Source organism: Phragmites australis, chromosome 8 (assembly GCF_958298935.1).
Source record: "Phragmites australis chromosome 8, lpPhrAust1.1, whole genome shotgun sequence".
In the NCBI taxonomy this organism is placed as follows: Eukaryota; Viridiplantae; Streptophyta; class Magnoliopsida; order Poales; family Poaceae; genus Phragmites; species Phragmites australis.
The window spans coordinates 4,420,338-4,492,426 of NC_084928.1; the positions used below are offsets into that span (position 1 = coordinate 4,420,338).

Genomic DNA, 72,089 nt, shown 5'->3' on the forward strand with positions numbered 1-72,089 from the left:
TACATATAAGTCCTTAAAAGTTTACAAATAAGTCCCTAGAACTTTTCTATTTTTACTAAATAGCCTTGACCTTTTTAAAAAAGACCTTTGCAACTTCAAACCTTTATAACTTTTTCATACGAGCTCTGTTTTATACGATTCTTGCGCTCATGTGATCGTAGTAACGAGTACTTTTTGTAGTAGGGTTTTTATAGTGCTTTGCTACTGTTTGGTATACTATTCTTAGTTATTTATAATTTCTCTTTTGTCGGTTGGTCCTACGAATAGACGATTACGTTCAGAAGAAGTTCAAAAATCTCTAGGAGTAGGATTTCGAGATAACTGAGCAGCATCCAGGCAAGTATCCCTGATCACATTGACCCCATTGTAGGAAAGTGTGTCTTTTATTTATATTGCATGCTTATCAATATGAATCCTATGTTTAGGGTTATAGTTACAACTTCACCAATTAATTAGGTGTCTTCGTTACACTGTATGCAACAATTGACTATTGAGTAGAACGAGAGAAGGCCTCGTAGGACCAAATAATAAAAAAGAAAACACAAATAACTAAGAACAGTATACCAAACAATATCAAAGCGTAAAAAGCTTACTAATAGAAAGTATTTGTTGCTATGGTCGTGTGTGCATAAGAATCCCTAAAACGGAGCTCATATGAAAAATTATAAAGGTTCAAAGTTACATGGTTTTTCTATAAAAAGGCAGGAGCTATTTAGTAAAAATAGAAAAAGTCAAGCAGCTTATTTGTAAAATTTTAGAAACTTAAATGTAAATAATTAAAACTTTAAGGGGTAAATGTAAAAAACAAGAGTTTTTTTGTGAAAATAGAAAAGTCTAGGGACCTAATGCAAAATTATCTAATTAAAAAATCAGAAAACCACTGTTGAAATTAGCTGAGGGGGTAAAATGATCCAGTATTGAAACTTCAAGGAAGTAAACTGAACGGTTTTATATTTTATGGGTTATCCGGACTATACCAATTTTTTGGGAGAGTAAAATGAACTTCTTCCTATTATAAAACAGGAAATCTGATAATCACAGGATCTCTATTAGAAAATAAAAAACACTCATTCTAAAACCAAAAATCTGACAACCAAAAATCTCTATTTAACATGCTGACTATTAAATAGGAGTTATATATACCCACCGATATGTACCATATTAATGTCCTAGATCGGACGCAACAACCATGCAAAATTCAATTTATGGCCCTACACTTGTACTCCCGATCTCCCAGCCCGTTGGAGCGTTCATCGTGCGCGCGCGTATCGTTGATCGTTCTCATTAACTCCGGTAATGTCCCACTCCCATGGGATCCCTTTCATAAATGATTATGGGGACCGGGCTGGCAGAAATCGTATCTGCTGTGCGGCCATGGTTGCACCTTCGATCCGACATCAATCCCATCGCCCAGCGTCGTCGTTCAAAGGACAAACTGAATTGCTGTCCTCTCCTAGCGTAAACCCTCCATGACAGCGGCCGAGACGACGACGACGACGACGACGACGCCGCCGCCGCATATGGATCCGAGCAGCAGAACGATGGATCGAGGCGTCAAGCTCGCTGTCAAGAGTCCAGTTGATCCGATCCCCGCAATAAACTCTCCCCGGCCCATTGATGTCGTCGTAGAATATTTAGACCGGCAGGGCCATCGCAGCTGTGAAAAATTTATCGAAAAAAATAAAATAAATCCGATAATCTTGTTTATAGGTGGGATCAGGTAAATTTATTTATCGATTAAAAATTTAGATAATTTTTAAATTTGATATTTTTTGATTTTCGAATCTAACATATGAGCAACAAAACATAAGTTGGTATAGCCACAGCCCATAAGACCACCCCTCTAATAATAATTTATTTATGTGTTATTTTTTATATTAAATGATTTGAATACAATTTATGTGATTTTCTCAAGAAATTCTAATAAATCCAATAATATTATTTATTGAATTTTTGTTACCCATAAATTTTTTCCTTGCATCGCAGCGCTAGCTTGCTGCCGCCATGGGCGACACGCCGACACGATGGCCTCGTTGATCCTTGGGCATACGGGTATATTAAGGCGATTGACTTGGCTGACAAATTTATGGGCATTAGTAGTTAACTAGTCTGATTTGCATGTCTATATCGCGTCTATTTTTATATTGTTGAGTAGATCATGATAAAAAAAATTAAAAAAAATTAGATTCACAAATTACATTTCAATATTTATCTATGAATTTATCAAAGTTTAACACATTTAATTAATTATAGAGAAAACAGTAGTACGTTTATATATACATGTAGTTTTAACATGTAGATGAAAGTAATACTAACCTAAAAAATTTTGTTTCTTATTTTTTTGTTTTAGATATTTTCGTTACATTTTAGATTTTTTAGTCGATTTATCAATATAACTAATATTAGTTTTGATTTTTTTCTAGAATTTCCTCAAAAATAAAAACTACATATGTATGTGTATGTATATATATATACATATGTACCCGTATACATATGCATATACATATATTTATACATATACATATACGTATATATAACTACTATCATCGGACCACTGCTACAGTATGGGAATATAGTATATCTACTTGATTACAGAGTGTAGGACAACACTACTGTACGGATGGAGGAACAACATTAATAATTAAGGTGGTGCTATTAACTTCGAAGGAGAAAACATCGATCTAAGCCAGCGAGATGCATGGTTTGAATTAATCATGAGTTTTGGCGAAATTAATTTTGTTTGATCAAACTTAATTGATCAAGAGCGTGGCCCTGTAAAACCTTGTTTGGTTGCGGAAAAAAAAATTGCAAAACTAGGATAGTATGCATAACCCAATTGTGCCTTAGCTCCAACGAAATTACAACTTCACGAGTTCTATGATCTTCCATTGTTCTCGTAAACTCAAAATGGAAATAGAAAATCAAATGAATTGGTGCCCTGTTTATTTTTAATTTGATTATGGATTCTAGCCCCAAAAGCCACTATGTAAAAAACAAACAAAACAGACACGATTTGGTGATGGGTAATTATACGACCATTTACTTATATAGTCTCATATCGGGACTTGACATTGACTTGTCACTGATAACATATCATCAGTGACGGGTCGTAACTAGGTCATAAATGACGGGTGTCCCTGCACTAGTTATAAGTGACGGGCCATAATTATATATGTCACTTATTACCTGACTATAGGTGACGGGCCTCGCTACACCAGTAATAAGTGATATATCATATTACGACCTGTCACTTATAAGAAGTCATAAGTGATAGGTAATCTTATCACCCGTTACTTATGACTTAGATCTGTTATAAGATCTGGCCAGCTTATGTACACGCCTAGCAGTTAAAGACTGGCCAACTACTATACGTGCACAGTAGATTTGATGATTTTTTTCAGTTCTGCTAGAGACTCTTTAATATTTTATTGATTTAAAGTTTGAATTGGTGCTAGGTCTTTCAAGATTTGCATCTCCCCTTTTCCTCCACATCTATCCTCTATTTGGTAGATTTGTTGTGCTTTGAGTTATAATAGGTTATTTTGCATATTTATCCAAAATCTTAGTACAAGTGATTATATTTATATTAGATTTGATACTTGGTTTGTACGATCTACTGCGAGATGCCACAAATCTAGTGTAATTGTATAAAATTTTTAATCACATGCTTAATCATGCAATTAAGGTAATTGCTAATGAAGAATGAATGTTTTTACATTGTAGATGGCGGACAAAAGTTAGATGTACCTTGAGACCCGGATTTGTCCAGAGTACCTGAGCGGGGTGAAGTATTTCATAAGTGCTGCTTTTGTGGATATGAAAGATCATGGTAAAACGCTTATATATTGTCAATGTCGTGATTGCATGAATGATAAGGTCCTGAAAATAGACAATATCCATACACACTTAATCATACGTGAATTTAAAGAGAATTATACATGTTAGAAAAAAATATGGAGAGCAAGGTTTTAACGAGAGAGATGGATTGAGGCCTCCGTACCAACAGTGTGGATGGACTTACACCTGGTGATATGTATTATGATATTAGGGATGAGGCATATTAGGTTTCAATGATAATGATTTCGAGAATTTTGTGGAGAATGTGGACCAGATGATGCGGGATGTCGAGTGGCACGACGAGTATAGTAATTGTGAGTTTGATAAATTCCAGGAATTTGTACAGGATTCCAAGACACCCCTTTATCCCAACTGTAAGGAGAAGGACAAGCTGATATTTAGGAACTAAAACTTCTACAGCTAAAAGCAACCAATGGTTAGACTGATAAGAGTTTTGAAGTATTGTTGGATCTGCTAAGGGATATGCTACTGGAGGGGAACTTGGTGTCCGTGGACGTCTACGTCGTGAAGAAGATAATTTATCCTTTAGGACTAAAAATAGAAAAAAAAAACATGCATGTTAACAGGATTGTATCTTGTTTCATAGAAAGTATGTAGAGCTGGATCAATACCTCATTATTGGAATCCATCGATATAAGTGTAGAAATAACGATGGTGATAGGGATGGAGGCAAGAAAAGTAAAGGGCTTCCTAGGAAAGTGGTGTGGTATTTTCCTATAATTTCCTGTCTAAAGCGATTGTTTGCTAACAGAAAGGAGGTCTAATTGGTGTATTGGCATAAGGAGGGCCGTAAGAACGACGGTACGATACGACACCATGCGGATTTTTCTCAGTGGTGAATCATTAATTCCATATTTGGTTAGTTCACTAAAGAATTGAGAAATATTAAGTTTGCTATGAACACAGATGGCATAACTTCATTCGATAACATGAGTACTTGACATAGCACCTGGCCTGTTATATTATCAATCTACAATCTTCCACCCTAGCTTTGTAATAAGCGGAAATACATTATATAGTGGATCTTGATATAAGGAGCGAAATAACCTGGCAACGACATCGATGTGTACCTCAGGCCTTTAGTCGATGATCTTAAGAAACTATGGTCGAAAGACGTCGAAGTTTACGATCAGTACAAGCAAGAATACTTTACCTTGCACGCTATGTTGTTCGTCACTATTAATGATCTGCTAGTACTTCATAACTTGTCAAGTCAAAGTAAAAGAAAAGATGCAGCTTGCCCCTACTACTTAGATGACACATTCAGTTTGAGGTTGAACAACTCAATAAAAATAGTGTACATTCACCATTGACGTTTCCTTCCCAAGAAGCACCTGTACCGAAACATGGACAACCAGTTTGGTAGCACGAGGGAGAAAGCGTTACCTCTAAGGCATTTCAATGGGAAAGATATCCACAATTAGGTTAAGAATATCAATGTTGTACTGGGCAAGCAGAAACGGTCCTCTAAGGATGACGAACAAAAAGGAATATGGAATAAAAAATCAATACTATTCAAGCTAGAGTATTGAGAAAAATTAGATGTTCACCACTCTATCGACAACATGTGTGTAAAGAAGAATATATGTGAGAGTCTGATCATACATTGCTCCAAATGAAGAGAAAATGAAATGATCATGAGAACACGCGGGCTGACCTTTAAGAAATGGGCTTAATGTCGTAGCTCCATGCACACAATACGGACAAAGGAAAACACCTATATCTAGCAACTATCACTCTCTCCAAGAAGAAGAAAGAAGAAAGAAGAATTCTGCGAGTTCTTGCATAGTGTAAAAGTTCCATTTGGTTACTCGTCTAATATAGCAAGACTTGTTTCGATGAAAGAGCTGAAAATGAATTTTGCCATGATGAAGTCCCATGATTGCCATGTGATGATGACGTCATTACTTGCGGTAGCTATTAAGAACATCCTCCAAATTAAGGTTCAAGAGGCTATCCTGAGCCTGTGCTTTTTCGTTAATGCTATTGAACAAAAGGTGCTCGATCCAGACTCGCTGGAGGAGCTAGAAAGAAAACACTTTGAGACTCTATGTATTCTTAGGTTGTATTCTTAGGTGTATTTTCCACCATACTTTTTCAATATCATGGTACATCTCACTGCTCACCTTGTGAAGGAGATACACTACCTTAACCCCGTGTTTCTGCATCACATGTTTCCATATGCGAGATATATGGACATTCTCAAGTCGTACGTAAGAAATCGAGCCTTTCCTGAGAGATGCATCGTGCAGGGTTACGCAACGGAGGAGACATTGAGGTCGTTTGTTAATTATATTGACCCAAATAACCCAATTGATGTGTCTAAGTCTCTTCATGAGGGGAGGCTCATAGGTGTAGGGGTCTGGGGAAGATAGCAATAACTACTGATTCGAAGGTATACGACCAAGCTCATTTCCTTGTGCTGCAACAAATGAACGAAGTGTGCTCATATGTCGATGAGCACAAGCAGATGCTAATTGAAGAGAATCCAGGACATACCAAAGCTTGGGTTATGAGACAACATATACAAAGGTTCCCAACTTGGTTCTGAGATCGAATCAGACAATCGAGTATTCCTACAAGTGCTCTGATTAAAAACTAGCATCGAACCCTATACACAATTATGACATATCAAGGGTACGATATAAACGGATACATATTTTACATGGTTGCCTAAGATGAGAATAGCATATACCAGAACAATGGTTTCAGTATAAATACTTATGATAATGACATGCAGAGGGGCACATACTACGGTCAAATAAAGGAGATCTGGGAGCTGAACTACTTGGGATTCAAGGTAGCCCTGTTTCGGTGCTGTTGGGTACATAGGGCAAAGGATGTCACTAATGACAAGTATGAATTCACTAACATTGATCTCAAACATGTCGGATACAAGTCTAAACCCTTCCTACTCACTAAAAATGTTCATCAAATCTTTTATGTGAATGACACAATAAACAAGAAACGCCATGTGGTTCTCACCGGGAAAAGACGCGTTGTCGAAGTTGCAAATGTTGTTTATGAGGAGGAGTTCAATCAATTCGATGAAATCCCCCGTTTTCTACTGCAATCATGCCAAGCCTTTCACCGACTGAGAAAACTTCATACCTACGCTCTGACCATAACAAAGGGTACCATGTCAAGAAAGCATGAAAACGGTGAATTTAAATTTGAGTGCCAAATTTGTAATATTAATATCAAATTTGAATATATATATATATATATGTTTGTGTGTGTGTGTGTGTGTGTGTGTGTGTGTGTGTGTGTGGGTGGGTGTGTGTGTGTGTGTAAGATTAATGTCAATTTGAATTTTAGGTTTCAAGTTATGTGACAGGTGATATTGTTAACTTGTCACTTATTATAATTAATCGGTGATGGGTTAAAAATATAACTCATCACCTTTTACTATATTCACCCGTCACCTATTATTAGTCATAAGTGACGGTTGGTTATCTTCACCTGTCACCTATGATCTTATTGTATATATAGTATGAGTCCTTGTGTGCTCTCTTTCGTGTCATTTTATCTAAGTCATTCCCACTCGCCTGAGCTAGGGTTTGTCGCCGCATTGCAACCTCGCCGCCCTCTGCCCCCCCCCCACTCTCAAAGCCCTGCCACCCTTTCCCCTTCACCTCGCGCATCCTCCATTGACCTCGAGCACTTAGCCACCATCGATGCCCTCTCCTCCACACGTCACCGCACTTGGATCACCACATCCCCGTGATTCCTCCTCCACACTCCTCCTCGGTGACTCCTCCTCGATTTGGTAGCTTTCATTGACCCTACCCTCCCCGACGACCCCTCCTTCCTTCCCCTCTCCACCTGGGACCATAGCTCCTTCCTCTCCTTCTCTGCTCTCAAGGTTAGTGACGCCCTTTCCTTTGTCAGCAATTTAGAATTCAATCAATGTTGCTGTCTATTTTGAGTTCATATGTGTGTTGAGATTGGGTATGTTTCCCTCTTCTATTCTGGACATCACAAGTTCATATACGGTTGATTGCTTGATGATGATGAATATGTGTGTTGAGATTGGGCATGTTTCTAAGTACATCAGTATAGGCTTGTGGATTCTCTAGTTCTGTGATAGAAATTGCTAGCATCTGGAGATTACTTGGTGTGTTTTCGTTTTGTTCCTATTCATTGAGACACCCATGTTGTTTGGCTATCCTATGATTTCTCTAGTTATGTGATTGATACTGTGAGTCTAGAGTTTTATTGGGGTGTATTCAGTTCTGTACACCGAGCTATCCAAAGCCTGCTTAACATATTGAATACTTGGTAAAATGGTGTGTTAACTTCTCTGTACTGCCATTTTGCATATTGATATTCTGTTTTATCTCAGTCTCAGCTGTATCTCATATCTTCTGTTTAGAGCTTGTGTACTTTGTTGTGGCATAGCAGCATTGTACATGATGATGGTTTAAATCTTGAGAACTCTGTCAGGTTCTATTCACTAGTTGAGGCTTAGAATATTGAACAGTCTATGATGTATTCACTAGAACAATTACAGAGCATGACTTCAATAGTCCTAGGGACAATTGTTATACAATATTTGAGAGCACGTTTACACAATATATATTCCTACTGTCTATTACTTACTATACACATGATGATGATTACCGCTCATCTTCGCTTAATGTTTTTTTTATCCCAAGTTAGCATATGTCAAATCTATGATTTTTCTTGTTGTGTTTCTAGCTAGTTTCTTGTGTTTTCATGAGCTTACGCTTAAAAGCTGATGGGTCTATCATAATAATCATTGTTATCTGTTAGAAACACTCCTTTTGGAGTAACTTTAAGCACAGTGAGCTTGTCCCATCTGCAATCAAACTACCATGATTATCCTATCATGTATAGACGAATTTTGTGTATTGATGTGTAGTAGTGTAAGGGAGGTGAAGAATTATTTTGGTTCTAACCAACCACCTTCTTGATTTTTGATTAGTTGAGCTCAATCTAAGGAAGCTTTGTTTCACACAATAACTAATACAAACTTGCAATAGAATATAATTATAGGAATCCTTTGTCTTGGATATAACATATCTTTGATATACCACTGTCTGTCTTTGATATACCACGATTATATTACACTTGATCAAAAGAAACTCCTTTGAATCAACCATGTTCTTAACCTTGATTCCTTTTCTTTCCTCTAACAAACCATGGGGCAGAAGCAAACTATCACTCCTCAGAATCCAAAAGCACATAGGATGCTAGCATTAGAGGCCACCCCGGCATAAGATGAGGCATAAAGACTATATCTTGTTTTCTCTCTAGATGGGGGAAGCACACATTTCAAGCCAGATAGCTGGTAGTGGTGCACGAGTTTGAAAGCCAAGGTCACAAACACAGTGACCGACAGACAAGGTTACCGTCATGGAAAATTGATGCTGATGGGCTTCCTATGGATGAAAAGGCTTTGAATGGATTCCGAAGGGTCGCGGAGCTCATTGCTTGGGAGAGGGTGCCAATAACGACTAAGTTTGATGACCTCGGTGATGAAGCGATATGGGACTTGTTCAATAATGTCGTCAAGTAGTATTTAGAGTACCCTGGAAACATGAGTAAGAATCAAACGATCGCCGCAGTCAATACAACAATGGAAGTGATCGCAAAACTTCACAAGAGTTTTAAGAGCAAGCTTGTAAATCGATTCTTGGCTAAAGGGGTGGCACCCTTCAAGAGCTACATGCACTTGAAAGAGAAAGATTGAGATGCTTTTGTGCAGATGAAGAGCTCAGAGCAGTTCGTAAAGGAGAATGGAGAGAATAAACAGTTTCGGACTATGAACAAGGACAACTACAAGACCGGGGAAAAGTGCGTTTATTGGAAAAAGCAACACCAAAGATTTGCCAAATGGCAGGCAGAGGATGAAAAGTTAGTCAGAGAAGGCTGCAAGAATCCTTGGTTTCAGTTCTTGAGACGATCACGATCATATTTGCGTGCAAGAGGTGAGCTGTCCAAAAGCGGGGAAATCACATTCAGCAACAGCGAAACCCAGTCAGTTACAGAAAAAGTAAAAGAAAAGGCAGCCGAAACTAGCCAAGGTTCTTTTACCGGGGTCAGGGAACATGATGTTCTCTCAGCGGTGCTAGGAAACCCAGAGCACCTAGGTAGAGTGTGAGGTGTATCCAATTCCCAAGGCTAGAAATACAACTTTCCCAAAGACCTTGGAATGTGCAAGAAGATGAAGAGGTCGGGTGCAGTGGATATGGATGCATTGACACATGACATCACCCGAAAAATTTATGCAAACATCATGGGTAACTAGCAACACAGGGAATAGAGATTTCTATCCCAGAGGAAGCAAGCGCCAGAATTGCACGGAAGAGCAGCTATATCTCCAAGGAGGTTGATCAACTAACAGCCCCTGTGACTAAGCCGCATACGACTGACCTATAGAAGGCCCACACCCTGTAGTTTTGTAATCAGGTCTGGCAGGTATTACATCGAGGTTACAAGGTGCCAGGTGTAACTAGATGTCAGTATCTTACATACGGTCCCAATACATGCTGGCTATACTGTGGTCACGGTGGACATGGTACAACGCAATACCACTGATCATGTGTTGGAGCTCCCCACCCCCAATGATGAAGTCATAACTCTGGGTGAAGCGCTTCATCAAAGGATCTAGTGGAAGATGGGTGACATCATGGTTTTTAGTACATCCCAATCTGGACGAGCTTCAAATGCACTGCCATCACGCCCCTCACTTCCGGAGAAGGCAGCTGCCTTCTCCTCTGCATCTAGCAGCCTCGCTTTCTGCTCCAATTCCATCTCCCCCAAAGAGCCTAAAGAAGTAGGAAAAGGAAGCCGGGAAGAAAGGCTCTAAGAAGAACCTGCCAAAGAGGTCAAAGACCATTGTACCGATGAAGAAGTCTACGGACATTGGAGTAGCACAGACTAGTGCCAACATGAAATTCCAATATGGGAAGCCCTTGATGATGGTATATGACCTAATAAGGGTGGGACAAGCATGTGTTGACCTGCATAATTATTATATACAGACTTCTAGAGACATCAATGCTCAATCTATAGTCGTACAATACAAACGACAACACTTCTTAACTGAAGATAGCTACTTTCTTGTGAATTTCAATGACTTCTATGACCTCTTCAACCTTGATTTCATTGATGTATCGTTATTACAGATCTTCACATTGTAAGTCTCTTAAAACTGGACATTCATTAATTAATGTCACTAAGTCTTGAATATAACTATATCCTAATATTTAGATACTTGGTGAAAGAAACAAAGAAGAGCAAGGAGCCCATAGGATTTCTTAACCCTGAGGCCATTACAATCTCGGCCATCCAATTTCACCCTGACTACGCGTTGGAATATATGGTCAAGGCAATCCAACAATATTCCAAAATAGACTACCTATTAGACGCCCACAACACCGGTGTCTATTGCATCTTACTGGTCATTTACCTCAAGTGGAACTTGATTTGGTACCTCGACTCATCAAGACTAGTAGGACGAAAAGATAAACCTAGAGAGCATGATTACACCGCTATTAAAGGACTCATCGATGCGTAAGTTCTTTCTGGCTTAGTTTATATATTTAACTTTTCTAACATTCAAATATTCCGTAATTTATTCTTCTTTATGCGGGGCTTTTGACAAATATCTTTGAGTTAATCCTAACTACAACGTGAAAGACAGCCGCAGACTAACACACAAGACCGGGTTCACGGTAAATGATACCAAATGCTCTCTGTTTTTGCTTTCTTTCCTTTTGATCTAACAATAAATTGTCTTTTCCTCAATATCACCAACAACCACCCGACAACGTCTACAGATTCTATGTTGCATGGAACACGCTCCTCACGATCCGAGCAAATGATATAAAATCCCCCGATATAAGTTTAATACAAGATTATTCGTAACTAATTTTAGTAACTAGTTTAATTCTATGACAACATGACATGGGTTACGTGTCAAATTATGCAGGATTTTTTAGCTTGTTTTTTCGACGACGGCACACTCTTGGAGATTTGACAATAGATTGCCGAGTTCATGGTATCTGAAGTCATCAGCCCACATGATGAGTTGCACTATAGAAATAATAGGTTGTGAGGTCTTATGTAATATAAATTGATTGGAATTTGTAACATTTGCGACTCTGTGATGAATTGATCAGAACTTTGTAAAATTTATGATTTTATGATGAAGTGAGTTCTTATATAAGTGTTTTTGTCGATATGGATTTGGATCCATTGCTATTGCTTGGAGGGAGAAGACGGTTGCCAAATCCTAGCTATGCTCCAGGTTGCAGCCAAAAAACAGGACAATCCTGCAGGATAACATACATATAAATGACGGGTGAAGAAGTTAAATGTGACTTATGTGTTCAGATAAGTGACAGGTGAAGAAGTTACCCGTCACTTTTGCCTTCCTCCCCAACGCATAGGAGACACTCATAGGTGACGGGTTACGATTACGACCCGTCATCTACGATATCATTAGTGATGGATTCTTACCCGTTACTTATTACTAGTCATCAGTGACACGTTCGGAGTGACGGATGCATTACCTGTCACCCATGACCATTTTTTCACATAGTGAGCAAAAGCAAAAACAAATAGTCACAATATAAAAGTTTATTCTCACAATCCACACGCCAAATTATACTACAAAATTTTATAGTGGTAAGTAGCTAGCTTACACAGATTCTACGTACTGACTAGATTCTTACGGTCTAAAACTAAAACAAGCAAACCTTATATTGTATGTTGCAATAGCAGAATAATTATTTAAGATCCCGGGTTAGAAGTACACAATAAAATTATATTCTTACAAAAAGCTACGGTTAACAAAACTTTAGTCCAAAAGAACACTAAACAGTGGAGCCTTGCCCTCCCCCAGCAACCCATGCAATCAAAGTTCAGTAACCCATTATTGTCAACCTGCGACCTCCATTGACTCAGGATCAGTTGTTGGTTACTACGCATCGATGACCATATACAACTACATGATAACTAGGGCTAGAAACGAGCCGAGCCAAGTCCAGCTCAACTCGGCTCGTGAAAGCTCGATATACTGCTGGCTCAGTTTAGCTCGGCTTAGTTTGCAAACCGAGTTAAAATGCTAGCTTGGCTCGGCTCGAACCCTGGCTTGAGCCAGCTTGCAAGGGCTCGTGAGCTTGCCTACGGCAAGGGCGCGTGGGCGACGACAACGAGGGTGCGTGGGCGACAAAGGCCTGCAAGGTGCTGGCGGCGATGACGACAGCCTCCACAGCGCGAGTGACAGCGGCGACGGCCTCCACGATGCGGCACTGAACCCTGGTGACTCCGAGATCTACACAACCTTCCCGACAGCCACAACGATGAGCGCGTTGTCGGGGCTGAACCGAACGGCGAAGGGCGCACCCTTAAAGGAGACACGATGGAGGACCACGAGGTGACGAAGGTTTGTGTATAGCGCCCAGCCATGGTCGTCCGTGGTGAGGAGGAAGTCGTCTGAGGGGGAGGCGGCGAGGTGGGTGATGTTGGAGGAGGACTCGAAGGGGAGGGTGAAGGAGGAGGAGGCGGTCGAGGAAGTTCTGGAAGTGATAGTTCATGGAAGGAGAGGTGGGGTAGCATGGTGGGAGGCTAGGGTTTGCAGGGAGGAGGGTGGTCTTGTCAATGACAAAAGGATTTTAGTGGATTTTGACTTGGGCTTGTGACTTCTGATGGGCCTAATGGCTTTGTTGGGTCGTGGATCAGAGTGGGCCGGTTCAGTATACCACTCGATGGTAGCCCGTCTGGTGAGCTAGAGGCGGCACTGAAGGAGATTCGTTTGGGCTCGCGAGCTAGCTCGGCTAGGCTCGATTTGGACAATGAGCGAGTAAGGTGGCTTGAGCTTGGCTCGTTTGGACAACGAGCCGAGCTGAGCTGAGTCAAGTCTCCATAAACCCGAGTTAGCTTGTGAGTCTCGAGCTTTTTTCCATCCCTAGTGATAACGACACTTTTGAGCATCAGTTTTAGAGAATTGCACATTAATTTGCATTATGTTTGCGGACCCACTTGCCAACCTCACATAGTGAAATAGTAGCGTCGATAAAAATTATGGTTTTGCAAAATATTACGCGAGTGGAAGTGTGGTCTTGTGTGGAGCATTTTGCAAGTATAGGTGTGGTTTTGAAGGGGATTCTTAAAGGTGCAGTTTTACGGTTTATTTGAAACGATTGCTTAATGTGCAATGCTGTGATAGTTTTGACGAAGTTAGTGTAGTGTTGTGTATTTTTTTTCTAGACTTAATAGCATAATACATTTACAAAGTAATGTGAAATTCTCATGTTCCAAACAGGCACCACTACCGGAGACGGCTTCTTTGCCGAGTGTCCCAGACTTTGCCGCGTGCTTTCTATCGGGCACTGGGCAAAGAGGCTATTTGCCGAGTGCCAGAGACAAAGAACTCGGCAAACATCTGGCACTCGGCAAAGAGGCTATTTGCCGAGTGCCAGAGAGAAAGAACTCGGCAAAGAGGCTATTTGCCGAGTGCCAGAGAGGAAGAACTCGGCAAACATCTGGCACTCGGCAAAGAGGCTCCTTTCCCGAGTGTCATTTTTTGACACTCGGCAAACCCTATTTTTTTTCACTTTTGCCCAAGTTCGTGGAGGCTATTTGCCGAGTGCCAGAGAGAAAGAACTCGGCAAATATGTGGCACTCGGCAAAGAGGCTCCTTTCCCGAGTGTCATTTTTTGTCACTCGGCAAACCCTAATTTTTTTTTCACTTTTGACCTCCAAACTTTTTCTGCAGTCCTCATACAATACCTGGTACTCCATGTTCCAATGTGGCACATTTCTCGGACTTTTTCTATATTTCTTTAATTTATTTCAATTAATTGAATTTTCTTGGATAATTCAAATTATAACTGCTAGTCATTCGAATAATGAAAAAATGAATGGAAAAATGATATTCATGTTATTTAGTATAATGTGAGGCCGTATCCAGGAACAAACCACCAATTTCGAACATCTTGTTCACGAAACATGACCAGCCGCCCCCGCGCCAGCGCTGCCCGCTCCCGCGCCGCCCCCAGCGCCGCGCCGCCGGAGGAGGAGGAGAAAGAGAGGAGGAGGAGGAGAGGAGGAAGAAGGAGGAAGAGAAGGAGGAGGAGGAAGAAGGAGGAAGGAGGAAGAAGGAGGAAGAGAAGGAGGAGGAGGAAGAAGGAGGAAGGAGGAAGGAGGAAGAAGAAGGAGGAGGAGGAGGAGGCGCCCCGGCCGCCGTTGCCACGTCCCCGACGCTTCCCGAGCCGTCGTCTTGTCCACCGGCGCCCTGGCCTCTTCACCACCGCCGCCCTACGACGCCCACTAGGTATGCCATACCGTCGTCGTCGTCATAGTATTACTAGTAGTTGCGGTAGTAGTAGTGGTAGAGTAGCAGTGGTGGTAGTCTAAGTAGTCGTAGGAGTGGTTGTGACATTGTTATATATATGTGGTTGGATATAATCTTGTGCATGTCGGCCATCGTGCCGTTCATATATATGTGCATGTCGGCCATCGTGCCGTTGGTTTTCTTGCAGGTTTTGGAAACCTCACCGTGCAGGGGAGGTGCTGCCGAAATTTTGTATTAACAGTTTTATGTTTCTTTTTTTGCAGAGAAGAGCCAGTCGGATAGTGTTGATTATTTCGACATGATTGATAGTGATGATGAGACTTATGATCCAGCTAATCCCGATCATGAAGATTATTTCTAATACATGTAATACTATGTTATTTTGTAATTACGTTTTGTTTATTTTGCATCTCTTTCTAAGTACTTCTTGTTTATCTGTGCTTATTGGTTTACTCTTTTTAATTGCAGGTGATTGAACAAAGATGGTGGGCGGTGGGATGAGGAAGCTAACGTCCTTGTACCGAAGGACAATGACCGCTGCACCGGGGCAGAGTAGGAGGAGGAGCAGCCGCAGGAGGGAGTCGTCGCTTGCCGCCCCGTCGCGTGAGGAGGAGGAGGAGGAGGAGCAGGTGCCCCAGGAGGACGCCGAGGAGGCGCAGGAGGACGCGCAGGAGGACGACGAGGACGCGCAGGAGGACGCGCAGGAGGACGAGGAGGAGGCGATAGCAGGGGGTTCCGCTTCCTCTAGTTCGTCGAGCGTCTACTTGCGAGGTCCCGCGAGCCTCCCTCAGCGACCGATACCTCGTGAGAGACGCCCGCTGATTCGACCCGAGGGGGAAAAGTAAGTAACTTTAGATGTTATCACTACTTTATATGATATGTTGAAAATCAAAATAGAAATTAATAATTTTTCTTAATCACTTGGGCAGGAACTGGACGATTGTGGCGAGTGGAGGTGCTCACACACGCCAAGTCAATGGCATCCTCGGTCTTCTGTGCAAGGAGCATTTCCCTGGCCTGGTTGAGTACGCCGGAGTGACGGGGCCGGCCTACTCGTTTGACCACTACGCCGCCGCCCCCGATGCTGCAGATCGGGCCCGCAGGGTATTCAACAACAAGGCGGAGCGGGTGAAGCAAGAGCTGTGGGTAAGTCTTCCTCGCACTACATTGCTCAATACATCGTATTTATTGGACATTCTTGAAATAATGAATGGATACATCGTGTTTGTATGCAGGATTTCTTTAGATGCCAGGACGGACATGAGGCCAGGGCGGATGCGGTGGCTACCAAATGTTGCAAAAAACTCGTCGTGGACATGCATTACGAGGCGCGCATCCAGGCCGTCGTAACTTACCACGGGACCGTCGTTGGAACGAAGGTCACCAAAAGGGACGCAAGAACCATGACGCTAACCCGGGACCAGTACCTGCAGGTAAATACAGAACATTAATACTGATTCCTTTTGAGATTAAGTAGGCTTAATTTCATCTTCTGATATGTCATGTACTGGATGGCCTGTAGATGATTCCTTATTGGTGCGCCGCGCATCCCCAGTGCTGGGAACAGATGGTGGACAAGTGGTGCTCACGCGAGTGGGAGGAGACGCACAACTTGTGCCGGGAGCGGCGTTTGATGATGCCAGGTGTAGCACACCATCAAGGCAGCCGCAACCTCAGCGGATACGCACAAACATGGGTACGCGAATTCATTTATTTATTCTAACGCTCAATTCTGCATGATTTCTAATCATCTTGCTGTTTTTCTCGCAGTCGGCGTCACATGGTGGCCAGCCTTGCTCCATCTTCAAGGCATTTGCTATGGCCCACAAGGGCAAGGCGACGTCCGACGTCGACTACAACCCGGAGGACGGGCCCGAGGCGTACAGCAATGCGACCGTCCACAACCGCCTTAGTGAGTACACATCGATGGCAAGGGAGGTCCATGGGCCAGAGTACGATCCGAGCACCGAGGACCTTGATGGAGAAGTCGTCATGAGGGTGGGAGGAGGCAAGAAGCATGGGCGATACTGGATTGGCGACGGCGCAATCGACTCGGCCGCTACTCCCAGTCTCTCCCAGATTCGAGCAAGCAGCACGAGCACAAGCCCGGCCATACGACCTCGGAAGGACACTTCACACCACCGGGTGGAGGCACTCGAGGTTATTCCTGGTTTATTCGTCGTTCATTGGTTTTTTCATACCTTTCCTTTGCATTATTGTAACATTAGGGTGAATATATTGTAGGCCCAGCTGGAACAAGAGAGGAGGATACGGGAGCAAATGCAGGCGACGATGGAGAGGGTGGAGGCCGAGCGGGAGGCCGAGCAGCGGAGGATGGTGGAGATTCTTCAGTACATGCAAAGTATTGGCGCCGCTACGGGTGTAGCTCCGCCACCTTCGCTATTCGCTCCACCTCTACCTCCTCACTATTCTACTCCTGTGAGTATAAATGTTTTAGTTTGTATGTTCATGCTTACGGTCAAACCTAGTGGAGTATGAAAGTTTTATTCATGTATGGTATATATTTATCTTGTCTCACACATGCAATCTCTTCTCCTTTGTGCAGAATCAATCGGCGGCATCGAACGATCCTCATGCTTCAGCGAATCCTTCACAAAATCAGTTTCATTGACCATCTTGGTGATGATACTTGTGGTTGTTAATGGTACTTCTATTTGCAATTATGGTTGTGGATGATGGAGCACTTGGATTACTTGTGAACTTATTTGTGATATATTGTGAGACATGTGACGTTTGTGATATATATGTGGTGTTGGTGATATATATGTGCTGTTGATGATATATATGTGATGTTGGTGATGTTTGTTATATATATATATCTTCTGTTTGTTTGGATGGGATGTAAAAAACAAATAAAAAAGGCTGTTTTCAGTCACTTTGCCGAGTGCAAATGCCATTGCAGTCGGCAAACATCACAGATTTGCCGAGAGCCACGGTCCAGGCACTCGGCAAAGATGGCCTGTTTGCCGAGTGTCCTCCCGGTGGCACTCGGCACAGATGCCACCTTTGCCGAGTGTTTGATTCACTAGCGCTCGGCAAAGCGGAGACCTTTGCCGAGTGTCAGATTAGCACTCGGCAAAGTCTTTACCGAGTGCCCGATAAAGTGCACTCGGCAAAGAGATCTTTACCGACAAACTGTTTACCGAGCGCCCTTTGCCGAATGTAGCACTCGACAAAGTCTTTACCAAGTGTATATCGTCCTTTGCCGAGTGCAAGAAGCTGTCTCCGGTAGTGCACGATACGTGCATGCTTACCTACGAAGCTGCAACACTTCGATGTATACTCAACCATCTTTCTTTCACGCGTTTTGGGTACAAGGACATATATATTCAGCATATATACCGATTGAAATCCCGGCTGAAGTCCTAGCCATCGCCTCTTTGGAGCTAGCCGTGCCACATCTAGACTTTTGATCCACGTGGTACGAGCCCTGGAGTTACATCGTTGATCGATCCGCGCGCTAGCTGCAAGGAGCGATATGATTCCAGTTGTAACTCGACGGATATTGCCGCCGACATCGGTACGTGATCGGTGTAACGTGTAAGGCTGCGTGCAGATCCTGCCGAGCGGTGTACATGCAATCGCGCGTCCGTCCGGAACAGTCATCTCTCGCCCGCACTAGGAGTAATGATTTCATCGGCCAAACAAGCAATAAAATCATCTCTAAGGATTTCTGTTAAGGATTAAAATCTCTTCAAGAAAGGATTTTTTTTTCTTTAGCGTTTTAATGATTTTTTTTCACGAAAGGATTTTCGTTCCCTCAGCGTTTTAACAATTTCCCTTCAAATTATGAAAAGATTCCTAAGATCATTCCCTTCAGGACAGGATTATCTCTCCTTTCTCTTCACAAATTCCTTCAAAGAGTAGCTGTTGGAGATAAGAGAAAATAAATAGAATGAAAACAGAAGTAAAATCGAGAAGGGAATGAAATGAAGGAAATATAGTTAGAGATGGTCTAACAAACGCGCGGTGACTTCATTTGATCGGCGATCAGGGTTTTGATGGCCGGGTCGCCAATGTTTGCTTTCCTTCGAGATTTCAATCTCGCTCTCGGTGATGGAAGCCTGTTTTGCGTCCACGTAACAAACGGCTTATATATTATTTTTTTACTTTTTTAAAGATGTTTGAGAATATAGCGTGTCCATGTGTCAGTGAGATAATGAGTGGTAGCTACGGCATATATGCGACTAAAGCAAGCAATCAGAATACTCTTCACCAGACGTGAGTGGGATTCTAGGCTTCGAATCATGAGTCCATGATAATAATATTGCCAGCTTCGAGTTCCCCTATCAAATGAGATTTTGATTTTATTTGTGTTTTTTTACTTGTCTTTCTTGCTGTATGTATTTTGGTGATGCAGATATCATAAGTAAACTCTCGTACAATTATATTTTATTATTATAACGATAAGAGATATTAGAACTTCATTTACCGAGAACAATAGACTTTACTATAGTACTAGACACGCCCTTGATTTTTCATGGTACAAACATATTTGAGTTTTTCCCTTGATGACAGCTTTTTTCTTTTTTCTTTTTTGCACAACATTTTCTCTTCGTTGCCCCCGCGATAAAGCAGAACAGCCAAAGCCCCCAACTGCCATTGGAAGTTTGTGGAGCGAGGGCCCCACGCTCCCCCTCTCCTCCTTCCTTTGTATTGTTGCATCCTGTCACCACCAGTCATCGCCACTCCATTCTGACCCTCTATAAATGAGCCGTCCAGACACTCCTCTTCACTCTCCATCACCATCTCGCTCTCTGCATCCTCCGGTCCATTTCACCCTCGAAGCAAACCATCTCAAGAAGCTCTCACCATCTTGCGATGTTGGTTGATGCTGTGGTTGTGTGTGCTTGTTCTTGTGCGGTGAGCTGAGAGGAGCGGAGCACAGCGCGGTTTGCAGCTTGCGTGCGTTCTTGGCCACCTGGACGGTCGCTGTCTCTGCTCTGCTTTTGTTGCCTTTTGGGCTTCTCCCTCTGCTTTCCCACCTCCTGCACTCAGCCATGATGGAGGCGCTGTGGGTTCGTTCTTGAGGTTTCCTTTCTCCCGTCGACAAATCAACTTGCTACTTTCTTTAGTTTCAGGTGTAGTTTTGTCAGTAGGAGTTGCTACCTTTTGTTTGTGCTTTCGCTTGTCTTTTGTTTCGCATCCAATCCTCTCGTTTCGGCTTATTTGGGGCGCTTCCTGGGGACGCCTCAGAAAGTCAGAATCGGGTGGTGTTGATGTGTAGGGTTTGAGGCGAGTTCCCTCCCTGTTCTTGGCCGCCATTAGCTGCCGAGGATTGGTTCAATTTTGCTAACTGGGTGTCAGGTTTCTTGCTTGGGACTGCGCCAATTGGACCTGAAATTTTTGTTGCTAGTGCATAAAAATTTGTTCTTGGGCTCGGTTCTTGGTTTCCTGCTTTGAGTTGGCGCAAACTGGGATGCTTTTGGGCGCTGTGAGGATGGAGGAGAAGAAGGGGGATGTGATGGGGAGGGAGAGGGGTCAGTTCCCGGTCGGCATGCGTGTCCTCGCTGTCGACGATGACCCGGTGTGCCTCAAGGTTCTCGAGACCCTCCTGCGGCGCTGTCAATACCATGGTCAGTAGTTGCTTGACTTTCGTTGTGTTACTGTTATGGTATCTGCAGCTAATTGCACTTTCACTTACCAGCTGTCGATTTCTAGATATCAAAATCGCTGAATTTTGTACAATCCTGCATGCTCAGGACACTCCTTTTATGATGCTGCTTGCAATTTATTAGTATGTAGTAATTATCACTTAAATGTTTCTCTAGCTGCAATAGTTACAACATGAAGAGTAAATTTCTTTCTTCCATGATCTGACATTTTGTCATGGTCATTTCGAGAGTCCTTGCTGTTATCTCTGAATTTTATAGCACATTTTAGAACTTATGCATGTGTTAATTGTCTTATGATGCAATCCAATATTATACTGATTAGAACATTGTAAACTGATAAGAGTGCCTTATGCTTCGTTTACAGTAACAACAACCAACCAGGCCATTACTGCACTGAAGCTGTTACGGGAGAACAGGGACATGTTTGATCTGGTTATCAGTGACGTACATATGCCCGACATGGATGGCTTTAAGCTCCTTGAGCTTGTAGGGCTTGAAATGGACCTCCCTGTTATCAGTAAGTTCGAAATCTTCCTATTCTAGCGAAGCGTTCTTGATAGTAAGAGATGCTTGTTGAGCAACACTGTTTCCACATGTAAATCAAGTACATTTCTGTGCAGTGTTATCGGTGAATGGAGAGACAAAATCCGTGATGAAGGGGATAACTCATGGCGCCTGTGACTATCTCCTGAAACCAGTTCGTATCGAAGAGCTTAGGAATATATGGCAGCATGTTGTTAGGAGGAAGTTCAGTAAGCGCGAACGCAGTAATCTTGATATCTACAAAGAATTCAATAAGCCACCAAGCGCAGATTCATGCCATGGGCACATTCAGATCATTGGTGGGGCTTCTGACCCAAGTGGGAGGATCATCAAGAAGAGGAAGGAACTGCATAGTGACGATGAAGATGACGGCGAGGAGAATGATTTTCAAGAAGGTGATGAACCCTCAGCAGCTAAGAAGCCAAGAGTTGTTTGGTCAGTTGAACTGCATCGGAAATTTGTTGCGGCTGTCAACCAGCTTGGAATTGATAGTAATAACTCCCAACCTCCCTTTTGCTTTATGTTAGTTGTCCTTACATGTTACAGCAACTCATTTATTTTTTGTCCTTTATTTTGCTATTGATGCAGAAGCTGTACCGAAAAGAATTCTTGAGCTTATGAATGTGGAGAAACTCACCAGGGAAAATGTTGCGAGTCATCTACAGGTATGGCATTTACTTATATCATTATTTATTTATGAGCCTGAGATGCATAAGAACCAAAACTTTTATTGAGCCGTTTTTAAAAAAAATAAAACTTGTATGGTGTAATTACTGACATTGGCTGACAGGTGGGCCTAGGGTACTAGGTCGAATTTGAGAGGGCCATGTGTTGCTATTTTTGTTAAAAATGATTATACACGGCTTGTTTTGCCTTCTTTTGTTTAGTATTGATAAAACAAAGAGTTGCTGATCATTTTTTATACAATAGAAGTACAACTTCCGGTCTCTGCACCAACAAGACGTCAAGACATCCAGGATACACAACCATTTTTTTGAAAATAGGCACTCAAATTCACGTCCAAGATGACTCGAAGTTGGGTGGTCTAGGCCTACAACCACACCCTCAATCAACCAACAAAGAGTTGCTGATCATACCTTAGTTTTGTATTATGGCTAGTGCTGAAATGTTAAGATATTGTTCCAATTTCCTGGCATGATTTGCATCATTCACCTCAACATTTCTGTGTTAATGCATTTGTTCAGTTGGTTTGGAACAATCTATACTTAAGAGAATTGCAAATCAATGTTATTCTATCCTTCTGTAAACGCTGAATATGGAGATATTCCATGCATAGTAGACTGCTCACTCTGCTTTGGAGAAGTTGGCTGTTAGATTAAAAGCTATATCTATACTATACTAGAAATCTGAGAGAAGAGCTCTGATTGTTCTCCCCCGTAGTGCTTCAGTCCACCATTTTAGTGATGATTTCTATGCTAAACCTGAAAGCAGTTCACTTATGATTGTATATCTCATGCATGGATTATATATAGATTGTGGTTCACTGATTACATACCAGCATTCATGTCTAATCAGTTAGCTTTATGTGATGTGCAGAAATACAGGCTCTACCTCAAACGTTTAAGTGTCGTGGCGTCACAACAAGCTAGCATTGTTGCTGCTCTTGGAGGTAGAGACCCCTCCTTTCTTCACATGGGAGCATTTGAAGGACTTCAGAGTTACCAACTTTTCCCCCCTTCTGCTGCTCTATCATCTTTCAACCCACATGGCTTACTGGGTAGAACAAGTGCAACAACATTTGGGCTTCAGGAGCTTGTTCCTACCAAGCCAATTCAAACTGCTACTAACAACTGCACAACAAGTCACAGTGCTGGTGATACAAACAAATTTCAGTTTGTCGGTTTACAAGAAAACCAACAGGCAAATCTAACACAATGCTCAACCTTGCCTCTTGGGCAGTCCCAACTCCAGCAGAAGTGGATCCATCAAGAAACTAATGATTTGTCTACCGTCTTTTCTGGGAGTGCACTGGCTAACACTATGTCCAGCACATTCCAAGGAGTTACAAGCAGTCCATTGCCACCGCAAGAACTTTTGGAATGCACGCAAGTTAGTGTCCAACCATCAGTAAGAATGCCGTCGGTGAGTTCCGAACTGCTTGAAGGGACTGTTGGAGTTTCCACTAGTTTACGGGATTCAAGTATATCCCAACAGGGTGCCCTTTCAATAAATGATGGATTTTCCGCCGACAAGTTACCACCGAACAATCCATTTGAGAGCACCAGTGCAGCAAAATTGGGTACTACCTTTGTGGCTTCACAAAGAGAGATAGACCAAAACGGGAAATTTTCAGTAAGCAGTGCCAGTGGTGGAGCTAGTTCTTCCAGCAGTACATTGCTGCTCCCTCCTTATACTGAAAGACATCTAAACTACATGCAGTTTGGTGTTTCAAGCAATGGAAGTTTCAACCATAATGTTGGTGCCTGTATGACTGAACAGAGAAATGCAAGTGTGCCATCTCTTATGCCACAAATGAAGATTCACACGTTAACATCAGAAGATAAACTGAAGCAGAAGAATATTTGTGATTTGGGTATTTCAAAGCTGAATGGTGGTTTTAACTCTAGTAGCTGCAATTTTGATGGCCTTCTCAATTCCATGATCAAAATGGTAAGGACCTTAACCATGCTATTTTTGCTTCCTGCTTTTTGAAAATTTCCATAGCTTCTCGACATGAATATATTTTCCCCTTTTATCATGTTTCTGTATGAATATTAGGATCAGTAGGTTTAACGCTTTTTTGTAGTTTTTACCACTTAATTTTGCAAGTTACAAATTCTTCCCTAACTTCAGGTATTTGTAGCATATCGATCTGGCCCGGTAGAAGCACTCGAAATGTTGTGCTGTTGTACAGAAATTTCGTAGTGCCAAATCACATGATAGATGAGAGAATAAGAGGAGAATAGTAGTAAGTACTATGACACACCAAATATCCATGATACTGTACCTTTCGAATATTTGAAAACTATATTGGGGAGGAATTGGCACAAGTCACTAAGGATTGTGCTGAGCGAGTCTGTCAATCATCGACTTTGGCTTGCTTTAAATACCATGGTTGTATCTCATCGCAATATACAGCACTAATTTGACCGCAAAGTATTTACAAGCCTTAAAATCATTGTCTGTGAACCTATATTTCCTGGCATTACAAAGCTGATTTGCTGAAGCCTTATTCTAATTCCAATGCAGGAGAAGGATGATATCTCGTTCACCGATAACGACATGGGGTGTGACTTTTTTCCACTTGGTGCCTGCATATGAGAGCTATTAGTATCCCTCTTGCAGATTAGTCCTCTAGGGGCATTAGTCAGTTATGCTGCTTGATGTGTTACTATGTCTAGTACTGTGCACACTAGGTACTTGGGATACAAGTAGCTAAGGATAGTGGCTTGTAATTTGTACTTTTTTGAATGGGAAATGTGAAGTGATTATGTATAGGGTTTGAGATCGCTGAAGAGTTCATTATAAGTCAATGTGTTATAACTGATGATTTTTTAATATTTAAGATCTTCAATTCCCATATGCCACGATCAAGAGCATAGAGAAATTTGATCATCTTCTTATGATCAAAGTAGGGCAAAACATCGGTGAATCTGTGTTTGCTAACAATTTCATCAAATCTAACAAATATAGTATCAAAAGATTCTTTGAGTCCTTGCACAAACATCTGATATTCTTAGTTATATATGTTCAGACGTTGAGCCTTAATTTGGTTAGTGTCCTCATGAAAGACACTAAAAGTAGTTCAAATCTCTCGGGCAGTACGAAGGTGCTGAAATCTGTCAAACTTATTATGACTCAGGCTTGTGAATAATATATTTCTAGTCTTATTCTTAGTTTTACATTATTCGATTTGGACCTGAGTAGTACGAGCAGTAGGAATCTCATAGTTGGAGTCTACAATCTTCCATATTACACTTCCTTTGCTTAAAAAGTAATCGTTCATGCGCAACTTTCATAACGAAAAATATTGACCTTCAAAGAGTGGAATCTTCTCATGCCTCTACGGATCACAAGGCCGATAAAAGTCAACAAGTGATCAAATCCGCTCTGATATCAATTGCAGGACCGAGAATGGCGACTGGAGCGGGTGAATAGACGACTCCTAATTTTCTTATAAAATTGATGACCTTTTCCTATTTAGATCACCCAACAAACCTTAAAACTCAAGAAAAAGCAAAACGGAGAGAAACTTAGTTGCTATGAAAGTTTCCAAAAAAGAACCTGACTCTCATGAGTGTAGATGAACACTAGGGTTCCATTTGCACTTATCCCATATGTCATTGCCACAAAAGATATGAACTTTGACGGAAGAAAAACTTAGAATAAAATAAGAGAGTACTGGAAGAAGAAACTCTCCGAGTTGATAATTTAGAGATAAGGGAATTCAAGAACCACTTATATACATTCGTTTGTGAATTTTATGCCTTTAGCAACAAGACGAATAACTTCTCAAGGTAGAAAAATTTCAATCTTCAACCAAAAACAAAAATCACAATCAAAAAAGAAAAACTCGCAACAAAGTAAGGAAGCCAATAGAAAGGGATTAGAAGGAGATGAATACAAGCATCGGAAAAAATAATCTCTTCATTTCTTACGAAGGACAACCCTCTTTTCGGCAGATTATAAGATGTTTTCCTAAAAAAAAGCGCACACGTATTACAAAGGCTAAGGTCTCATTTTTCTTTCCTCTAAAACCTATATCTCAAGGCTCAAATTTCTAGCTTAAACCTTCCACACAATCCTATCTCTCTATTTATAGGCCTAGAGGTAGCTTAACACTTTAGCTTCTTTGTTCCCAAAATGCCCCTCTCTTCCAACGATCATGATGCCTTCACGACTTAGCTTCTCCTTGACGAAAGCTTCACGATGATGCAACGTGTCCTCCATCCTTCCACGGTTTTGAGGCTAAACCGTGAAACCGTCTTGCACGCTCGACAAAGCATGACTCACTGCCGCTTGCTCTGACTCCAAGCAAGCATCCCGATGTCGATGTGTACTCCATCTTGAGATCTTGACCACCGGTAAATCTCTCCTGCTCCCTATCCCTCGGGTCGTCTTGTCACTTGCACCGGCATCCTCTTCGCTTGACATTATCAACAAGTCGTCTTCATCCAATTTCTCATGCACTGCTTCATCTCCATATGCACAGCTTGGATCACCCTTGATTCTGTCTAGCATCCTCGATCGTTTGGCACCAAACACCCCGCTTGGTCCTGATCATCCCACCATCAGCCACCAAGTTGCATCCATCACATGCACAACATTAGACAAGCAAACACATATCCTAACTCAGTTAGCTCAAAATCAGAATTCTCAGCTCAAAGTACATCTTAGAGAAAATGTGAATGTCAAATGTTTTGGCGTGTACCCCTCCTGAGTGTCGGACAATCCAGCGTGTGCAAATCATCAGACTGGCCAACTTTCAATTCTCTCTGCAAGAAACAGTCTGGCGTTCTCTTCACACGATCGTCGGATCATCCGGTGAGTAGCATTCACCCGAGAGCCATTCTGCAGCCTCTCTATAGGAAAAGCTCCGATGATCTGTCTGACGTTCATACTCAACATCGCCAGACCATCTGGTGCATGTAAGTCCACCATAGCCAACTTGCACCCTCTCTACAAGAAATGGTCCGACGTTCACAGTGCTCACCGCCGGACTATCCGGCATGTACTTCAACTTTTTCTTCCTGAGTTGAAATCCTTCAGCGTGTACACCGTCTGAACACCTGACCATCCGATGAGTTCAAAATCCCAAGCGTTGGACCGTCCGGCGTGTGCAATTTTCGTGGACTTAGAGAAAAGCACGCCAACTCCATTTCCCCTGTAACTTTGATTAGTCATGATCATAATTGCAGTACATGCAATCCAACAATCATTAAACCAAATATACAACCTTTTCAATCACTAATTACATATAAACCAAGACACATTTCAGCTTTGTTTATCAATCTCCCCCTTGATAAGTGCATTGATAACCCTTAAAGCACAAAGATTTTGGTTTGAAGAAGTGTAACAAGAGAAGCTTATCCAAGTGACAAAAAACTTAAAAAAGAGCATAATATATCACTTGACATTAGAAGAAATACAAAAACCCGAAGAGAGGCAAGGACAAGTTAAAAACCTCAAAAGCCCAATAAAAGCACAAATGCACCCTCTTAATGAATGCATATTTTCTCCTATTATCATGCAAGAATCTTTTTTTTTTGGCTTAGTGCATATTTTTCTTCCTCTTTGGCAATGCAAACATCAAGGACAAAAACTTCATGAAATGCATGAATATGCAGACCTAATGAGGTTTCTCAAGTATATCACTAAGCATTCGCACAAGTTAGAAATATCAAAAAGCTATAGAAAGTAGAGTATGGAGCTCACAATTGCATAAAAGGCTAAAAAAATGACAGTGACATAAGAACATAAAGCTTTGACAAGCTAATCATGAAGAATTAGGTGCGCATTTAAGTTCAAGTAGCCAGATCATGTTAAAAATGACCACCACATAAGTATTCACTCATATCAAGGTAATACAAGTATTAAGAAGTAGTAAACTTCAATATCAAACTAGGCATACAAGAATTCACGATAGTAGGTTTTACAAACGCTCACATATGAAACCAAGACTTAGTTAGATTAAGTGATTAGAAAGATTGATTATTTAAGCACATTCCTTTGTAATTCATTTTATCCTCAAGTTGCCCTTTATGCAAGCGAAGTGTCATACGAATGGGTATGGCAAACACCTCGAGGCCTTAAAGTAACTATCGTGAAACTTGATTGTTCAAGATTATTTAATTTGCACAATATATTAGGTTTTTCATAAGATCAAGTTAAGTAGTATCTTTGCGACACAAGGAACACATGTTCCTCTAAGATTCTATCATTAACTAAATATTTGACAAAGACAGAAAATATAGTGCAATATTCCCTAATCCACTATATTGAACCAAAAAGCCTAGAACAAAATATTCATCAAACTAGCTTTAATCCAAGCATTAACTAAGCCAAAGTAATTATAAACATGGTGATTAAAAATGTAGCATTTCATAGTCTACATGATTTATAAAATTGCTAAATTTCATCTTTAGGAAAGTTAGCTTGCTTGAAATGATTTATGTAAAAGCATCAAGATGAGCCTAAATTTAAGAGATTACTCTACACAACCACTCAACTTAGTCCAATTCAAGTCTAGCAACTGAAAATACTAAAGGCATACAAGTCAAACCTCAACTACAATGATTATCTTACAAGATGAGCCTAAATTTAAGAAATTACTCTACACAACCACTCAACTTAGTCCAAATTCAAGTCTAGCAACTGAAAATGCTAAAGGCATACAAGTCAAACCTCAACTACAATGATTATCTTACAAGATGAGATACAATGCAAACGTAACAAAAGTAAGATAGAATATATACATTGCTATGGCCGAGATGTGCATTCGTACTAAGTAATTTTGTACAGACTGTTGAAAGGATTGTCATTTCCGGTTTTCATTTCCGGAGATACAGGTGATAAGTTAGAAAAGAAAATAGGTTAGCTGCTGATCTTCTAACCACTCAGAGTCAGAGTCAACATCAAAGAAAGGTGATGACATAACCAATAGTTCGAAAGCGGAAAGAGGGAAGAACAAAGATAGAAAGTCTCACACAATATCATAGGGATGGCAAACTCTAAGCTCTCGCCTCATAAAAGCAAATCTGGAAGCATCGAGAGGCTTCATGAAGATATCGCAAGCTGATTTTGGGTATCTATGTATTTTAGCTTAACGTCTCCTTTCTCATTGTGGTCTTTTAAAAAGTAAAATTTCACATCTATGTATTTGGTTTTGAAATGTTAGACTAGGTTATTGGCTAGGCTTATAGCACTGGTGTCGTCATATAGGAGTGGCACACTCTTGAAGTTTAACCCAAAGTCTCTCAAAATAACAACCATCCATAAAATCTAAGAACAACATCTAGCGGTAGTAACATATCCAGCTTCAGCAGTTGACTGTGCAATACTAGACTATTTGTGAGAAGACCAATACACAAGAAAAGTACCCAAGAAATGACAGGTACTGGAGGTACTCTTTGTGTCAATTGTACAACTAGCAAATCTGCATCCGAAAACCCACGAAGAGAGAGAAGAAGATGCAGAAAACCAAATAGCATACTCAAGTGTGTGCTTGAGGTGTCTGAGTATGCGCTTCACCGCTTGGCAGTGAGATGTCCTTGGTGAAGTTTGGAAGCAGGCACGCAAGAAGAAGACAGATGTTGGGTCTTGTCGCTGCCATGTACAGGAGGAACCCAATCATGCTCCTATACTCTCATTGGTCTACCTACTCTCCATCTTCATCTGGATCATGTACGGTCGAGGTAGCCATCGGTGTCGCTAGGGGCTTCACATCACTCATGTCGAACTTCTTCAATAAATCATTGGTGTACTTTGTCTGGTGGACAAATGTACCTTGCTTGCATTGCTTAATTTGCAGTCCAAGGAAGAATTTGATCTCGCCCATCATTGACATCTCAAATTTACTGTTCATAGTTTCTGCAAACTTGGCCACAAGAGCATGAAAAGAGACAAAAAAACATTATAGCATCAATATTTATCTGAACAAGTAGGAAATTATTGCTATGCATGAGAGTGAACAAAGTGTTATCGAATGATCTCATCACATACCCATGCTCTAACAAAAAGGGCTTAAGCCTATTATACCAAGCCCCATGTGCATGCTTAAGCCCATACAAAACTTTTTGAAGCTCGTATACTCTATGTGGGCATTTAGGATACTCGAAACCTTGGAGTGTCTTAACATAGACCTCTTCCTCTATGGAAGTATTTATAAAAGCACTCTTGGCATTTATTTGGTACAACTTGAAACGTTATGACGCTGCAAATGCTAGGAGGATCCTAATGGCTTCTAATCTAGCTACTGGAGCAAATATCTCTCTAAAGTCTATCCCCTCTATTTGAGTGAAATCTTGAGTCACAAGTCTAGCTTTGTTTCTCACTACAGACTCAACCTCCTCCTGTTTATTCTTGAAAACCCATTTGATGCCTATGGTATGAATGTTAGGGGGTAGCTCTACAAGGATTCAAACTTGGTTTCTCTCAAAGTTATCTACTTTTTCATGCATAGCATTGACCCAATTTGAATCAGAAAGAGCATGTCCAACATCATGAGCTCAAAAGAAGCACCAAAAGTAGAATCAGTAAAATGAGTATGGTAAGCAGATTTGAACCTCATTACCCTTTCATTGAGTTCGTCAATCATCATCTGTGGAGGGGCTTTGTGCTGTGAGATGACCTCCCCCTCAACCACCATTGGTGTAGACTCGAAAGCAGCTGAAATGGAAGTAAAGGATGCAGGACCCTCTGTCGGTGTTGAAGAGGCAGGAACCAGCTCAGGAGCGAGTGTGGTAGAAGGAAGTAGTTGATCATCTTCATCATCCTCAAGGGCTGGAAGGTCACCATCTACAAAGATGATTTCTTTCATCTCCCGATCACCTGCACACTCAAGAACATGGCTAACACAAAACTCTCAAATGTGAAATCTTTGGTTTTCTCCCAAAGTGCAACTCATAAGATGTCAAATTCAAAATCGAGCGCAAGAAAATCCGATTAGAGATATAGCAAGCTGTGCAAATAGCCTCTGTCCAAAACTTTCTAGGAGTCCTATGCTGATCAAGCATCATCCTAACCATCTCCACCAAAATGTGATTCTGTCTCTCAACTACGCCATTCTGCTGAGGAATGCGTGGGGCAGAAAATTGATGCTCAATATCATATTCAAGACAGAAAACATCAAAGATATAATTCTTGAACTCAGTGCTATTATCAGTGCGAATTGCTTTCAATGCACCAGAGGGTTCCATGAACAATCTCAAAGCCAAGCTCTGAAAGTGTGAGAGCACTTCATCCTTGCTCACAAGAAAAAAAGACCCAAGAGTAGCGAGAGAAATAATCAACAATGACAAGGACATTCCACTTCCCACCTATCGAACAAACTCGGGAAGGACCAACCGTGTCCATATAGAGAAGTTTTTCGGTCGTTCAGTCATCACCAGATTGACTGGTGGGTTGGAGGAAACAACCATCTTGCCATGTCGACAAGAAGTACAAACCATATTCTTCTCAAACTTGAGCTTAGACAATTCTCGGATCAAGCATAGGGCACTCAAACGAGAAAGCAAATTAAAACTCATGTGCCATAGTCTCATATGTCACATTCAAAGCTCAGAAGAGGGTTCAACAATTAAGTACCGAGAAGAACCAAAAGACTTAGAAAAATCAGCTCCAAAGACTCCCTACTTGAGAAATCCAGCAAATCAAAGCGTCTGAGGATCAAGAACTCTAGAAGTATCGCACTTGAAGTGTATTTCTAAGTCTGCATCCAGCAACTGAGATACAAAAAGCAAGTTGTATCCCAGATGCTCCACCAAAGCCACTTCTTTGAGAGTGAAACTCTCATCCACCTTTATCATACATTTAGCTTTCACCCTTCCTTTACAGTCATCCCCAAAAATGATGTACTCATGTTGTTTTTATCAGGGTTAGGTTGAAGAACCATGATGCATCTCTGGTCATATGGCGTGAACACTTGGAGTCGATGAGCCATTTGTTCTCCAGGCCTCCATTTTTCACCTACATATGAGAAGAATAATAGATGGATGCCTCAGTACTAGGGTTAGACAAAAACCTCTTGGGAATCCAGCACTGGGTCATCCGCCCTGAAGCATTAAAGGTAGTTGCATGCAATTCAACACTAGTGCGCTGAGGGCGAGTGCCATGATTGGGAAAATGTGGTCTGCCAAAACACTGCAACTCAAAACCTCTTACATGTGAACAAAAATCATATGAATCATGGTAAATTCCATGCCGGGCACCACCTCTAGGATGAAATTGAAGAGCGTTAGAACTTTATGAGCGAGAGCGAGAAAATGACTCATGTACACCAACAGAGGGGCGGTATATGTCCCGAATACTCCACTCCCACTCACGCCACTCATCTCTCATATGGCAAAAGCAAAACCCAACTAGATGACCCTCTCTCCGGTAGTAGATGCAATAGTAGGGTCTCTTAGGAACTCGACTGCTAGTCACTCTAGGCTCTCTCACAAGGGCTCTCATCTTGGTCTGTGGAGCTCTCTCGGGTTGTGGTGTGGCTTTATTCTTTGTAGATTGTGGAGTAGGTTTCTTGATGGGTTGTAGTGTGGTATTGATTTTGGACTTCTCGGCGTCTAGGGTAGTAGGTGAGGTGAAAATAGTCTTACCAATCTCATTATAAACTACCCTCTCAAAACCCAACCCAAAAGCTAAACTCGCCTTATCAGCACACATCTTGATCTTGGCCAAGATCAAATCCATTTTACCCTTGCTTTCTAAGCACTTCTTCACAAGAGGAAGAAGATACTCATTTTTGTCCATAAGCTTCTCAACTTGCCTTCTAACCCAGTTGAGCTTGTCCTTGGGATGAGACAAGTGGAACAATTTCGTTACATATTCTTAGAATTCTCATCACTCTCCAATCTAGATTCTAGCTCTTTTATGCGTTTGACTTTCACATTAACATCCTTTGAGAGCAAAGGCAATTCTTGCAAGCGCATAAGAGAGTGGGTCTAGACTCCTCCTTAGGAGTTTTTTCTCGACAGTCTCAAGCTGACTGGTAACTTGAGCATGCAAAGTCTGAAGCTCGACAAGCTCACTCATGACTACAAGGAAGCTATCACACTCCTCATCCCTGGCCCTAGACCTAAGCAACTCAAGCTCAGAAGATGAATATTCTAGCCTATACTTGAGTTCCTTGACATTACGAATCGCTTTTTTAAGCAATCTATTCTAGCTAATAAGCACATCATTTAAGGTATCAACCTAAATAGAAAGCTAGTTGTAAGAGGGTGATACCTCAGAAGAACTAAGCTCGAGGTCGCTGTCATTGTCGTCCGCCATGAAGCAAAGGCCGGTGAAGTCCTTGTTCCTCTTCTTGTTCTTCATGGACAGCTCCTCCTCCTCCGAGCTCTCCTCCTCGCCTGAGGAAGTGTCAATGTCGCTAAGCGCAACCACAAAAGCTCAAGATGCTACCTTGACCACCTGCTTGACCAACTTGTCGCGGTTCTTGAAGAAGGCATTCTCATTCTTCTTGTACTTATCATGGCCGTGGCCTCAATCTTCCTTCTTCTTGAGATTTGGGCAATCCACCTTGGAATGAGTGGTATCACCACACTCATAACAAGCCCGAAAGCCACCTCTCCTCTAGTCTCTTCTGTTGTTGTAGAAGCGGGTGAACTTCTTCACGATCAAAACAAGATCCTCATCAACAAGTGTGTCCACATGCTCATCTGTGATAGAAACCAAAGAAGACAAAGCAAAGCCATTGGCTAAAGGGTTAGCACAAGAAAAGCCAACTCTAGTAGAACTACCAACACTAGGTTCTGAAACCAACACCATGTTCTGAGATAGAGGGTTTCCTAGACCTATTCTAGCCACATTGGCTATCTTGATGGATTTGAGCTTGCTGAAGAGTTCATAATAAGTCAATATGTCATAACTGGATGACTCTTCAATGCTTGAGATCTTCACTTTCCATATGTCATGATCAAAAGAATAGATAAGTTTAATCGACCTCTCATTATTAGAGTAGGGCAAAACACCAGTGGATCTAAGGTTGCTAACAATTCCATCAAATCTAGCAAACATAGCATCTAAAGATTCTCCAGGTCCTTGCACGAACACCTGATATTCTTGGTTGTATGTGCTTTGGCGTCGAGTCTTGATTTGGTTAGTGCCCTCATGAAAGACAATAAGAGTAGTCTAAATCTCTTAGGCAGTATGAAGGTACTAGACTCTGTCAAACTCATTACGACTCAAGTTTGTGAACAATATATTTCTAGCCTTGTTGTTGGCTTCATATTGTTTGATTTGGACCTGAGTAGTATGAGAAGCAGGGATCTCATAGTTAGAGTTCATAATCTCTCATATTGCACTTTCTGCATGCGCACCTTCCAGTACGAAAAATCTCAACCTTCAAAGAGAGGAATCTTCTCATATCTCTCCATTGTCACCTACTGAGCATGAAACTAGTAAAGGTCAACGAGTAATCAAATCAGCTCTAATACCAATTGTAGGACCGAGAATGATGATTAGAGGGGGTGAATAGGCGACTCACAAATTTCTTATAAAATTGATGGTCTTCTCTTATTTAGATCACCCAACACACCTCAAAACTCAAGCGAAAGAAAATAGAGAAAAACTTAGTTGCTATGGAAGTTTACAAGAAAGAACATGATGCTCATGGGTGTAGATGAACACTAGGTTCCATTTGCACTTATCCCATGCGTCATTACCACAAAAGATAGCAACTTTGATGGAAGAAAAACTTAGAACCAAATAAGAGAGCACTGGAATTAGAAACTCTCCAAGTTAATGATTTAGAAGTAAGAGAATTCAAGACCCCACTTCTATACATTCGTATGTGAATTTGTCTCTAACAACAAAAAGAACAACTTCTCAAGGTGGGAAAAATTTGGCCTTCAACCAAAAATGAAAATCACAATCAAAAAAGAAAAACTCACAACAAAGCAAGAGAGCCAATAGAAAGGCACTAGCAGGAAATGAACACAAGCATTGAGAAAAATAATCTCTTCATTTCTTACGGAGGACAACCCTCTTTTCAGCAGATTACAAGATTTTTTTCCTCAAAAAAGCACTCACTATTACAAAGGATAAGCTCTCCTTTCCTCTCATCTAAAACATCTCTCTCAAGACTCAAATAACTGGCTCAAACATCCTACACGGCCTTACCCTTTTATTTATAAGCCTAGTGAGGTAGCTTAACCCATAACCTTACTTGTTCCCAAAATACCCTTCTCTTCCAATGGCCTACTACCTACCATTTGGGTATTTTGATCTATTTTTTGCTTCATCTATCGAACGGCTGTGGCGCGTTCATAACTTAGCTTCGTCTCAACGCAAGTTTCATGATGATGCCGCGTGCTCTCCATTCTTCCACGGTTTTGAGACCAAACCGCGAAACTGTCTTGCACGCTCCTAAAAGCGTGACTCAATGCCGCTTGCTCAGACCCCAAGCAAGCATCCCGATGTCGACGTACTCCATCTTGCGATCTTGATCACATGCAAGTCTCTCCCGCTTTCGATCCCTCGGGCTACCTTATCACATGCACTAACAACCCCTTCGCTTGACTTTGAACACGTCGTCTTCATCTAACTTCTCGTGCATTGCTTCACCTCTATGTGCACAGCTTGGATCACCCTTAACTCTGTCTGGCATTCTCGATCTTCCGACATCAAACATTCCGCTTGAACCCGATCATCCCATCATTAGCCTTCAAGTTACATCTATCACCTACACAATATTAGACAAGCAAACATATATCCCAACTCCATCTCCAGTTGGATAAAAATCAGAATTCTCAGTTCAAAACACATCTCAGAGAAAACATGAACGCCAGATGTTCCGGGGTGTACCCCTCCTGAGCGCCGGACCATCCAGTGTGTGCAAACCATCAGACCGGTCAACTTTTGATCCTCTCTACAAGAAACATTCCAGCATTCTCTTCACACAGTCGATGAACCATCCGGTGAGTAGCTTTCACCCCAGAGCCATTTTGCAACCTCTCTGCAGGAAAAGCTCTGGTGATCTCTTCGGCGTTCATACTCAACATTGCCGAATCATCCAGCACATGTAAGTTCACTAGAGCCAACTTTCATCCTCTCTGTAAGAAATACTCCGGCATTCACATTGTCTATCACGGATTATTCGGCGTGTACTTCAACTTTTCTTCTGAGTTGAAATGCTTTGACGTGTATACCGTCTGAACACCAGACCATCCGGTGAGTTTAAAATCCTAGGCGCTGGACCATCCGACGTGTGTAATTTTTCTGGACTCAGAGAAAGACATACTAACTCTTTTTTTCTTTGCAAGTTTGGTTAGTTATGATCATAATTACAGTACATATACATGCATACGCAATCCAACAATCATCAAACTAAATGTATAACTTTATCAATCACTCATTATATATAAATCAATACATATTTCAATTTAGTTTCTCAATAACCTAATGGCCGTCGCACCCAGAAGTGTCTGGAAACTGAAACTCTGTAAATTCAATATGACATTATACTTCTGGAAGTCAATATGACATAAATAGATAAGAAGTAAAATCTGGATACATCTGAGTTTGCTATGATAAAAGTTCAAAAAACATAGAAAAGTTTCCTGTGACACCCTCGTTTAGCTGCTAAAGATACATGCTGTTGTTGGACCAACTGCAAGCAATAACCAGATAGATGCTGCGATCATCATCCTACTCAATGAAACCGCTCACTCTTGAGTTCTTCATGCGATGAGGAAATGTATACCATCAATCCTTACGTTTACAGATACGGAAAACAGCTTCTACTATCCTCCTCCTTTCTATTGGCTTCATCAGATGCAGATCCATCCCCGCAAGAATAGCCTTCTGCAGATCCTCCTCCATGTCATGAGCGGTCAATGCGATGATCGGAGTGTGGATTCCGTAACGGCTTTCTTCCTCGCGAATGAGTTTCGTTGCTTCATAGCCATCCATTATGGGCATCTAAATCAAAGAATAAATACTAGCAATGTCAGACAATCAGCAGATGGAGCTTTGCGTAAAGGGGTATTAACTTTTGGTTTAACATACCTGGCAATCCATGAAGATAGCTTGGTACGGCAAGTGTACTGTATCCTCTTCTGAAACACTGGCTTGCTCGAGAGCTTGTTTGAACAATTTCACAGCCTCAGATCCGTCGTCTGCTACTTTGACAGTTGCTCCTAGTTGGTTCAGCATTTTCCTTTGGATGGTCTGCAGCACTGAAGTGTCTTCAGCTAGCAAGACATGCATCCCAGACAGTGGCTTATCATCTTCAGTTTTCTGTTCCTGAGCCACGCATGCAACTTCAGTTGACGCAGCAGTTTCCTGCGCACAATGAAGACCAATCCCTGGTAAATCTTGCTGATGACTTGTCCCAGCAATCTCAGCACCAACTTGTGAAGAATTTTGCATGTATGAGGTTTGAAGATCTCTCAAGGTCCAAAGTAGAGCATACAAGCGAGACCCGTGCATCGGCTTTCGCAGGACAAGATCACAGCTCAGCCCCATGAACTTCCTCAAATCATCAGAAGAGGTCTTTATATCGGACAAGAAAACAACTTTGCATGGAGTCTGATGTTTGATTCTGAGAAATTTAACAATATCCGGACAAATGCCCTCCGATCCTCCATTGGCCACATCAATGATAACAAGGATACCAGAAGGATGCCCTCCAAAGCTGCTCTTCTTGGGGTCATTACTGTTCCTCAACGCCATTGGCAAGACTTGGTTGACCATGTCCTTCGAGCTGAAGCACCGGTCTGCCGTGTTGTGATCGACGGTAGGCGATGACGCCCTTGCAGGGGACATGCTAATGCGTTGCACCTTCTCCAACGTCGAGGAGATGAACTCGGCTTGCGGGATCAGCCAAACTTTCACCCCAATGTTCTCCATCCAAGTTTGCAAGATCCTCCGGGTTTCATCCCCTTGAACATAAAGAACGCAATGCTCACCCTTAAAGCTGTTGGCCTCTTGAAACACTGAGGCTCTGAAAGTGGAATCATTCAGTGTGTCTGATGGGGCTGACGTTCCTTCTTCGATGTCTTGAGGTTCTTGCCTCTCACCCATCTTCAGAAGCACGTTGAACGCGAAACATGTTCCTCGTTCCCCGGGCTCTTTGTCCTTGATGCAAATCTCTCCTCCCATCAGACGAACCTGTGATCAACATACATCAGCTATAGCAAAATTTTACAAAGAAAATTAGCAAGAATCACATGTTTATACGAGATTTTAACATTGAAATGAGAGAACTTACAAATGATTGCACGATTCCGAGCCCCAAGCCGGTGCCTCCTTGACCATCTTTTACCTGAACATAGTTCTCAAACACAGACTCCCTCTTCTCCCTGGGGATCCCTATGCCGGTGTCAGCCACTTCAAAGTAAAACTCGACTAAATTGGGGTCATTCTGCACAGCATCTAGCGGATCATGCTCATCACGATCTCCCCTTGGTCTGAACAAGCATCCCAAGAAACTGCCGCCGCTGCACCTTGGGCACGCAAACCTTGAAGGAACACTGATTGAGCTTCCCACGATCGGCTGGTTCGCCCAGGCCCGGAGAACGACGTGCCCTTCGTCTGTGAACTTGAGGGCATTGCCGAGCAGGTTGTCCAGAATCTGCTTGAGGCGCTTGCAGTCCCCGGTCACATTTGCGCATTTCAGGACCGAGAAATCGCAGGGATCCCAGACCACCTCGATTCCTTTGCTGACACCCGTCACGTTGGCCATGTCAGCGGATTCCTCCAGGACGTCGGCCATGTTGAACTCGGCCTCCTCCAGCTGCATCTTCCCTGACTCCACCTTGCTCGTGTCTAGAATCGAGTTCAGTATATCTGCAAAAACCACATCAGATCCATGAACATATACATGCTAAACTCACAAAGTTTGCCGATCGATTATGTATGCGAACAAATCTTTACGATACTGGTTTTTTCTAAATATACACATGAAAAAGATATAGCAACATTCATTACTCCAGTCCGTCTACTAATTGCAAGATATTAACAATATTGTCCTTGAAACAAAATATTAACAATATTAGCAGCAGAAATCCTTCCTACTCAAGCTAAGAAAAATGTTCGGAGACGATAAACGTAACCCTTCATTTTTGGTAGTGGATTCGCCCACTAATTTTTAACTGTCACCAAGTAGTATACATCAGTAACACCATATTTGCACCATGATATCTAGCCGAGGATAAAAACAGTTGCTAGTTTCATGCAGATCTGTCTTCTTTCTTTCTTTATTTTTTTCTATTGCAAAGGAAGTAGCAAGCAAATTGATTCCAGACTCACCGAGCAGCTTGTTGGTGCAGATGCCCGTCTGGTTGAGGTTGTCCATGATGGCAGGATGCGCCTGGGCCTCTGGCCGGGACATCTCCACCAGTCCGGAGATGGCGGCGAGAGCCGACCGGATGTCGTGGCTGGCGCTGGCGAAGGCGTTGCTCTTGTTCATGCTCTTGCGCTCCGCCTGCCGCAGCGCCTCCTTCTGCCGGACCAGGTCGGCGTTCAGCGCCGCCTCCCGCGCCGCCCCCCGCCGCAGCGCCCGGACCGCGAGGACGCACGCCGCCGCGGCGACCGCCACCAGGGCGCACACGAAGAAGAGCACGGTGATGCACGCCGCTCGGATCATGTCGGGGTCGTCGTCGAGCCGGGTGCGGAGCACCAGCCGGAACGCCTGACGAACAGCGTCAGAAAAGCATGCATGCATGTCAGATTAGGAATCAAGCGTACGTGGACGTAACGCCGTTGGTCCAAAACTTTGGGACATGTATGTGTGGAAGCTGTATTTTTGTGAAAGGAAAAAATGAAGATGGCATGCATGCGTATCCTATTCTGCATTAAGGGAAATAAAATACTCGATCGATGCAATTGATATCTGATGATTTGTTGGAAGGATCTGTACCTTATTGAGCGTCCCAAATTACCAAAAAAGCACGCACACGTGTAGAGATGTTCACACGTACCAGTTGAACCCCGGAGACGTCAAAGTTCGTGCACGCGACCTTGTACTTGTTGACGTCGCCCGCCGCGACAACCTGGCCGAGCTTGGGCGCGTCAATGGCAGAGGCGATGCACTCCACCTTGGAGAACAAGCCCATCTCCTCTGCTCTAGTCGCTGCGTCGTCGCCGCTTTGGTTCCGGTCACCGAGCAGAGCAGAGCAGTTGCTGGCGCGCCGCCCTTGTCGCCGACCGCGTAGTACACGTCCATGCTGTCCGGTAAGCCGACGCGAGAGGCGGGGGGGGGGGGGGGGGGGACGACGTCGTCGACGGCGACAGCGGCCGAGACCACGCTGGCGTCGCCGACCGGTGCCGAGAAGAAGAGCATCCTGACCTCGGGGCGCGCCCACCCGGTGTCGAGCGACTCGCGCGAGCCGTTCTTGCTAGCGAGGAGGACCAGCGTCGTGTTGGGCAGGTGAGGCCAAGCCGGCGCCGCCGTTGCGGCCCTCCCGACCAAACGGCCGGTCGCCGGGTCCGCCGACTGGGTGAACCACCCCTGGTGCGAGTCCATGAACAGTACCCTTGCCTCGCCGTCCTCGGCGCGGTAGTAGCAGAACGCGGAGCCGTCGAGGCCAGCGTACGACACCTGCGACAGCAGCGGCTGCATGGCTGAAGGGATCAGTGTCCGACGGTAAATTAGGATACTTAAAATAAATAAGTTTTAAAAATTTTATAAGATAAAATTATTAATTTTAATCTAAATGTTATCTAAATTTATCTAGTTTGTTTATTTTACCGTTTAAAAGAGATTTTAACTTATCTATAATTTACCATAAACAAGTTAGAGAGAGTAAACTCGGTACAATAAATTTTTATCTCGTGGTATCGATGGTATAAATACTATCTCTAATCTACGTTGAAGCTCCACAAAAAATATGCTCCCAGACGATATCCAGTCACAATCCTTAGCTACCAAGGTTTCAAATGGATAGAGCCACCAAACCATCAAGGCAGGTCTCATCACAAGCCTATCTTCTAATCACTTGTCGTCGTATTTACTTCGGAGCATGAGCCACCAAGGTAGGGTCTTCGCGTCCCCATATAAAAGTCTTGCCATCGCTCCACACTAAATCAGATGGTCAAGAAGTTTGAGCCACCAAGACCAAGGTGCCGATGAGTCAACAAGACTCTAAGGTGCTAATGTACCATTTGGTACACTCTAGGATCACGACTTGATCCACTCTCTAGACAGCAGAACCTAACAATAACTCTCTCTAGACTTATTAGCACTAATCACTCTTTAATTCTATGCTTAATTATCTTGGATGATCACTTTAAGTAATTGATAGCTTAGATGTCTTCTTAAGTGTATATGAGCTTCTCTAAACTCCAGCACTTTCAAATGATCGAGTGAGAGGTATTTATAATCTCAATCTTGTGAACTAGCTGTTGCTCCAACGGCTTAAATTTTCTGTAAACGTTGGATGATTCGATGTAAATAGATTATACTCACCGGACCATCCGGATGTACATCATCCACGAACTAGGTATTGAAAACCCACTCAGATTCATTGTGAATGGCAGAAGGTCTGGCTGATGTCCTCATATGAACGCCAAAACATTCGGCTTCTATACGATGTCAACTGAGCAATGTACAACCTCTTTGCAAAACAAATGGTCCGGCGTGTTCATTTTGTGAACACTAAGCTGCAAATTTTTTGTGAACGCTAGAGTATTTTCTTTGTGAACGTCAGAGTATTTTTGTGAACGCCGGAATATTCGGCGTGTATATTTTTTAGCCGAGTAGCGATTCGTATTTTGGGCATAAATTTTCACTTCGAACTCCGATTTCGATAATCTTAAACTCTATAAAAAGCTTATGAAGTGCTCTACATGATTGTAGAGAAATACATCCCATTTGAAATTCTCTACATGAATAGTAACATTAACTCACGTGGCTGTCGTTACTTAATTTCCATAACCTAAAATATGACATATATGTGTGTGTGAATTCTTTAATTTCCCAAAATGTTATTCTCCTTAAAAAAAAGTTCCAAAGCACGTGTTTGAAAAATACCGATTACCCCTGCTTTGAATTGTCAAGCAATATCTAGGTTGATTAATTTGTTGATTTGCATCGTGTCGGAAATTGTAAAACAATTAACAGTACGTGGGAGAACGAAGTTGATATGTTGCTTGTGGGCTGCATGGCGCTGGAGATGGCGAAGGCGGAGTGGTTTGCCTCCAGGAGAGGCTGCATGTTGCCAGCGATGTGCCTGAACGCCACCCCATGGCGTTGATGACTACCACAACTTTTCCGGTGACCACCTGCATGCGGATGTGAACGCGGTGAGGAAGATGGTTGTGTGATAGCAGATACCACACATGTTAAGTGTTCTATGAATTTTCGCCCATGTTTTCATTTTTCATTTTATGGTTTTCCTTTTTTTGTTTTTGACAGGAAAGGACAGATCCGATGTTCCCTGAATTACCTTCTTTTTTGCTGTCCTATGAATACCAATCTGTTTGCAAGAACACACACTCCATTCAGAACTTGCCAAAAAAATCACTGAATTCATGTCCTGCCCGAAGAAATTATGTTCTTGTTTCAAGTTAGTCATGGCACCAAAACAAATATAAAAGGGAGTTATATGCATAACAACTACCAACAAAAGTAGTCATGGAACATCACTAGTTGGTGAATCAAGCCTTACCAGGGGGAGACGATACAGAAGTAGTGAAGAAGGCATCTACTTCTTTCTCTAATCCCCTCTACCTTCCCCATGGTCAACAATCTCAAGAACAAGAGCAAGCAAGGATATGGGAAGTTAGCTTAGAATTTGACAAGTGAGTGGGTGCTTTTTTTTCGGCTTCTTTTATAGACGCATGGCTGGGAAATCAGGAAAGAAAGCCATCTGTTGTTTTCGCTCAATGCTGCCTCTGGTTTTGGAGAAACCCTAGCGGTTTTGTTCCGTTGCAATAAAAGGATACACACTATGATCTACAATTAAATAATGGACAATTTTTCATAAGTCAACCATCTTTTTTACCATCACTACGTGAAAAACAGACAAATAAGACACTACATATGACCCGTCACTTATTTTAAAAGTGACGGGTCGTAGTTGTGACCCGTCACTAATACCAGTCATTGGTGACCGGTGAAAACTTGACCCGTCATCAATAACGACTCGCCACTCACAGGTCATCGTAGGCCAGTCATTGGTGACGGGTCCAATGACTAACTCATCAGTGATGGGTCTCATATGCCTGTTATAAGTAACGGGTCAAGTTATGACCCGTCACTAATGACGTTATTCAGAAATACAGAAAATAATCCAAACATTGCAAAAAAAAATTATTTTATTTTATTTTCTCTTATTTTTTTCTCACTTCAGAAGTACTAGAATATGAACCATTGTATATTTATGCTCAAGTTTGATTTAAGGGGTAACGGCTATGGACACAAACGCTCGTTCCGAAAATGGTGTAGAAACTTTCGGAGGCGAGAACTTAATCTTCCAAGCCGTTTTAGGCCTCAAAAAATTCGTCGAACTCGACAAAGTTGAGGAGAAACGGATGTAACTTTTTATGTAGATGTTTGTAGAGTCCAAAAACATCGAAATCGGAGTTCGTATGCAAAAGTTATGGCCATTTAACCGAAGGCACTCCGAGTCAACTATTTTTTATGTCTATTGTAAAATTAACATTGATAAGTGATGGGTCACAGTTGTGACCCATCACTTATGACCCTCAGCAAAATAGTTAAAAGGATATTTTATCCGAGTCCCTTCAGGACGTACACGAGGTTGAGGTTGTTAGGCAGCTACGGACGCGAAGGGCCGTCGTGAGTTCGATTCTCACGGAACACATATTCTAAAAACAGCCTGAAAAATAGGTAGAGACACGTGGTGAGTAGTGATAGGCATGAGTTGGATTGGCTTGGGTGAAATATATTGTTTTTGACTTTCTTTCGCGTCTAAAAAGCGCGAAAACCGTATATCAGTCATAAGTGACAGGTCACAAACAAGTCATAAATATCACCGATGACCTTAATAAGTGACGGATCAAGTTTTGACCTACCACCAATGATCTTATTGATGACGGGTCTTTACCCGTCACTTATTACATGTCATCAGTGACGTGTTCGGGTGACGAGTATGGGACCCGTCACCCGTGACGGTTATGACTCGTCACTCTTGTCCATTTTTCACGTAGTGCGTTGAGATATTTCGCACGCATGGTGTGTCCTCGGGTCCGCACGTGTCATGGCCTTGCATGGTGTGTGCGCACCCGGCACCAGCCGCACAGTGTGCGAACCATGCATGCATATTGTTGTGATCAAGGATTTCAATTTTATTTTATAATTTTTTTCACCGATGAAAGGAACAAAATTCGTAAAATTTTATTAAAATTTCGGTCATTTTTCATCCTATGCTTTATAAGTCTCATATATCAGTGAAAGAAAATTCTAAAATTAGATATTTTGTTCCCTTCTAAAGTTACTAAAGTTTGCAAAATTTCACCAAAATTTTGGTGAAATTTTAATCCCTGGTTGTGACAGTGTAAAACTAGCCTCCATTCCAAATCTAAACGTGATACATAGCATTAATTTGATTTAGTTTAGTGCATTTTAAATGGCATCTACAAACCAGAAACCACTATGACCCTTAGTATAAACCCACATAAAAAATGAATTTATAAATAATTTCATGTGTTCAAACAAGAAATGGGATGGCGATAAAATTATGTGTAACTAGAAATATGGGGCAACCATACTATCATGCAAGAGTTGAGCATATTCACCCTAAAAATGGAGGTGGAAATAACCCCTAAGTTGCTAAAAAAAATGTATGTGCCTTTGCAAGTTTTGTGCGCCCAATACAAGAAATTCTCTTATCTATGATGAAAGTGCTCGTGACAAAACATGAAAATGTCACAAAATATGTATTATTTGATGATGATTTAATGAATTTCGTCATTAGAAAGGGGTGGATGGTATCATCATGTAAGTCTGTGACAAAGAAAATTATTTGTCACATAATAGTGAACAGTTAATGACGACATGCTACATTCATCATAGAACATGATATGATTTGTGACGTTATAGAACACTATCATCATAAAATTTTGTGTGACAACCCTACTACAAATCCATGACGAATGTGGTTTGGTCAAAAAATGGTTATTTGATATTTTTCAGAGTTCATTTGATTTTCTTTGATTTACCAAAATAGATATTATTTTAATTTCTGAAATAAAGACAGACCAAGGCCTGTTATTGTAGGTTGAAAGACAATCATCCATCAGATAATTGGTGATCAAGACACTTAAATTGAACTCGAATATAAAACTTCACAAAAACAAACTTTGCATAACCTTGTTCTTGTGCTTAATTGGTTTCTTATGTAGTTTTATTGGATTTTTGTTTGGGAATTTAAACTTGGACTTGATTTCATAGTTTAATCTAAAAATAATTTTACAAAAGGCAATTTCCCTACATTTTCTTTTTGCCTAGCTGCTTGTGCAGGAAAAGTTTGTTATATATATTTTTACAGCATGATCATTCTAATGTATTTAGACCCACATATATCAATTAAATAGGCAAATCATCTAGATATCACAAACATGCTAGAAATACAATTCTTTTGCAATCAAATTAGACCAAAGTAAAAATACCTTTTTTGAGCGGAAGGGGAGGGATTTCATTTATGTGCCAGCACAGTACATCCCTATTTTACAGCCGGAGACTTGATCCTCCATGACCACCTACATTGCAGCCCGTAACTACAACCTACCAAAGGGATGTCAACGAGACCCAAACCCTCCGCAAACAAGGCCAGCAGCACCAGCTACAACAAGGGATGTCAACGAGACCCAAACCCTCCGCAAACAAGGCCAGCAGCACTAGCTACGACACCAGTGCCCCAGCAAAAACTACACCTAACATACCCATCACATAACCATATACAAACTTCACACAGCTCCCGCTGGAGATGAGACCACATATGCCAACATCTTATTCGAATGTAGGGCCACACCAATATCTATATCATCACTAAGTCATGGTAGTTCTTCACATCAACTTGCTACACATGTGGACCCCAGTAAAATCCCAATCGGATAAACAATTTTGATCAAATTTTTTATTTGGCGCCGTGCCATCCAAATTTCTCCTGCCTCCTGCGTTGGTGTGGCTCGATCCAAAAACCAAAAGCGCACAAGCACAACCCATCCCCAAAACCCTATCCAGTTTCCCTGCCTCTAAGCTCCCACCTCCCAGCCACCACCCATGTGGTCGTGTCACTGGCTCACCACCTCCTCCACAGCGCCCTACTCTGCCTCCAGCCTCCGGTTGCTTTGTTGCATTGGTTTGGGTCTCTGTCCGCCGAACTGAATCGCTTGCCGGTGGGAAAAGGTGTGGCCTCCCAAGTTCCTACCCGTCTGTGCATTCCCACTTCACCCTCTTCTTCTTCCACTCCCTTTTCCTGTTCTCCCAACTTTTTTGTTTGAAGATGATTTGGGTCTCTACAAATTTACTTGCACTAGAGCACCCATGTGTGCAATACATATAAATCCAATTCAGCCCAAAGAAGGAATCTTTGTTTGGTGTTGCAGTGCCATCGTATCAAAATTGGCTCCATTGGGGGATTTCTATATAGTACCTTTCAGTTTCTTGATTAGAATTTTGATTCCATGTATATGAACGCACATGTTTATGCTCCAATGCTGTGTGCAGTGGGTGCTAGGATTCCTATTGCCCAGGTGTAGGAGCAGGAGCTGATTGCATACAAGGAGATGGAGCTACAATTGGATCGATTCCTACTCATGTGTGCACAAGAAAAGGTCTGCTACTCTGCTTCATCCATTATTTATGATAACCCCCATCTTCAACTCTGGAACTGGAGAGAACGAAGCTGTGTTTTAAGCGTAACCTCTTAAAGTGCAATGCAAATAATCATTTGCTGCACGAATATACCAATGCAAGATTATACTGTAGGATGTCATCCGACTAATCCATCCATCATGATTATATTGCAGTTTCTTACTCTGTACCTTATTGTTATTGTAGAACTTATCATAAAAATTGATTCTTATTTTTTCATGTAGATAGAAGAGACCAATGTGAAAAGTTTTTACCAACCTTCAGAGTTCTGAACAAACACTTTGTCGCTATCATGTTTGATGTAGTTTAGTTTATCAGTTAATGTTCTATTCTATTTTAAACACAAATAATTTTAGAGATTAAGCTTGTGTTGTGTTATAAGTTATTAAAACTAGATAGGTGGGCATATGATGCGTAAAATTATTTTACATTTCAATTATACAATGTCATACTAATCAGCTTACCTAATATGGGGGTGTGTTGTGTATTTTTTTTCATATCTGTATTTGTAGCCAATGTTGACTGTTATTATGAAATGTTTCATAAAATATACATCTTTCATATCTAAAAATACAGAAGACGGATGCCTATTAGTTGGTCTAGAAATAGATATCCAAACTATCTTATAAATCCAAAATCAAACATTTTTCTTAGGAGTGAATGTTAAAGATAGTGTGATATGTACATCCTTCTCTGCAGGAAGAAATTGAGAGCTTAAAGAAGCAAGTTGAAGCAGCAAAGGAGTCAAACAAGAAAACTGAAGAACATATGTCCATTCTGCTTGAGAAGCAAAAGAGAACCGATGACCTTCTACGCCTCATGAGCCAATCACCAAGCATCAGTTTAGGTTCAACTTCTTCAAACATACGAATAGCACTTATCTAAATGGGTACCTTTTGAAGTTTGTGATGACTAAGTGGTTTTGTAACGTTGGGTGTCCTATCTTTTGAACTATGTTTCTAGTTTTTTTTTTTGTTCTGGAGACAATTAATGTTGTGGGACACTGGAACCTTATGTGATGAACTTATATTATGAGATGCTTGTGATGTTTTGGGTGTTCCATGATGCTTTTCTACCTATATGATGCAAATCGCTGTGATGTGTGATGTTATGATTCAATGACAAATTTCATGACAAACAATCAATTCCCGTAAGCCTAGTAGTGATGCTATGTAGTTTATCTATGATGAAACTTATGGTCACAAAAATATCACATCTTTAGTGACCATAAATTTTTATCATAAAATGCCATGCCTAGAAAAGCTTTTTATGACGAAATAAATCCTTTTCATGATGAAAAGAGGATGCACGCGCGCCTGCGTGTATAGTAAGTACGCATACGCATGCACGTATAGATAGTCCACATGCGCATGTGCGTGTACATGCGCATACATACACGTGCATTTCTCCAAAGGAGAAATCAAGCTTACAAGTTGTTACATTTAAATAAGCTCTATCTCAGTTTTAAAACACCTCTCGTGGTAACACATTCGCATGCATACGCACCCACATAAAAACATGTTTATGACGCATCACATTTCGTCATAAAAAGGTAGCTCGCGCCATTCTTTCAGTGACAAAAATGAAGGAATCAAAGACAAATTTTGTTGGCATTTTACAACGCAAATAATCATCACAGAATATGTCATATTGTGTGACAATACAGTAATCGTCATGAAATGTACATCATTTAGTGATGATTTCTTGCACATCGTCACCAAGTATATTCTATGACGCAGATTCTATAACAAACTTCATGATGCAAGATATTTATCACTATTATAGTTTTATAACAAAATTTTAATATACCGTGATGAATACTAATCACCATAGAAACTCAAATTTCTTGTAGTGGCTCTATTGAAAGAGTAACTGTCTGAGGATGAATTCCTCAAGCGGGGATCCGGAGGGACCCCCTTTGAGATTCGGCCGGGGGGGTGGTTATGAATCTACCTCATACTTGAATTAAATGCTAGTATATGGGAGATGCAGGCGGTACGGATGATTGGATGCTAGCGAGAGTAAATGCTCGAGAGATTTTTAGACAGGTTCGGGCCGCACGGAGCGTAATACCCTACTCCTGTGTGTATACTATAAATGCTCTGGGAATACCTCTCTGTCGATCTCTTGCGTTACAAGGATTTTTGTCCAAGTCTAGAGCTTCGGTCTTACTTTGAGCTTTGTGTGTCCTGACTTCGTTAGCTTGTCTGTCGTCCGGGGCCCGAACTTCACTTGTTCTTCTCCAAGGTGCCCACCCCCTTCTTATACTGTCGGGAGGCTTGGCATACCCATAAAGGAGGGCACGAGTCCCTATGAGCTATAAATGGAAAGCAACCATCATAGGCTGCAGCTTGATGTTACGGGGGGTTGAAAATGCGTCCCCGACCGGTCCTGTCATCATCATACCACTTTTTAGCCGGTGCAACAAGGGGGGCCCACCGGGCAGCCACCAAGCAACCCCGCGTGCCTGCCCTGTCAAAGCAAGCCTGACACAGCAGGGCGGCAGGCGATATGCCTCGAGCCCAGCGATGATATCCCCAAGCCACACCGGATGACGCGCGATGGGACCCGTCGCATTAAATATCCCCATGCCTCCCTGCCAGGCGGTGGCAGGGACTGACAGCAAGCATGGGGGAGTGGTTGAAAGTGATAGGCCACACTCCGTCTTAAATGCAGCATCGGGCCTCTCACCAATTGACACCTCACCACTGAGCCCTTGTGGGATTCACCGACAAGAGGCCTCTCAAGTCCTCGGAGAACTCTAGGTGCTCGGGGACTACTGTTCATAGCCCCGAGCGTCCTCTCCTAGAACTATGTCTTCTCGGGTCCTCGGGGAACTCGGGTACTCGGGGACTACTGTCCATAGCCCCGAGCGCCCTCTCCCGGAACTATGTTTTCTCGGGTCCTTGGGAAACTCGGGTACTCAGGGACTATTGTTCATAGCCTCGAGCGCCCTCTCCCGGAACTACCTTCTCGGGGAACTCGGATGCTCGAGGACCACTGTTCCTAGCCCCGAGCGCCCTCTTCCGGAACTGGGTCTTCTCGGACCTCGGGGAGATAGTCCCTGAGGGAAGGCGTCACGTGGCATTCTGTTGTCCTGGTCTCGGGACTCGGAGACCCCTGGTTCTCATGTCACTGACAGTAACATTTTATGATTTTGGTGAATTTATCATTTCAAATCATTATTTTTTCCATCTCATTATGTGCATAGGCCACATAAACATACGCAACATTATATATATATATATAGGACACCTATTCTATACTCCTAGGAGTATGTACTCCCACATGCAATATACCACCTAAACAAACACTTTATACTCTTTTATCATTTTTAGTATACTCTAATACTAATTCTAAGATACTCCAATATGAGTTGTATGAAAAAAAAATTCAATGTTAGCCTTTCATTTTTGCTATATACTCTTTTTTATACATAAAAGAAGTATATACGCAAATTATGATAAAAATCATGGAATTTCATAAAAAATTTTGTGGGATTTGTATTGTAGTATCTTATAATTACTAATGAAGTATATTTAAAGTGATAAAGAAGTATAACACACGTGTAAAAGTGGTATATGAGAGGTGGGAGTACATACACCCAGGAGTACATACTAGTTTTCCTATATATATATATATATATTGTCTATTCTTCTCCCTGCGCTAAAAATAGCTATTTAACACCCCGGCCGCACCGCCCCACCACACCAACCAGCCCAAACCACCCCACCAACCAGGCACCCAGCCCGCAACAGTAATTTTACGGTTGCGGACAATAATTTTACGGTTGAACAATGTGTTTTTACGGTTACGAACACTGTGTTTTACGGTTGCGAACAACAATTCTACGGTTGCGGACAACATTTTTTTACGATCACGGGTTGATCGGGGCACGGGAAGGACTGGTCGCTAAATAACTATTCTTAGTTATTGTAACCGTTATTCTTTGTTATTGCAATCGTTATTCTTTGTTATTGCAACCGTAATGCATTACTTATTGTAACCGTTATTCTTTGTTAGCATGCAACCGTTATTCTTTGTTATTGCAACCATAATGCATTAGTTATTGTAACCGTATATAGATTCATTTTTTTACCGATTAATGTTGTCATAAACCGCAACCGTAAAAAACACAGAGACGCTTCCCGCACCGTAAAATCTCGACCTCTGTGAATTTAAAAACGAAACCACCCCCTCTTTCCTCGTATTTCATTCCAGTTTCCATTCCACGTCTCTCTCCTACCCAACTCTCTCTCATACCCTATGCTCAGATCTAGATCTAGATCGGCGGCGGCGGTGGGTGACGATGGATGCCGACGGCAGGGACTACTGCCGTGCCTCCGCTCGCAGGTAACCTCCTACTCCTCTCGCTCTTAGCACCGTGCTTTCTTCCATGGTCTCGAACGTCACTGATGGATGAGTCGACGATCTGTGCTGTGGTAATTAATTAAGGTGGTGTCGTTGACCGAGAAGCTGCAAGAGAAGGAGGCGGCAGAGGGCGGCGATGGCGCGGCCGTTAACGCCACAGAGTTGCTGGCGGACGCGAAGGCCTCTCTGGCCGCCGACGCCGATGAACAGCCGGCGGCGGACGCGGCGTTAGAGGCGCAGCAGGTGAAGTCCGAGGACAGGCTGAGCACGGGCAGCAGCGGGAGCGCGGTGGTTGATGCGGACGCGCTGCTCCGCGCCGGTGGCTGTCTCGCTGCCGCCGTCGACAGCAGCGTGGAGTCGTACTTCCTCGGCAGCGACGACCAGTTCCACGACTGCGCGATGAGTCCCTTGGACCACGGCGCAAGGGAATTCCAGTCGGGGGAGGACGACGGCGCTTGCAACGACGAGGGCTGCAGCTACTACGCCGACGACCCCGCCGCCGCTGCCGCCCTCTTCGCCAGCCAGGCCCACCACCACGTGGACGACGACAACGGCCAGATCAGCTGGTGGATGTGGAACTAGGCATCCTGTCCTGCACCGCGCGCCAAATCTTGTGTTGAAAATCATGCCTTTTCTTTCTGCAACGTTGCTGTAATGGTGAATCACTAGCTATGATCATGAAGAAAGTGTATGCATGCATATTAGGGGTAAAATTGGGTAATTAATATCGTTAATCCCAATCAGTCTGGTGTATGAGAAGAGATCAAGAAGTTAGCGGCCTGGGGGAGAAATAACGTGTGATACAGCTGCTAAAACCTAATTTACGGTTGCGAAGACCAAGCATTTTCCTTTTTACGGTTGAAGGAATGCTATTTTTACGGTTTGCAATATGTGAAATTTACTATCGTGGAATGGAGGCAATCGACAATCACTAAACAATATTTTATGGTTGCAACCGTAAAACACATTGTTCGTAACCGTAAAAATATATGTGGCCTTCTATTTGATTACATTGAGGTATGAATGTATGGTAATCTTGAATCAACTGCTTTTATGTTCTAAACCTGATGTGCCCTAGGTGCAATAACAAAGAATAACGGTTACAATAACTAAGAATAGTTATTTAGTGACCAGTCCTTCCCGTGCCCCGATCAACCCGTGATCGTAAAAAAATGTTATCCGCAACTGTAGAATTGTTGTTCGCAACCGTAAAACACATTGTTCGTAACCGTAAAAATATATTGTTCGTAACCGTAAAATTATTTTCCGCAACCGTAAAATTACGGTTGCAGGTTGGGAGCCTGGTTGGTGGGGTGGTTTGGACTAGTTGGTTCGGGGCTAGTTGGTGAGGTGGCCCGGGGTGTTAAATAGCTATTTTTAGCGCTGCGCTAAGAATAGCAGCGCCCTATATATATATATATATATATATATATATATATATATATATATATATATATATATATATATATATATATATATATATATATATATATAGGAAAACTAGTATGTACTCCTGGGTGTATGTACTCCCGCCTCTCATATACCACTTTTACACATGTGTTATACTTCTTTATCACTTTAAATATACTTCATTAGTAATTATAAGATACTACAATACAAATCCCACGAAAATTTTTATGAAATTCCATGATTTTTATCTTAATTTGCGTATATACTTCTTTTATGTGTAAAAAAGAGTATATAGCAAAAATGAAAGGCTAACATTGAATTTTTTTTCATACAACTCATATTGGAGTATCTTAAAATTAGTATTAGAGTATACTAAAAATGATAAAAGAGTATAAAGTGTTTGTTTAGGTGGTATATTATATGTGGGAGTACATACTCCTAGGAGTATAGAATAGGTGTCCTATATATATATATATATATACACACGCGCGCGCGAATTCACGTAAGGGTTAAAGGTGTGGGGTGCACTGTGTGGGATTGTGACAAACACAGCTACCAACTAGTGAACTCTTGGAATCACTCCTCTCTCTTTGTACCACTTGTGCCTTTTGGTACGTAGAGTTGACTTTGTCTTGTGGGTGAAAGACTTTTACGCAGGCTTTTGACTGTAGAGTCTCAAGAAAGCTCAGCTCGAATTGTATCATAACTAGTTACGTGATTGTGCATTGCAATAGGGGTTAAATATTTTCACACTATAGTACATATCATGGTGAGGTTCTACGCGAGCTTTGTCGATGCCGATCATAGTCGAATATCTTGTGTTCATCCATGGAGTCATGGAAGAACAGGTGGAGGTGGTCCTTCAAATCATAGACTAAAAAACAGGGATCAACGAAAGGCAGCTGAAATATTACGCAGAGCATGTTCCACTCTGCTAACTTAGTGGTTCCTTTAGAGCCCTGATGCTAATATTGAACTGCAGTAAATATGTATATTCCATACGTAAGCACATAGTAGTTAAAAACATACCTAACCCCTTGATCTATACACTCTTAGAATAGCTAATCAGAATAGGAGGGGCCTCCTTTTGTGTAGGAATTTGAACACATGTTCCCCTGCTATAGTAAAAAAGGGCACACAAAATGTTTTTCTGCATACAAAGTAGTACATTGGCTCTATTATCACTTGATATCTTAAAAATTGCCAATCTGATGGAGGGTGAAATTATTCAATTGGAGAGGTGAACCGACCAAATCCTAGAGAGAGATGTGCATTCATGTTGGTGCTTCATGGAGGATACATGGAGGGGTTCATGGAGGCAATACTGCTGATGATGTCAGTGATAGAGATATCAAATAATATAATATGTGGAACAGCTTTAGCCAAAAGGACTTAAGTTTTAAAATTGAACCAAAAACAAAAATATTATCCATGTACGCAATCAAAGCATCAGTAAAGCGAATAGAATCTCGTAGGCACATGTTCACTCAAAATACAGTATAATGTGAAACATGTGAAATACCCGTGCGTTGCAACGAGAGCTAAAAAATTTCATCAGATAATATTATTGACTGTGTGAAACACGTGAAATTCATAACGTATGTTGTAACTTTAAGCAAGTATTGAGTTTAGAGGGTTATAGCAAATAGTGACCGTCCGGATGCAGCACGACACATGCATGCATGATTCGCACGATGTTAAGTACATTCATGCATGAAACCGAATAGAGCATGTCCAGAATCACAACCTAACTAAACTCATATGTTCACATGATCTATGTGGAGGCGCACACTATAAAAAGGATATATGCAGAAAAACTAATACAACAAATCGTATCAATGCATCAGTCCACGAACTAATCACAGGAACACTTTTCAGAATCTTAGAATCACCTCAACTTGCAACTACAAAATATAACCCCGAACAGAGCTAGAATTCATTTCAGATCTCCAGTTTGCCTTAATGTAAAAAACAGATCACCTAGGAACCTACAAGAATCAATGAACAATTCAGTTGAAGCATCAGGAAAGAATTCGTCAGTTACCTACTGCTTGTTCTTGTGGCCACAAGTATGCAACGCATCTCTCTTCTCCTCCTTGATCGTTGAAGATGATCGGCTGGAGTCCAGTTAGTCCACTATAGCGTGGGGTCAAGGAGGTCCTCCACCTTCCGACGTGGTTGACACCGGCATAGGAGCATGGGCGGTACTTGAGGGCGATGATGGCACAGTAGTCAGAGCCAGTGGATGCGGACCGCCCTGGTGGCGGCAGGCGGCAAAAGGGTGGCACGTGGCAGCGCCGAAGAAGCCGTTGCGCTGAGCGTTGTGCGGGGGAGGTAGATCGAGAAACTACGGTTGGCGGCGGTGTCAAGGAGACATTCATTCTCCATGACAGTTTTCTTGACTAAGTGGATCCATGACAATTATCTTTGGCACAAACAGGTTATCAGGCTTAGGAGCGACGGTTAATCAGACCGCTACATGCAAACATTTATTCAGAATGGTGACCCAAACTCGAAAATCTCACATCACAACATATAGCGATCCAAATCGCCATGATCAGATGCAAGATTGAAGCATTGACAAGATCTAAACTTGCACATCGCAGGACTAAACTTGAACCATTAATTTAGGGAACACATAGCCATTACTTTGCACATTTCAGGAAGCATCTAGCCACAACGAGCAGAGGAACTTACCGCAAATGAACATGTGCTGGACTCTGTGCCTAGGAGGGAAGACGCGCTGGGCACCATGCGTGGGTGGGTAGCCATGCTAGCCGCCATGCCTGGGTGTAGAGGTGCGCTGGCCACCGTGCCTGGGGGAGACGTGCTGGGAACTTCGCGGGAGGGCCGAGGCCCTGTAGGCAGCTGCACCGGGACGGACCGCCGTGCCAGGGAGGTGACGCTGCAGAACCACGTCGGGGAGCGCCGCCACGCCGAGGAGGTCCATAAAGGAAGCCGAGGCACCGAGCATGCAAGAAGAGTTGTAGAGGTGGGACATCTCCGGGTAGGCTCACTACTACAGAACTGGTAAAAAATAACGGCACATTAGTGTTGGTTGTACAGGAACCGTCACTGAAGATGTATCAGTTCCGATTTTTAGCATCCCGCGTTCAAATAGTGATGGAGCCGCTAAAAACTAGCATTGATAGTCCGTATCAGTGACGGTTCGTGTTACAAACCGACGCTGAGTCACTGATACGGACTATCAGTGCCAGTTCTAGTCACAACAGGCACTGATAGTTCATCCAAACCCGAAATTTTGATCCATTCTAATTTTGGCTCGACCAGACGTCTGGCTCCAACTATCAGTGCCGGTTTTAGTTACAACCGGCACTGATGGTCTATGTAGACCCAAAATTTTGTTCCAATTTGATTTTGGCTCGATGAAGTCCGGCTCATCCAGATATTTTTATCGGCTCGAGTCTGGTAGTCCTCGAACTCTCCCCTCTCTCTCTCTCTCTCTCTCTCTCTCTCTCTCTCTCTCTCTCTCTCTCTCTCTCTCTCTCTCTCTCTCTCTCTCATTCCCCACCGGCCTCTCTCTATCTCTCCTCTCTCTCTCTCTCGTACTTCCTCCCACCGCTGGCCCCTCCCCACCAGCTTCCTCCCCTCCCACCACCGGCCTCCTCCCCTCCCACCGTCGGCCTCTCTCCCTCATCCGATTCGTCCAAGATCCCCCATGGCGCCGGCCTATCCGGAGTTCAGGGACGACTGGAGCACGCGTCTGAGGAGGACAAAAAGGCCGGGTCATCGGCAATTGGCGCTGCATCAGGCTTGGGCTTGGCTTGGTGGCACGGATGTGAAGGTGGATTCGGCTGCTTGGGCTTGGCGGCTCGACGGTGTCGTGGGCATGGGCGTGCTGGGGCTCGAGCTCGGCGCTGCATACCAACACCAGCCGCCGCTCAGCGGCGGCGTGGGCATGGGTTTTGTGTTCGTGCATGTGTGTGATGTAAATGATCTTGTCCATGTCCGTGTGTGTGCTGCAGGAGTTGTTTTCATGCGCGTGTATATGGATGGGAGATGAGTTGATTTGATTGTGTTGTGTTTGAGATGTGTTATTATGTTTGAGATGAGTCGATTTGATTGTGTTCTTGTGTTTGAGATGAGTCGAGCGCGGTGGTGGAGAGCGCCGGCGGTGTGGTCAGAGCCGAGTAAAGAGTGCTGGATGAAAAACTCGCACTGAAGCCATTTTTCAACCGACACTCTTATGCCTTTTTGCAGTAGTGGCTGATGCACCGGCGTCGCCATGCTCCATCACATGCAATGACCATCGAGCCAGGTCGGGCCCCTAGGCTGGGAGCACCAACCGAGCTGGGGTGGGGCTCTAGTATGGGTCACGACAGGACGTGCCACGCCGGGGAAGGCCGCGCCGAGGAGGGAAATGGGTGACTTACCGACCACCGGAGGAAAAACTGCCTCACCAAATGTGAACGCATTATCGAGGTCTTCGCCAAAGGAGTTGAGATCCAAGGGATCCATTCTGGTGGCGATGGCGGCTATGGTTTGGTGACAGAGGAGCAGCGTAGGGAGAGATGCGTAGTGCGGTCTAGTTGCCAGGGGGTGGGGTGGGGGTGGAGGGATGTGGGGGCGTGTGTAGGTCCGTTGAGCAAAGGCTCAGGTTGAGGAGGCGAGGAGTGGATGAGGACGGCGTGGGACGAGAGGGAGCGAGGAAGATGAAAGCAGTTTCACGAGGCCCAGATGGCAATGCAGCGTGGGGAGGGGATGCAAGTAGTTGCGGGGCATGGCGGATCCACAAGTCAGCACGGGGATGGGGAGTGGGAATGAGATTGGTGGAGCGAAAGGCGTGCATCGAGCGGACGAATAGCGGGGCAGAACAAACGCTGACGATATATCCGTTAGGGATTTTTTTAATTAGGATAGATAACATTTCGATCAAAATCCCTGAACCCGGAAATTCACAAAGCTTTAATAAAAAATGATCAATGAGGTACGGTAATGCACACAGAAAGGGAGACAGGCCGAAATATGTGGTACTAAGCTGATCCGATCCCCCGACGTGCTACAGCGGCAGAGAATAGATCGACAGAGGGTCCGTGAGGTGCACCTCAAGCAAGCAGTTCGTGCCGGGTAAGCCGGGACCGTGTGACGACCAACAACGCTCCGCCAGCCCAGGCTCTTCGCGTGCTACGGCGTGCGCCGCGCGGAGGATGGCGCGTGAGACGGCCGCGCAACGCAAAGCCGAGGCGCGGGACAACTGTGTACTTGACGACGTTCTTCCTCTTCTGCGCGGACACCAGGGGTGCGAGATTCTGGGACGTTTTGGTCGACACAGCCTCTCAGCGCACGCCGCGGCATGCATAGCCACCGGGCCCTCACGCGGCAATGTGCCAGTGTCAGGGTAGGGGAGCTCCCTGCCGGGAGACGGGCGCGCGCACGGAGGCGGAGCCCGGAGGTCGCGCCCTTCCTGGGCTCGCAGACAGCCGCTGCCATTACGGATGCGTTTGGTTTTCCTAATCTCTGCATTAGGTGAATACGTATAATTCATAGAGAAGTATATTTAGTGGTTCATATCTATTATTTTAATTTAACTTAGCAAATGTAAATATATGGTTTTATTCTAGCCTGGGAGTGAAGTTTTATTCGAACTTCATTTCGCAGCCTGCCCTATCCACTCATGCAGACGGATCTATTTGTCAATATTATAAAATTATATTTATGCAAATAATAATTACAATATCAACTCTTACATCTATTTATACGGACTCAAATTCAATCAATCAAATATAAATTCAGCCCAATCCATTTAGACAGACACAACTAATCAAATATTCTTCTTTTTAACAAATATGACTTCATTCAGGCTACTTTCTTCCAACTGCTTATACAATGCAACTCTGCGAATCCTCGTCGGAGAACCAAACACACCTCTGTGCTTTCGGCGGGCAAGGGTCCGGTTCGGGGCAAGCGGTTAGTGACAATTTTTTTTTAGCCCTTTTTAAACTAATATTTTAATAATAGCCTGCCGGGACTTATATTTTCAGAAATGGCCCCTTTTGTCGCGCCAAAGGATTTGGCGTGACTCACCACTATGTCACGCCAAAGACTCTGGCGTGACTCCCGTGCCACGTCGGCGGGCCGTCCGCCCCATGCCACGTGGCCGTGCCGACGTGGCAGCCCGAGTCGCGCCAGGGGCGTGGCGCGATTGGTGTCACGACAGACACAACGGCGCGACAGAGGAGCCTGTATGCGCGAGCCCGCTACCCCTCGGTCACGCCAAGGGAGCTGGCGCGACTCGAGTCACGCCAGGCCCTTCGGCGTGACTGAGGGATATACAGAAGGGGGCACCGGGCCCTTCTCCCGCATGCACGCATTCTTCCTCACTAGCCGGCGCCTTGCAGGAGCTCCTTGCAGCGCCGCCTCCCCCTCCCCCACCCGATTCTCCTCCGATTTGAGTCCGTTTTCAAGGAGATTTGAAGGGAAAGCGAGCTACTAAGGTATCTCCTCCAATCCCCTCAATTTTTTCTCCTTAAATCGGTGTGCATTGCTAGGTTTTGCAATTTTAGGGTTCATAGTTTGATTTGTTTGATCTACGAAATTTCAACGTTTCGGCTTAGATCGGTGGTCATGAATCGTGCTATGTATGTGTAGGAACGCATTTGTATCGTGCACTTTTCGTTGCATGCAATCGGTTGACCGTAGAAAATTGAAATTCGTATATATGTACGAAATGTATATGAGGAACACAAGTTTTTGCATTTGTTTGCATGCGGAGGATATTATGCATTGTAGAGATGTAATGTAGTCGAATAGAAATGTTTAATGTGTAGGTTGCTAACGAATTTCGAATAGATGTAATGTAGAGATGATGAACATGTAATTTGTGGATGGTTTGTGTAGATGGAAGAATTTTGTTGACGAAGAATGCTCTATGTGACAATGGCCTAATGTCGATGGAGGAGGAAGAAAACAGTGAGAATGAGTTGATTAAGAAGGGGATGGTATTTGATAGTTTTGATGAGGTGAAGTTTTGGTTCAGGGACTACTCAGTTCGGCACCACCGGCCGTACGAAGTTGTTCGTTCGAATGCGAAGGAGAGGTACACCGTGAAGTGCCAGAAAGGTTGTGGATGGGGTGTATGGGTCCGGCGTATCCCAGGTGACAGCCACCGATGGAAGGTCACAAATGTAAAGCAGCCTCACACTTGCGGGTCTGCGAGACCGGAACAAGTGCACTCCTAGTGCACGGCAAGTTATCTTGGTCGATGCATCGCCCCAATAGTTAGGGCAGACCCGGACACGACTGTGGCCTCTCTAATTGAGTCTATAGTTGGGTTCACAAATTACTGTGTATTGTACGGGAAGGCATGGAGAGCCAAGCAACATGCCATGGCATTACTTTGGGGAGATTGGAAGGAGGCGTACGCGAGGGTCCCTAGGATCTGAAGACTTGGGAGTCCACCTTCGAGCCTTTACTTGATACTTCACAGTGGCCGGAGTACAACAGCGACGAATATTTGCCCGATTGCGGGCTACTGAAACAAAAAGCAGGGAGGAGGAAGAGGAAACGTCTTCGGAACGAGATGGACGATAGCAACAAAGGTTACGGTGAAGACATGTACGGAGCAGGCGACTTCGACGATGCACCTATTAAAATCCGTTGCTCCATATGCCACCGGTTGGGGCATAGGATGGAACAACACAAGGCGGGTCCGAAAATAATCCTAATCGTAGGAAAAGGGGGAATTCTAGTAGCGGGGAAGTAGATCACATGCAGGTAAAGGTGCATAACACGCTATCGTGTTGTTGTTCTTTGTAAAATGTTTTGTACTTGCCATAACATTTTTTTTCCGCTCACTAACAACTATGTTACAACTTACATTGCAGGGCGATGGCGCACCCCGACTACCCGCTCCTTGAGACGTTTTATGACCAGCAGCATCGAGCACATCTTATGGTCGACAACGGCGAGGTATGATTTATGGTTGCGTGTTACTTCTACTTGTTAATAAGATGCATGTGTCACTTACATTTTGAAGTTTCAATGATTCTTTCAGGTGTTATCTCCTCTGCGTATTCACACTCACAGCCCTTTCAGGTGGGATGAGAGGTACGCCCCATACATAGGGCGTGCAGGCTTCCTACCGTTGGCCCGGTTGGTCACGACCGGGTTGCCCATGTTCGACAATGCAGCTTTGACGGCGCTAGTCGACCGCTAGAGTCCTGAGACCCACACCTTCCATCTCCCTTGCGGCGAGCTCACGGTCACTCTTCAGGATGTGGCCATGATACTCGGGCTTCCAGTCGACGGCCAGCCTATTTGCGGGAATGTGCAACCCGCAGGGTGGAGAAATATGGTCGGGTGCTTCGACACAGCAGCAGACACCGGTGCATTACGGCACCCGGACTCGCACCCGCAGCAGTAGTGTGGTTCGGACCCAGTCGCGCAGCATGACTGGAGCCGGCTCTACTTCCGTTGGGGCGGCTTCACGAGGCAAGGCCCCACAGGACCAGAGCGAAGAGAGCGAGGATCAGAGCTCCGACGATGAAGACCCATCGTACGTCGCCGATGTTATGGGGACCTCGCAGCTCGGAGGGGCCCCTCCCGCTACCCAGCCTTCTCAGCCCCCACGCCGTCGCCGAGATAGGACAGACATCGCCAGTGACAATGTCCTTCCATCCAACACAACCCGCGAAAGGCGGAAGAAGAAGCCCTACACCCCTGGGATGTGACCGACTCCATTGTTCGCTGCCGTAGTTGGTTTTGCGTGTTTGTGGTTGCAAGGACAACATGTAATGTTAAACTTCGACTTGTACCATGTCCCGTTCATCTTTGTTTGTTACCCGTCACCTGAGCTACCACGACTTTGTGCTCCATGACTTGGTTTCTGCTTTAATGTCTCGAATGTTAAAGAGATTTGATAATTCTGTGTCATGCTCTATGGGTCGTCACTTTTGCAAGTCATCCAACTTTCGTACTATGATTGTTCAATTTTAGTTTCTTTATGTTCAATTCTTTGTCGATTCGTTTTACCTTCAATTAAACTCGGATTACCCAATCTTCAAGAATTCGAGCTTCCTTTACAGTGTTTAACGATTTTTGGTTTTTGCACTGTCTGCTGAGTTTGTCGCGCCAAGTCAAATGGCGTGACTCCTTACTCAGTCGCGCCATGAACCCTGGCGTGACAAACCCAGCAGTCACGCCGAGGTCCCCCCTCCCACGACCGAAGCTGACCTTTCCTGAAAATTAAGGGTGCCTGGCCGACTGAGTAAGGAGTCACGCCAGGGAGGGTGGCGTGACTCATTGACTGTACTGGATTTTGGGGACCTACGGCGTGACAGTGTATTGAGTCGCGCCAGGGCTCCTGGCGCGACTCAGTACACAGTCACGCCAGGCTGTTCCCCCCTCCCAAAATGATCCCCGGGGTACTGCAAATTGCCAAGGCCTGGCGTGACCCATGTATCTGTCACGCCAGGGAGGTTGGCGTGACAGAGAGCAGAGAGCAGGCATTTGATGACATTGCTCTTAACTGTTCCTTCAAATTCTTTGCGCCCTTGGCATCCAATTAGCATCTTTTTGCTAGATTCAAAATTCCCTGGCTCATTTCACAAACTCTGCCACCGAAGTTTACAAGGAGGTCGAACGCAACATGAAGGTATGTGAGACAGAGAGCAAGGGACAGTAGTGTTAAAACTAATACTACAACATCCATTACCACATTACGCCCGAAATTGAGCAAAAAACATTAAATTTAGGTCCGACATACAAATATTCATTCCTCGTCGACGAGGATTACATATCACGTTCATAAATAGGCGACACACGACAATTTGTGCTGCTCCGTCTAATCGTCTAGCCCATCATATAACACATCGTCATTATCGTCGTCCGGGATAACCACGGGTAACTGACCAACAAGCTCCTTCATTGTTTCTATTTCTACCTCTGTAGCCGAAACATCTTTACCCGCCATGGTACTATTTCTTATGGGAGGATACAAAGCATGGTAGTAATCACGAGTTTCTTTCTTCCTGTTATCCAAATAGCTTGACAGCACGTTTCGAGGACGCTTACTCCGCCATGCAATCTCATGATCAACCGCTCCTTTATCGAGATACTCCTCCCACGAACATTTTCGTGTTCTCTGCTCAAGGAAATAGATATGCACAACAAGTAAAAATACGATAGCGCATTATTAAATATAAATTAAACGCATTAACCAACCATATCGTTGCCGACCACATGGCCGCAGTAGTACCCCACTCCAAGTTCCGATGGCACTATCCCGTGATTCGCATTCACACCACAAGGACACTTTCTTGGGGCACAAGGTTCTATAACCCTTTTCCCCTTCACTTCATCTTTTTCTTCATCTTTCCATAGACCATCAGGTCCGTACAAAGGATCCCGAAAACCACATGTTGCACCATGGCGCTGCATTACAGTTCGACATACATGTTACGCAACAAACTTCTCAACCGCACTCATATCATAAACAAGGACTCCTGTACATTTCTTACCCTTGTCATGCAACGAAAGTAAGGCGACCCCCCAGAAGGTTCACAAAGTATGCTTTGCTTTCCACAATTGCACAACGGAGGATCCGCAACACGTGCAGTCTTCAATTGCCACTTCTCTTTATCCGTTAATTTTGGGGGATTTGGTGGTGGGGGGACCCAACGAACAAACTTCTCAAATGGCTTCGGATACTGACTAAACCGTTTCACCTGGAGAATCCTCTGATCATACATATCGGGCCCATCTATCCATTGGAAGAAATAGCACATCTCCCACTCCTACAAATTATTAAAACATCACATATGTAAAAGTATTGACATTTCCTTCTACCATTATCTTTAACAAAAAACCACTCACACGATAATCCGAGCACAGGTAGTAAGCCCGACCGGCAGTATCTTCGTGCAGCGACTGAAGAACCACGGCTCGCTTACCACAGTCACAAGTCGGAACAGGGAGGGAGGGGGGGGGGAACCGGAGCATCTTTGCAACTCACATCGGGATACTGCTTACCGATATGTGCCCACTTTTGCTTGCGCCATAAGTTCGACGTCATACCGATAACCTGCATGAATATCGAAGCTACTCATTATTCATCTCAATTCTACTACAAATCATCTCACAAATGCAAAAACTTGTGTTCCTCATATACATTTCGTATATATATACGAATTTCAATTTCCTTCGCTCAACCGATTGCATGCAACAAAATCTACACGATAGATATGCGTTTGTATACGTACATAGCACGATGTATGAGCACCGATCTAGAGCGAAACGTTGAAATTTCGTAGAACAACCGAATCAAGTTCTAAACCCTAACAACCCAAAAAGTTGCAATGCAAATCAATTTAACTGGAAAAAGTTGGAGGGATTGGATGGCATACCTTCCTTCACCTCTTCCCGCTCAAATCCCTTCCTATGGGGCCACCAAATCGATTGGAATGCAGAGAGAGGGCGCCACGGGGGTTTTGTGTTCTGCCTCCGTTCCTGAGGAAGAAGTGACTTACGTGCGGGAGAAGGGGCCGGCGCCCCCTTCTGTATATCCCTCGGTCACGCCAAAGGGACTGGCGTGACTCAAGTCGCGCCAGCGCCCTTGGCGTGACCGAGGGGCAGGCGGGCTCGCGCATACAGGCGCCTCTGTCGCGCCGTTGTGTCTGGCGTGACACCAGTCGCGCCACGTCCCCTGACGCGACTCGGGCTGCCACGTCGGCACGGCCACGTGGCACGGGGCGGACGGCCCGCCGACGTGGCACGGGACTCACGCCAGAGTCTTTGGCGTGACATAGTGGTGAGTCACGCCAAATCCTTTGGCGCGATAAAAGGGGCTATTTCCTGAAAATATAAGTCCCAGCAGGCTATTATTAAAATATTAGTTTTAAAAGGGCTATAAAAAAAAATGTCGCGGTTAGCGGTGCGCGCGCGGCCTTGGCGGCTCGTTGCCGCCGAATCGCGCGGGCCTGATGCACCTTGGTCCATCAAACCAAAGCAATCACACTGCCTGGCGGCGGAGGGAGTGATGGAAACCGAAAGGGAAGGGATGCTTGGTGGTATTGAAGACTCGCTCGTCAAGTCCACGCCCGTGTTTCTTCCGTGAGTTTCTTCCGTGTGCTTGGATCCATTTGTCTCAGTCCGGTGGAAGTGCTTATCGGTAGCCTGGGCACATACGCACGGGAAAACCGCGTGGAAACAGAGGAAGTACACGACTCGCGCTGAGCTCGCGCGCCAGTCAATGGTACTGCAACGCTCGCGCGTAGAAAAAGGAGCTGCAGCGAAGGCTAAGCCACCACGACGGCGCCTCGGCAGTTTCGCCTCTTCTTCCGCCCCGGCCCGCCTGATCTTGTTCCCGCGTGCGTCCATCACCTGCCAGTTTGCCGCGAGTACGCGCGCTGCCTGCATGGGAGAACCCCCTCGCCAAAGCTAACTGCGCTCGTCTTCCAGGCCGACGAGCGCTGTCGCCATGCTGCATGCGCGCGTCAACATCGCGGATGTCCGGTTCGGCAACGACGGCGGCTACGACAGCAGCAGCAGCGGTGGCAGCAGCCCGGCCTCCTCCCACTCCGGCCCCTCGGAGAGCGATGGCTCCAGCAGCACCGCCGACGAGTTCTGCTCCGACCTGCGTGAGTTCCGGCGCCATGGCTCTAACTCTTCTTCCTCCTCCTCCTCGGTCAGCGACAGTCTCCGCCCGGTCTCGGACTCGTTCGCGTGCGTCCTTGACGACATCGACAAGCACCAGAAGCGCATGCTCCTCCTCCTCCCAGCCTTCTCCTCTTCTGCCGGCGCCGGTGCGCGCGCTGACGCGTTGTCTCGCTGGCTTGTCGGGTTTGACGTCGGCTGGGTGCTGGACATGGACGCGTCTGGATGGGCCGGAGAGAGTCTCCCGCGGCGGGAAGTTGGGAGGAGGGTCAGGGCTTGGGCGCAGGCACTGAGCACCATGGAGCGCGTCTTCCGCCTCCGGCACCGGGAGCTCACGGCCGCGCAGGTGACGGCTTTGGGGGAGCTCGCGGCCGCGACAGCCAGCGCGATGCTGAAACTGGCCAGCACCGTGGCTGCGCTGGGGAGCTCACCGTCGAAGCTGCTCGCGGTGCTCGACATGTACGTCCCGGTCTCGGAGGCATTCCCCGTCCTCGGGAGGCTGTTCTCATGGGGCCCCTCCCACGCCGTCTCGGTTGCCACCGAGGCCACGCTCACCGACCTGGTGGACGCGGCCCGGCGCTGCGGGTACGACCTAAGGGCGTTCATACGCTCGCACTACCCGTGGCGTATGCCGCAGGGCGGCGAGGTGCACCCGTGCGTCGGGTTCTGGATGGGCTACTTCCGCTGCATGCTTCGCAACCGCATCTCTCTCTGCTTCGTCCTCGGCAGCGAAGACGACGCCGGCGACCCCGACGCGTCGCCGCTGTCGCCAGGGGCCGAGGGCGGGCTCAGCCTGGTGACGGAGCTGATCTTGTGCCTGGAAGACGTTCTCGAGGAGAAGTCCGCCGCGCTCGCGTTCCCGGGGCTGCGACAGGTGTTCATGCTCAACAACACGTTCGCCATCGTGCGCCGCGCCATGCGCTCCGACCTCAAGCTCTTCCTGCCGCCGGAGTGGGTCCGCGTCCGCGAGGAGCGCATGAAGGGCTACATGATGGGCTACGTGGACGCGTCCTGGGCACCCGTAGTGTCGCGCTTGGACGGTGGCGGCACGAAGCCATCCGCCGTTCTCCGGCGCCGGATCAACCGTTTGAGCACGTTCTACTCAGCGCTGGAGAACGCCTGCGTCGCGCAGAGACGCTGGAAGGTGCCCAACCCGGTGCTCCGGGGCGTCCTCCGGAAGATCGTGTCGGAGAACGTCGTTCCGGCCTATCGCCGGTATCTGGAGGACCATCCAGAAGTTGAAGTGGCCGCTGGGCGCACCGCGGAGGAGCTGGAGCAGCAGTTGTCGGAATTGTTTGAAGGATAGAAGACGGAATTTCATTGGAGTTGCGTCGTTCGGTAGCTCGCTGTGTCATCTTGGCCCTTTTGAAAATCCTTTTATACATATAGATCTATAAAAAAATAATACTTAAAAATAGGCGGTACCATGATAATTGTTATAATGACAACTACCACATATAATTTTATAAAGTTTACATATAAAATTATATGTGGTTATATCACGTGTAAAAAAAATATTATTTTTAAAAATTATTTCCTAATAGATCTATGTATTAAATATAATTTTAGAAATGATCAAAATGTAAAAATTCCACCTCGTGCTGACCTCTGTTTCTTGGTTGAACTCTCAAGTTTTTCATCGGATCTGTATCCAACGCTCAGTAAGAGGTGACAGGCGTATAAAAACTCGCACGGTCCCTCCCTCATCTATTTTCCTCCAAAAGAAAAAGGAAAGAGGATCTGTTCTCGTGATGGCCGGAGGCGGCTGGTCCTCCCTCCCCGCCGATCTCCTCGAAGATGTCTCCTGTCGGCTGTCCTCCGACGCCGACCACCTCCACGTCCACCAGGTCTGCACCCACTGGCGAGCTTTCACCTTCGATCTAGCCGCCTGCCGTCCGTGGGTCGTTGCCGGCGGCGCGCGGCGCAGCGGACTTGTACCGATCGGCGACTACTCCCTCCGCCTCCCTCGTCGCGGCGCACAGAGGATGGACGTCGGTGCTCCTCCGTCCGGTCTCCCGTATTGCTGCGGCACGTCACGGGGTTGGCTCGCCCTGGTGGACGATGACCGATCCCCAACGCGGCTCGTGCTGTGGGAGCCTCTCTCCAACACCGAGATCTCCCTCCCGTGTCCGAGTTCCCTCACCCGAGTCTTCCTCTCCGACGATCCGCTCACATCTCGAACTGGATTGCTATCGCTAGCCAGCTTCAGGGTCTAATAGGGTCTTCTGGCGCCCTGGAGATGCCGCCTGGACCATGATGTATGAGCGAGGTACGTACGAAATCGACACCATCGATATCGCATTCCATGAAGGAAAAGCATACTACATTGACAACATGAAAAACATTATTATCTGTGATCTCAACGTTGGAACTGGTCCTTCTCCCAAGTGTACTCGGATCTACCATGTTTGCTTCGTAGTGAACAATATTGGCAGGTGGGAAGAAAGGCTTCACCCCGTGCGTGGGGTGCACCTGGTGGCCTGCAAAAGCGAGCTGTTGCTTGTGCTGTTGCGCTGGGGAAGCCACCCGTTACTGGCTGAAGTCTCAGAGTGGACGCCTAACCGGCGCTTGGAGCTCCGCGAGCACTACGTGAAAAAATATTTAGAAGTAACGGATCATAATTGTTATATATAACTACCTGTCACTCTGAACATGTCACTGATAAGTAATCATAAGTGATAGGTAATAACCTATCACCAATAAAATCATTGATGACGGATCAAAATTTAACTCATCACTTATAACCTTCATAAGTGATGGGTCATAACTATGATCCTCAGTTCTCGACATGAACCCTAAGGCGTAAGCGCAACGGTTTTCGCGCTAGTTGCTCAAAAAATCGTATAAAAATCAAGCAAGAAAACGCATTACTTATTCTAAGTTATACGTGACGAGTCACAGTTATGATCCGTCACTCATAATTGATGAACAGTTTTTGCGCTTTTTGAATACGAAAAAAAGGCAAACAAAAATATTTTTCACCTGAGCTAACCCAACTCAGAGTCATCACCACTCGCGACGTGTCCATTGCTATTTTTCAAGCTGTTTTCATAATGTGCTTACATTGGGAATCGAACTCACGACCTACTCTCGCGCACGTCTCCGCCTTACCACTTCAATTTTGAGCTTTGCACAGCTTGAAAGATTAAGTTTGTGCCCTCAAAAAATTCTACACTATTTTCGGAACATGCGTTTGTGTTCATAGCCGCCATCCCTTATATCAAACTTGAGCAGAAATATACAATAGTTTCTATTCTAAATGAAAAAAATTAGAGAAAAATAAAATAAAAATAAAAAAATTGTGAATCCAATACTATAAATCAAATTTCTTTAGAAAAATGATATTTGCTTTTACCATTTTACTACATATTTTATGGTTTGCAAATCAATGCAAATTTTACTATTAGATAAAAAAAATTATATAGTTATTATTTTTAATTAATACTTGCTAGATTTATAATTGATACATTATTAATGATTTATTAGACATGTCACAACTACATAAAAAACTAAAGAGATTATGTGCTAATACATCTAATATTTCATCAAACTGATTGACTAATACATCTAATAATTGACTAATTAAGATTCCTTCATATATTCTTACGAGTCAAAACTTGTTATTAGTGACAGGTCAAAACTTAACACGTCACTAATGACTCTCTTGGATGATTCGTCACTGATGAGTTAGTCATTAGTAGGGTTACAATTTGACCCGTCATTTATGACTGGCCTAGGATGATCCATCACTGATGAAGAGTCATATATGACGGGTCACAACTTGACCCGTCACTTATGACTGGCCTAGGATGACCCGTCAGTGATGACGAGTTATCAGTAATGAGTCAAAACTACGATCCATCACTTTTAGCATAAGTGACGGGTCATATTACGACCCATCACTAATTTTGTGTCTCCTTTGTCTGTTTTTCACGTAATATAGAGGGTGATGGACCTTGGTTACCACTTGCTGTTTGTGGGCTAGGGAGGGCCCTATCTACAAAGGAGTTTCCATCAATTACGAGGAATTGTGTCTACTACGTGGATAAATCTGGCAATCAACGGTATTGGATATATGTGTTCCATTTGGAATCTGATGTTTTGGAAGAAATTCCTGACCCGGAGGAGCTCAAGCAAGACACAACCAACAGGACGCCGTATACCTGGTTTTGTCTTAGAAAACCTTCCTTAAGCAGCAGTGAGCTTGAAACTCATCTTCACGAATAAACTGTTTGTTATGTTATGTATAGACCACCTTTAAGATATAATCATGTGATTAATTACTAAGAGTTGTGTCTATTGCAAAGGGGTGTCTCTTCAATAGACATGTCCTCTAATCATGTTCATTCAACATGTATAAATATGTAAATATTCTCATCAATGAAAACAAGCAATGATTCTTTCTACTATTTGTTATTTCTATCTCCTATCTACTCGTAATATGTTATCAGTCACAGAGAAGCTCAGAAAAGAAGGATGAACGGGAAGCCAATCGACCATCCCTTTCCCACGCCGATCAGTAGTGTTCTCGCCTTGGAACTTTTTGCTGCATTAGGCATCATGTGATGGCCTAAGAGTGAAAGACATCTCTCCATCATGACAACGGCAGAACTGAAGATGATTGTCAAATCTTCGCTACTCGGCCACTCACCAGTAAGCACCACTTGGAACCATTTGCATTTCCTACAACACGTCCAAGGACTCAGCATATAGCCTTGCATGGCCAAGGACATCCATGAGGCACCCATAGTGTTCCTCGCCATGCTTGAGGCCATAGACCGTGACCATGTAGCAGATGCCTCACTGTGAAGTGACGCACAAACCCCACCATCGAACTGCTTGAGGTCCATATCACCAAAGCTGGTCCTAAGCACAACGTGCTCCGCTGCACCAGCGACCTCCTTCGAGCAAGGCAAAGCCATGGTGGCACACCCAAATGGCCGACCGCCACTCGATGGCAGCCTACGGGCGTGGATCTAGTCGGCCGACCACCACCCCATGGCGGCACACACAAAGGAACCAACCGTAATTGCATGCAATGGCGGAGCTTGGACCCAAATTCAAGGGGGGTCGATGAAGCCAAATGGGCTCCAACTGAATCACAGGGGGGCCGAATCATTGAAATATGAGAGATTAGGCTCAAAATACACTACAAACACATAAAACAATTTGAATTGACGAAAAATACACTACAAAATATATAAATTTTGTTGGGCCATGGGGGCCACGACCCCCCTTGGCCACAACTATCCTCCGCCCCTTACTACTTGACGGCACTCACCCAACAGGTGGCTGCTGTCACATCCCAAAATGCTAATTACAGGACTAAGCATGCATAATCATCATGGCGGTATGTTTTATGCGATTAGTTATTATTTTGGATATTTCAGGAGTGAAAATGGTATAGTACGAGATAGGAAGATCCTAAATACCTTAGAGAAAAGAAGAAAAATAAAGAATAAAGAAAAGATGGGTAAATTAGAACAAAATTCAGCAAAAACCCTTCCCACGGTCTGACCGGGCTCAACTGTGGTCTGACCGCCAGGTGCACAACCACGTAGGCTTGCCACGTGGGCTTCCCGCGGTTTTACCGACCCTTCCCGTAGTCTAACCGCCAGTGCACAGAGGCTCCCTTAAGTGGTTGATCGTCTCACTCACTCCTTCTCTCTCTCTCTCTCTCTCTCTCTCTCTCTCTCTCTCTCTCTCATTTGCCTCTCTCTCCCTCTCATTCACTCTCTCACTCTAACACACCCTAGGGAGAGAAAGAGAGCTCCAAATCAACATGTCGACGGTCAGAGATCGAAGGTGGGGACCCCCCACGACCTTCCCGGAGGACTTCCCTGAGCTTCTTCCCCATTTCCTCCCCATCGGAAGGGTTTCCTCTCTGTTTCTGCCTCCGCGAGCTCATTCACCCTCTGGGAGTCCAATCGGTGGATCGAAGCTTCCCTGGAGGATTACGATCCAATATAAAGTTCCTCTACGCTGAGGTAAACATCCCCCTACCATCTTCCCCTCGTTTCCTAGCTCTAGGCGATCACCGTTTTGATTTTCGCTGTGAAACCTAGGTGAATACTAGGTTCAGATATCATTTTTGGGGTTTTATGTGTTTGGACCATGCATGTCATCAGAACAATCATAGAATATGTTTCCTTAGTCCTATGAAGTATTTTGGTGCCCTTCGTTGTTGAAGGTTTCGCTAAAGTCCTCGTCGGCGACCACACGAAGGTGGTGCCGGCAGGGTCTGGTGACCTGACCACCACTAGGGCCGGTCTGACCGCTAGTAGGTCGGTTCAAAATATCTGAATTTAGAAGTCGGACCGCCGTTAGGGCCGGTCTGACTGTTGGTCAGTGGTCTGATTGGCACCGCCTTCGGTCTGACCGCCAGGGCCCTAAACTTCCGCACGCTCATGATCCGACCGCCACTTGCACGTCGGTCTGATTGCTAGCTCTTCAAGGCTTTGTGCACTTAGGTTATCTTATCCAGGGTTTCAAACTTCAAAACCCTAATCATTTGGCAGCCTTTTGCAAATGTTTTCGAAACAGGACACTCTATTATTGTCCAAGCATGCATCATTTGCATATTTTTCCATCATTCATTTGTTTATGCAATGCTTTCTTGATTAGTTTAGAAAGCGTTGCACTGACAGTCCAAGCGAGTGAAGGACGCCAAACTACCCGAGTTCTGTGAGTGTTGCGCCAGGAGTATTAGTCAAACACTGCTGTAGCAAGGCAAGTATCTAAGCATATTGCACCTTTGTTTGAATTGAATAAAGTCTAAATTGATAAGTTGTCACTTATGTATCTTTGCATGGTTAGCGAGTCGATGTCGGGTTTATATGGATAGAACCTATATTGAATTGCATTA

At 44.0% G+C, this 72,089-nt stretch overlaps 4 protein-coding genes and 1 pseudogene across 4 annotated transcripts; 4 read left to right on the plus strand and 1 right to left on the minus strand.

Annotated features, from left to right (window-relative positions):
• Nucleotides 1–19,916: 19,916 nt before the first annotated feature.
• LOC133926362 (two-component response regulator ORR22-like) lies at nt 19,917–24,873 on the plus strand. Its single transcript, XM_062372283.1, has 6 exons — nt 19,917–20,784; nt 21,188–21,340; nt 21,444–21,857; nt 21,955–22,031; nt 22,924–23,997; nt 24,577–24,873. The coding sequence occupies exons 1-6, from the start codon at nt 20,628–20,630 to the stop codon at nt 24,646–24,648; spliced, it is 1,947 nt and encodes a 648-aa protein (XP_062228267.1). The 5' UTR covers nt 19,917–20,627; the 3' UTR covers nt 24,649–24,873.
• An 11,802-nt stretch (nt 24,874–36,675) lies between these two features.
• Nucleotides 36,676–40,612, minus strand: LOC133927543 (probable histidine kinase 2). The gene is made up of 6 exons (XM_062374012.1): nt 40,154–40,612; nt 39,972–40,088; nt 39,301–39,682; nt 38,261–38,838; nt 37,057–38,160; nt 36,676–36,969 (listed from the first exon to the last, which is right to left on the minus strand). Exons 1-6 carry the CDS (start codon nt 40,610–40,612, stop codon nt 36,754–36,756), a joined length of 2,856 nt encoding a protein of 951 aa, XP_062229996.1. The 3' UTR covers nt 36,676–36,753.
• A 9,480-nt stretch (nt 40,613–50,092) lies between these two features.
• LOC133926363 (homeobox-leucine zipper protein HOX16-like) lies at nt 50,093–52,209 on the plus strand. Its single transcript, XM_062372284.1, has 2 exons — nt 50,093–51,184; nt 51,287–52,209. The coding sequence occupies exons 1-2, from the start codon at nt 51,098–51,100 to the stop codon at nt 51,782–51,784; spliced, it is 585 nt and encodes a 194-aa protein (XP_062228268.1). The 5' UTR covers nt 50,093–51,097; the 3' UTR covers nt 51,785–52,209.
• A 12,566-nt stretch (nt 52,210–64,775) lies between these two features.
• On the plus strand, nt 64,776–66,646 carry LOC133926364 (exocyst complex component EXO70B2-like). Its single transcript, XM_062372285.1, has 2 exons — nt 64,776–64,938; nt 65,030–66,646. The coding sequence occupies exon 2, from the start codon at nt 65,049–65,051 to the stop codon at nt 66,528–66,530; it is 1,482 nt and encodes a 493-aa protein (XP_062228269.1). The 5' UTR covers nt 64,776–64,938; nt 65,030–65,048; the 3' UTR covers nt 66,531–66,646.
• A 147-nt stretch (nt 66,647–66,793) lies between these two features.
• Nucleotides 66,794–69,473, plus strand: LOC133926365 (uncharacterized; annotated as a pseudogene).
• The last annotated feature ends 2,616 nt before the right edge of the window (nt 69,474–72,089 follow it).

What these genes read in the sequence shown, in the direction of transcription:
- LOC133926363 (XM_062372284.1), top strand. Translation starts at nt 51,098, where the DNA reads ATGCTCAGATCTAGATCTAGATCGGCGGCGGCGGTGGGTGACGATGGA. An exon ending in TGCCGTGCCTCCGCTCGCAG is followed by an intron (nt 51,185 to 51,286) that starts GTAACCTCCTAC and finishes TAATTAATTAAG; the next exon opens with GTGGTGTCGTTGACCGAGAA.
- LOC133926364 (XM_062372285.1), top strand. Translation starts at nt 65,049, where the DNA reads ATGCTGCATGCGCGCGTCAACATCGCGGATGTCCGGTTCGGCAACGAC.
- LOC133926362 (XM_062372283.1), top strand. Translation starts at nt 20,628, where the DNA reads ATGCTTTTGGGCGCTGTGAGGATGGAGGAGAAGAAGGGGGATGTGATG. An exon ending in GCGGCGCTGTCAATACCATG is followed by an intron (nt 20,785 to 21,187) that starts GTCAGTAGTTGC and finishes CTTCGTTTACAG; the next exon opens with TAACAACAACCAACCAGGCC. An exon ending in CAACCAGCTTGGAATTGATA is followed by an intron (nt 21,858 to 21,954) that starts GTAATAACTCCC and finishes CTATTGATGCAG; the next exon opens with AAGCTGTACCGAAAAGAATT.
- LOC133927543 (XM_062374012.1), bottom strand. Translation starts at nt 40,612, where the DNA reads ATGCAGCCGCTGCTGTCGCAGGTGTCGTACGCTGGCCTCGACGGCTCC. An exon ending in ACGTCTCCGGGGTTCAACTG is followed by an intron (nt 39,683 to 39,971) that starts GTACGTGTGAAC and finishes GCTGTTCGTCAG; the next exon opens with GCGTTCCGGCTGGTGCTCCG. An exon ending in CTGCACCAACAAGCTGCTCG is followed by an intron (nt 38,839 to 39,300) that starts GTGAGTCTGGAA and finishes TGGTTTTTGCAG; the next exon opens with ATATACTGAACTCGATTCTA.